The sequence below is a fragment of the Cryptomeria japonica genome, chromosome 10 (assembly GCF_030272615.1).
Source record: "Cryptomeria japonica chromosome 10, Sugi_1.0, whole genome shotgun sequence".
Taxonomy (NCBI): domain Eukaryota; kingdom Viridiplantae; phylum Streptophyta; class Pinopsida; order Cupressales; family Cupressaceae; genus Cryptomeria; species Cryptomeria japonica.
Genome location: NC_081414.1, coordinates 170,256,300 through 170,328,388, shown reverse-complemented (window position 1 = coordinate 170,328,388; position 72,089 = coordinate 170,256,300). Strand labels below are relative to the sequence as shown.

General features: G+C 35.1%; 2 protein-coding genes across 2 annotated transcripts; both read right to left on the bottom strand.

Annotated features, from left to right (window-relative positions):
• Positions 1 to 16,983: 16,983 nt before the first annotated feature.
• Positions 16,984 to 22,464, bottom strand: LOC131047655 (pentatricopeptide repeat-containing protein At1g11290, chloroplastic-like). Its single transcript, XM_057981449.2, has one exon. The coding sequence runs from the start codon at positions 21,899 to 21,901 to the stop codon at positions 17,411 to 17,413; it is 4,491 nt and encodes a 1,496-aa protein (XP_057837432.2). The 5' UTR covers positions 21,902 to 22,464; the 3' UTR covers positions 16,984 to 17,410.
• Positions 22,465 to 35,160: 12,696 nt separating this feature from the next.
• LOC131047654 (pentatricopeptide repeat-containing protein At2g03880, mitochondrial-like) lies at positions 35,161 to 40,076 on the bottom strand. Its single transcript, XM_057981448.2, has 2 exons — positions 36,357 to 40,076; positions 35,161 to 35,974 (listed from the first exon to the last, which is right to left on the bottom strand). Exon 1 carries the CDS (start codon positions 39,661 to 39,663, stop codon positions 36,364 to 36,366), a length of 3,300 nt encoding a protein of 1,099 aa, XP_057837431.2. The 5' UTR covers positions 39,664 to 40,076; the 3' UTR covers positions 35,161 to 35,974; positions 36,357 to 36,363.
• Between the last annotated feature and the right edge of the window lie 32,013 nt (positions 40,077 to 72,089).

The following is a 72,089-nucleotide window of genomic DNA, read 5'->3' as shown; positions in this document are numbered from 1 at the left end:
AATTTTTCTCCAAAATTCATCAAATTGATATGGAAATACCCATTTGGGCCTTCTAAAAGATGAATTACTCACCTGAATAAATTGATATAAAAAATTCCTATAGAAGCAGACTAGCAAAAAATAACTTAAGTAGAACTCAAAATTGAACCAAATCTAAACTAAAAGTGAAAGAAAATCTAAAATGTTTTTGGGTGATGCAAGATCACATGTGGATTTGGATATTACTACGTAAGATATGCTACTAAGAAGTTTGTGAGCTAATGGAGTTGATTATTAGAACTATCCTTTCAAGTTATAAATAGCTTGCAACATGTTGCAATATTGTGATAGGCGCTCTACACTATTTCTTCTTTCTCTTCTTCTAATATTTAGTTGGAACAATTCCCTTATTGAATTATTCCTTGGCCAAGTATTATCCTCACTCCTTTCTATTGTGGATATAGGTCCCCCATAGACTAACATCCTCCAAAATATTTTCCACATTTCCCTTTTTCTTGTGGGTTTTAACCCACCAGAAATAGTCCATCTCCACCGATTGTTTCTTTCCTCTTCTTCTCTTGTGAGATTTATCATTCCATATTTGAACCATCTAGACCAAGTTCCTCTCTCATAATCTCTTGTGAGAAATAACCCACCGTAATTCGTCCTCCTTCCCCAAGAATCTTCTTCCCAACTTTCACTGACCACTTCCAATTCATATTGACTAGAAAATATATCACATAATTCAAAAGTTATTCCTCACTTGCTCTTTCTACTCTCTTTACTACACCCACATACATAGTATCATTAAAAAATCATGAAAATCAATAATTTCCATCCTCCTCTCCTCACATGTTTCTTCCTCTTTATACACTTTATTCTACATGCCTACATGTCTATTGATTACTTTATAGACCACAAATTCCAACATCTTCATGTTGTTCTTTGCTACACTTCTCCATTTCTTATCCACCATCATTAGCTTTTCTTCTTTATTCTCTTTTTTTCAATTTATTATATCTCATCACCCCTTCTATATTCTTCTCTTTTCCTTAGCTACATTATATTCATTATGTCCTTCAAAGGACCAAACTGTGTTGCAACTTCACTATTATTTGTCTCAACAATTCTTCCTTCTTCACCTACTTTCTCATCCACAAATCCTTTCATCTCTTCAACATGTACCTCAACATTTTTATCATCTTTACAAAATTCATAAATACATTCATTTCTAAATACTCTAGAGGTTATCTTTCTAGCCAAAAGCTTATTTTTATTTTTGCTTTGCTTCATCTTGGCCAAAAGACCATTTTCTAGAAAATTTCCCTTCCTTTTATGTCCATTGTCAAATAATTGAATCATTTCTAGTTCGAGCCACCATAGAAATGGATTAATGTAAGTATTTCAACTAAATTTAGGCATGTGATATTATTTAAGAATAAGTATAAGAGTATATGAAGTTGGTGAGAGCTTTAACACCTAATAAGAACTTATCAAAGGGTTCATGTATTCCAAGAACTAGTGAAAGTTTTGAATTTCTTTATTATGTAGGCTCTGTTGGAGGTTTTGAGGTACTCGAGCCGTTCTAGTTGTTGGTTCCTACTTCGATTGGAATTAAATATTAAGCAACATATCCATAAAAACTTTTCAACTTATTTTCAGAGTTCTAGCTCTATTAGGAAATCAGAACTAAATGCTTTAATATAAGAGGTTACTTCCTCCTTAGGAACTTCTTAAAGTGTCATTTTGACCTCATTGGGAACCCTTATTCTTTCAAAATGTTTTTCCTTGATCCATTTTATTATGTTAGGAATTCCCACCCTTATAGAAGTACCCCTCTTGTTGAAGTTTTTAACCTCTTCAAGAACCATTCAATGGGTTTCCATATTGGGGTTTCCTTCTTCACTAAGAACTACTTGAAATCATTTTGTCCAACATAGATTTATTACATTGGGATTCTTGATACAAACTAAAACCTTGTTGAAGGTCTTTACTTCAAGAACCATCCAAACTTTCTTTAAGAACTTCATGGTCAAATAGTTTTCGACACTTGTAATAGGAATTGGAATGGTTAGGGGTTTTTACCTGATCAAGAACTAGAAGAAAAACTAAGTGTTCAAATACTTTGTCAGCCTTTTTAGAAAGATGTGAATTTTTTAGGGGTATTGATAAGAAAAAGAACCTACAATCTTGTTAGAGGTTCCAAAGGCAATAGGAATTGCATGAAAACTACTAAGTTTTGGAGCTTTGAGTGGGAAAAAGAATAATGAGAAGTTCTAGAGGTTCCTAAAATTGAATTTTCCTTTGACCCAAAATGCTTTGTGGGACACTTAAGAAGGAATTAGGATTTGTTGGCATTTCTTGAGGTTCCCATAACAAGATGTTCCTTTGACTTATTCTTGTTACATACCAAACCTCTAATTTTTAATAACTTAGATGAATTTGCCCCAATTTTCAACAAATTGAATATTGAGTTACCCATTTGAGCCTTCTACACGATGAATTTCTCACTTGAATGAATTGATCCCAAAAGTTCTTCTACAAGTAGATTAGCAAAAGGCAACTAAAACATACCAAAAAACTAAACTAAAACAAAATTAAAACTGAAAGAAAACTTGAAATATTTTTGGTTGATGTTGTTAGGAAATGATGAAGCAATAACTAGTTTATTTAATCCATTTCCTACATAACCCATGAGAGAAAATCATGCATACAAGGTTTCATAATAGCCATTATGCATAGATAAAGTAGACAAGTCACAAGATGACAAAAGACATACCTTAGGAAAACCCTCACGAGGGAAAAAAACCAGCCTCCAAAATCATCCATACTTCATCATATTATTCAACAATAAAGGAATACAAAGACTTATAGAGTTGCAATGAACACTTCTAAAACACCAAGCCCTTCAATGCATCCTCCATGTGTCTAAGCATGAATCCACACATCTCATGCCATGATTCACATATACACTACTTAGAAAGACTCAATAATGATAACCCACTCACCCAACCAACCTTAACCACTAAACATGTGCTTTCTTATATAGAATCAAGCTCATTCTTATATAGAATCAAGCTCACACAAATAGAATCAAGTGGTAAAGTAAAACCATGTGACTCAAAACAATGAGTTCACAAAACCATTGACCCCTCATTTAATATTAGGTACAAATTTTTTACTTTATTAATATTTTACCAATATTAAATTAAATACATTTTCCCAATGTGAGACCCATATTAATTATATTTCCCAATGTTGCGTGCAACACATAAAATGGACCCAATAATGTTAAATTCTAGTGATGGATGTACATATAGGTCCCCCTAGGTGCACCACACATAAGGGTCAGTCAATGACATACATAATCATAGCCATTCATAAAACCACATGAATCTCCAACATGCTCTCATGCTCCAACAAGATACCTGCAATAAAACCAAAGTGACTGCCATCTCATACAAGAACTCATCTCATCCTCCAACATGCCACTTGTGGAAGAAAATGAACAAGCCAAGGTAAAGATGCACCAATCCAAGAACACAAGCATCATACCCAATGTGATAAAGAATGCTACAAGTTATTTCTATAAGGAAAAAAACCCACATGATCATAAATAACGTCCACAACACATACCAATATATCCAACCATCCACACCTCTTAGGTATAAACAACAATAGTAAATTCATGCCAATCCCATATCAATCCATAAACCAAAATCAAGCTCCTTTTACCAAACTTGTCAATGAAAAACATACATATCCAGGAACTCCTAGTGCATGGGTAATGTCAAATATGAAAATAAGCTCAAGGCATATTAAGTCTACCGTTCAACATTCATATCAAGGTGTGATAAGTAATCAAAACAAGTACCAAGAAAAATTACAATGATCTACACATGCAATCTAAATAGTTGCATATTCTAGCATAATAAGTCACCATCCTCCCAAATCATATAATCATGAGAAAAGTCTTGAAGCTTCTAGATTTAGACACTTGTAACACTTGGACACATGTATATTTTACATGTAGACTATTTGGCTCATGGTTTGACTCCATCGCATTAGAAACCATTTATGTTTTCTTGTGTTATATTTTCCCATTAATTAAAGGCTTTAGTTAGTGGTTTTTAAGAGATGGTATGAGAAATTGAGGTTTATGTGAGGCCCTACCCCGACTCAGTTTGATATTTTCAGTTATTTGCATATTGAGACTACTATGGATGCTTTATTTTATGCTTTATGGATTTAGAACTTACATGATTCCATGATTTGGATCACATTGACATATGTTGATGCCTTATTTTATGCATGATGATTATGAAATTGTATATGTTGCTAGAATAGAATTACTTTGAAATGGTGAATGTCATTATTGGAATTGCAGGACTTCGTTTTGATGGTAGAAAAATGATGCTTATTTTATGAATGGTTCAATTTTGAGAATTATGTTAATTGCTTATGTGGAATCGAATTTGAATGAATGAGATATTGAATTATTGTTGCCAAATGTATGAGTGTTTGATGTGCAATGAAATCCATGTATTTAATTATGTATAATTGTGATTATTTGGAATTACTAATGTGTTAATTGAGATGCGCAGGAAAATTATCCATGTGACCATGGAATTTATATGGAGAACCAAACCTAGACCAATGTACGTTTGTTAAGCCAGGGGTTGTCTATTTGGAGAGACAACACCCCGTTTGTAATGTATTTTATTTGTGAAGTGTATGATGCTTGAGTGTTAAAATTGATTTTTATGTATATGTGTAATCCTACAAGAGACAAATTCCATGTGTGATTTTTATATTGTATTTTATTGTGTCACTTGACACATGTGATGATTAGTGTCATTGATTTTGACTTGTCTCTTGGAGGGAGTTTTGCTTCTACCAAAGCCATTCAAACAAATGAGTGTGGTCCCAAATTTGCCTTGGGTAGGGAGTCTTGGGAGTGGTCAACTCAGGTTTGACCCGTAGGTTAACTTCAGTTGGGTTTCTAAGGGGTTAAATGGACTCCTAGGGTCAGTTTTAGGGCTTTTCCAAAGGTCCAAAGGGTATACCTATGGGTTAGGGGTATTTTGAAACATGTGACTACTCCCATGTGACTGTGTAGTCACCTCAAAAAGTGGTTTTTCCAAGGTGAGCGAAAATTCAACTTAGAAGGTTCCTCCTAGGATAGACAACCTTCCCTTTTGATGTCAAACTCTCTTCCCCATCTTCTCTCACCTTTTCCCTTTCCAGTTTTAGTAATGTGTAAGAGTTTGGGAAGAGCAACCGATGGGAACTCTCACCTCACCCAAGGGGTTGGGAAGTAGGCCTTCTTAGGCAAGGATTAGGGACTTAGTGAGTAATCACCCACTCTCCATTGTTGGAGATTATGTAATTTTTGAAATTTAGAATAGAATTTTGGTGGAAGGGTTGGTAAAAAGATTGTGTGGATTTGGGTAGCTCATCCCCAACTAAATCTAGCATACCTATTGGCAAATTAAGGTTGGTTTTACTTTCTTTTGTTTATGTTGTTTAAATTGTTATTGAAAGAAAGAAATGCTTGTTGAAAGAGATGTGTATATGTAAATTGTTGTAGAGGAAAAATGTAAGTTTTCATTTCTATGTTTTTGTTTATGTGTTCTTGTTTTGGGAGTGTCCAAGGCCTCCTATTCTTGGGAGAGTAGGATGGCCTTGGGGTGGAAGAAGTATGACAGCCTTGGGTGAGAGGCTCTCCTTATGGAGAGTGATCTCAAGGGTGTCCTTTGTGACCCTTGCTGCATAGCCTTGTATATGCATTTGGGCATCATAAGGGGAGAAAATATGGCCTTTGAGCCTTTGGGGGGCATAAGGTGTGGAGGTGTATTTTTTGTTGTATTTTGTATTGCCATGAGGTGGCTTGAGTTGTATTTTGGCTTGCAATCTCCCCAATGGTACTTGGTCCACTTCCACCCATGGAAAGATCATCACAAGATGTGGTGAAAGTGTAGCTTGGGATGGGAAGATGTATGTTGAGTGTTTGCCTTATTTGTTGTGGTGTTTGCTTGTTTGTAACCCGTCTAGTGCTTGGTTCTTCAAGCTCAGGAGTGGCTTCTAGTAAGCCTAGGCTGGGAGGTGAGCTCTCCATGGTCAAGTTGTGTTTTATTGCAGGTTGCTTTGGATGGGAAAAGAAAGAATAAAGAGCTTTGTTGCTGTTTTTGTGTTGCAGAAAAGTTTTAAAGAAGAAAATTTATTCAATATTAGCTTGTAAAAAAAAAAAACAGAATGTTCAACATATATTTCTTCAACTTTGTTTTTAGAAAAAAAAAATATATATTTCCCCATTTTACAAACTACAAATAGTATTTGGAAAATCTTGTATGCATTTTATAGATTCACAAAAATAATAAACTCAAAAAAAAAAAAATGCCTAAATGGATTATAGTATAAAAAGTAGCAATATATATATATATATATATATATATATATATATATATATATATATATATATATATATATATATATATATATATATATATATATATATATATATATATATATATATTTATTTATTTATTTATTTATTTATAAATATTTTATTTCCTTAAAGGTTATTCTGATAATCTGTTTATTAAGCAAAAAAAATACAGTGAAATACTTACATGTTAAAATTTCTAACAAATAAAAAAAAGATATATATACATATATATATAAAATGTTTTTTTATCATATTTAAAAAAAATAATAATACAAAAAAAAAATAATACAAAAAAAAAAAAAAAAAAAGGGTTAATGTCACCAAAGGGCCAAACCCCTGTGGAAACAGGGGACGGCGCGGCCGTGCCCGCACTGTGATTACTCACAGTGGACGGCTCGGCGCCGCCACTATGGGTAACCACAGTGGTGGTGGCTCCCGGACCGCCACTGTGTCTACCCACAGTGGGCGGCGCTCGGCCACATTGTGGGTATGCACAGTGGTGCCCAGGGGAAAACCCCCGCCCACTACCGTTCACCACTTCCTTCACCTTCGTTCATCCTTTCGCCCCGTTCGTTCGGTCCTCTCCACTGGTTCCCCTTCCTCCTCCGCCAAAAACAAAGAAAGAAAAAGAAACCCTGGCTCGGCCTTGCGCGCGCCGCCGTGGGGAAACTGTGCAAACAAAAAAAACGCCCCTCCCATGGCCGCTGCCACTCCTTCACCTACACACACACACACACAACAAATAGAACATCACTCACACACACAACCCACACACAAAGAAAAAAACTTATGTAGGTTAAAACACACATGCCCTAACCCTAATTTCGGGTTAGGGCAAATACACATGGGTATATCTTAAACCAAAATATGTGTGGGTTGGGTGTTTGAAAGGTTAGGGTTAGTTGTGAACTTATAAAATTTCTTTTAGAAAAAAAAAGAAGCATTTTAATAAATTAAAGAAAGGATAACTCCCCCCCTTCATGGGAAAATATATATATATATATATATATATATATATATATATATATATATATATATATATATATATATATATATCTGTGTGTGTGTGTGTGTGTGTGTGTGTGTGTGAGATTGAATTCCCTATTTATATGAAATCCAATAGTTATTTGTATATTTAGCAATGCTCTATTAATTATTAAATGGATTAAAAAGTATTTTAATAAGAAGATTTTGGACTCTTGGGAGAATAGATCTTAGAACTAAAAATGGATATAAAATTTTAATAAGAAGATTTTCAACTCCTTGGAAGGCTAAACCCTTGGGGAGATAAGATGGGGTATGTAGGGTCAAGTTGGTCCCTTTCTAAATTTTAAATTTTAGGGCATTTTAAATTTATGGAGATTTTATTAGGGTTGTTAAATTTAATAACTAGGACAACTTATTTAGACCCCAGATAATTAAAAGACTATAAGCGGTTGTTGGACAAATAATTTTAGAAATTATATATTAAGTTTGAGATTAATTGTTAGAGAGTTTAATTATTTATTAATGGAAGATTAGCGATAGCTCTTTTGGAGAGATATTAGCTCGCTTATAACAATTATATTAGTTATCGCTTAATTAATTTAATTGTTTGATTCACTCAAAACATAGTTAAGACCAAACTAGTTTGCATTATTTTAATTAAGTAGTCGTTCTAAGTTAAGTAGTTTTAAAAAAAAAAAAAAATTTATTCCATTCGTGCCCAAAAGTTTGGGCATGACAGTTTACAAGTGCCGGATTGAGAAGAGGATTGTGTTGAATATTGTATCCTTGTTTGTGAAGATTGCTATGTACTTGGTGCTCTCTTTGGTAGTGGATTTTTCCTAAAAGGGTTTATCCACATGGATTTGTGGTTAAAATGTAATTATATGGTTTACTAATTTTATAATATTTCATTTGCATTCACATATTTGATTTAATCCATGTTTACTAAAGTTGTACAAATTTTATGTTATTGTTTTCATATTTCCACTATACTTTTTAACATTTTGCTATCAAAGTTGTTGGTTTTTATTAGTAGGGATGTCCGCTAGAATTATTGTAATTCTTTTATGTTGAATCAAGAACATTTACTTTGTGTGTTAGCCAACTCTTCTAAAATGGAGATTAAGAAATTTAATTGAACATATAATTTAAATAATGAAAAAAAATGATATATTTGTATATCATTGTAAATGGGATAGACGCGCATGTATGGTAAAAAGAACATTTTTTATGATATTAAGTTTTTTTAAATGAAAAAGAATTTGATATTATTATTTAAATTTCAATTAATTGACGTTTTCTCTAATTCATTAGCACCTTTTTAATCATGAATGGATATTTCTTCTTTTCAAATTTAATTACTTTTATAATAGTTTGTTATAAGGCCTAATAGATGTATACATCTTAAAGTATTTAATTGATTTATTCAGCTTTAATTATAATATTTAAAATTATACTTTCTTCTAGAGAGAGATATAAATAAGTTAAACTTCTTGATGAATAATAAACTTGATAATGGTGTCTTATTAAAAAAATCTAGTTTATTTAAACCTTACCTAGTACCATATAAATTAAATTGTTAAGAAGATAAATCTTATGGAGGTGTGTGTCTTTTTCATTTGCAACCTAGTAGGGTTGTGATACTTTGGCTTTCCAAGTTATATATGCTCAACACACTTAAATCAAAACATAACAATATCAAATTGATAAATTAAACATGAGTTAAATAAAATCATTCAAATATTTTTGAATTATCAACTAACTTTTGAACACAAACCTATATTCATACTCCTAATATTAAACATTTAGAATTCATAAACAACCTTAAAAATCAAAATTTGCAGCCCTAGTTTAAATCACTTACACAAGTCTTTAGTTTAGATAAATACATAATAAAACTTAGTTAAAAATATTTATTTATATTTAACAATCACTTCATACTCTAATAAATGCATTAAAAATAGTAAAATTTGAGGTTCCACGACTTAGACATTTCTCAAGCTTTCCAATCTAACTATATATATATATATTCAAGGGAATCATCTTTATTTAACTTAGTTTCATCTTCAACTTAAAATTTGGACTTCTCCATGTTTTGTAGACAACTTGTTACCATTCATACATGTTTTGATTTATACACTTTTATATCAATTGGGTGAAGTATACATATTATTAGTTTACTAATTTTTCTAATGATATGTTCTTATTTTAGGTTGAAACACTATTATGTGATTTCATATGTCTATTCACAATTTTAAAATTGCACATCCAAGATGGCTTTAGTGATAGAATTCATGATTGATGAATTCCACAGTGCCCAATAATCACCTGCATGCAAATACCTACCACGTACAAGATAAAAACCTACAAAAGAGAGAGTGCAAGAACAATTGGAGACAATTGCAAGAAGAAATCAGAATTCAATTAACTTGCCAGAATGAATGAATTACAATGAGATCAATCCTTTAGTAAAGGAGATCAAAACCCTAAAGCAAACTCTAAGGGTTGAATGGATGAAATAAAATAATTATTAAATGCCTAAAAAAGCTTCCTAAATTTAGCTTAAGTGAAAAAAAGAGGTGACTTAATTAATTAATCAACATGATTAAATTAATTAAGTAAATAAAACCTTTTACTCTAACATTTAGAGCCTTAATAAATGTAAGATCTCAAGATCTAATTGAATGCTAGGGCTAGGCACATGAACTTTAAGCAAGGTGCCATCTTATGGCCTTCTCCATGCAAGGGATATGGTACTAGAGGCATGCATACTAGATCTAAAAGCCAAAATCATCATCATGTAGGGTGGTTTCCCCTATAACTAGTTCCCCCTTGTCCCAATGAGAAAGGTGGTGTGGCACCTAAGGAAAATCTTTAATATACAATCCTCAAATTCACTGGTAAACCTTAATATTAGGAAAATCAGCTTGTACTTGTGGAGATTAAGTAGATGCATTAGGAATACACATGACATTGGATAAGAGCCATCCCCAAATAGTCTTCCTGTTACGCATCAAGGAAAAGATGTAAACCACAATATCCCATTTTATTGTTTTAAAGGCAACTTTAATTAAAATTTGTGATGTAAGGGCTTCGTACTTTTTTATGATTTAGTGAATGCTTGTAGTATTTTTCACATATTTTTTACCATAGATTTTTTATGAGCTAAATATTGAACTATCTTTTACACTAGAATTTTGTTGGTTTTCATAATAATAAATTTGTTGGTGGTCACACACACACACACACACACACACACACACACACACACACACACACACACACACACACACACACACACACACACACATCTTATGATTTAAAGAACTATTACCATATTGCCCTCCTATGTGATTATTTTATGACTATTTTTATTATTGATGACAATGGATTTGCTTCCATTCAAATGTTCAATCTATGTGAATGCTTGTACTAGATTACCCTATTTTATAATGAAATCTATGTGAATGCTTGTATAATTTTTATATATTTCTTACATTAGCATTTTTATGACCTAAATATTGAACTATCTCTTGTACACTAGAATTTTGATGGTTTCCATAATAGTAAATTTTGTTGGTGGTGGTATATATATCCTATGATTTAAAGAACCAATTTCCATTCAAATGCTAATCATATTATAATGCGTACATAAAAATGTTCATTTATAAGTTTAGATGTACCTTACAACCTTATGGATGATACTCTTGGTGATATGACCTTCTATTATTTAAACATTGAGTACACATTATTAAGACTTATAATGAGTTAGAAATTTGTGTTTCCTTATAGCCATAAATTTGTCAAATGCATTTACATGAAATGGAGAATCAAAATTCATCATTATATATTCTTTCTAAAAACTATTTTTGTACCTTGTTTTGTATACAAACATGAATGCTTATGATAATATGCCAACATTTTTGAATCAACTAAACCAAAATTGTTAACCACATAAGTCATTCAACATTATGAATCAAATCCTTTATTATTGTGCGATGAAAAATGTGCGTGCTAAACTAAGGGCTAAAAAGAAAGCTAATTAGCCAAACAAGCACAATACATCATACACCTCAAGATTAGAATGGTAAAACTAAAATGGAGAACAAAACGATAAACAAATGCAAACCATAATTCCCGCTTTAATTTGATTATTCTGCGTTTGGATGTGTGATCATGACGTAGTTTTAGATGTTCGATATTTCCATGATGTTGATGCAAATGATAATGGATTGATGGATGAAAATGATAAAGGACGGGTTGAGTGATAATTCTAGCAGAGTGATGGTATGATTAAGAAAAGGTCCCCCATTTGGTCTAAAATGAGGGGTATTAAATAGGAGATGAGAGGAAGGAGAGGGGATCCCAAAATGCAACACTTGTCCTCAAAGAAGACAAGTGGCATGTCAAAGAGAGCCAAGTGGAAGAAGATTCCACTAAAATGAAGGGGATTAAATAGGAGATGAGAGGAAGGAGAGGGGATCCCAAAAAGCAACACTTTTGTTCAAAGAAGACAAGTGGCATGCCAAAGAGAGCCAAGTGGAAGAAGATTACACACTTGTCTTCAAAGAGGACAAGTGGCTCAAAGGGAAAAGACAAGTGTCCAAAAGGATGGACGCATGTCTTGGGAAGGAATGACGTGTCCTCAAGGACGCATGCCTATTTGGGGAATAACCACCCAAATAAAGGAATATCTTCCTAATAAATAGGAAAATTAGTTAGAATGTGCACACATGTGTGAGAGGGGAGGAGGTTAGAAGGGATATGATAAGGTTGGTTGGAGGGTTGACTAGGCTAGGGAAGTGGGTTGGAAAGATAGGGTTGGTTAGGGAGGATGACTAGGATAGGGTAGTTGGTTAAATGGTAGGAGACATGTGCTCAAATAGGAATTTGAGCTTAATTAATTAATCCATGTGCTTGGAAAAAAGGGGGAATTTAATTAATTAAAGTAATTAATCGAAAGGGGTGGTGAACAAGGAAAAATAATTATAATTAATTAGATTAATTAATTGGGAGGATAGGATAATTAATTAATTAGATTAATTAATTAGGAGGACAGGATTGAGAAATTAATTAATTAGGTTAATTGGAAGAAAGGGGTTTGGGAAATTAATTAATTAATTGGAAGAATAGGATTTAAATTTGATTAAATTAATTAGCCAAATTTATGTCTCTACAATTATAAAATTTCAAAATAAAAGTGTATACGGTGAAAATGGATACCAACAATGTTGAAAGACTAAATGAATTCAACCACAAAAACCCTAGCCTAACAACAACAAAGATCCACCATAACATATGAAGATTACCTAAGACAATGCAAATCAAATGAAATCACAAAGATTATACCATCACATGTCCAATAGGGTTTGGATCTCCATTCTTCTTATCTCGATTGATCTTGCTTGATATATTTGCTCTCAGATTTTAGGTGCACAAGAGCTCAACAAAGAACGGAAATGTGGTTGCAAGTAGGATCGCATATGAAAGTGCAAAGCGTAGTGTAGTCAATTGATCAAGTAGTCAATTAGTTAGCACGCCCGGTGGGACTCTTATATAGACCTCCTCCATATGAATATGTGTATGATAAATATCATCAATATATGCAACATGCTCCTCCTCCACCCGGTGGTTCAGGCATGGGGTATGGTCCAAGAAGTCGGTCTCCATCGAAGAATAGTTTGGAGCAACAAATCAGGGACTTACAAAAAAAAATGGAGGACATAAATACACCGAAGCCAACTTACACAATGAGAGACATATGTCCTTATCCATTTGACAAGATCATTCCAATGCCTCCGTTTCCTACACACTTTGTGACACCTAAGTTTGATAAGTATAGAGGAAAAGGGGATCTTAAGGCACATATAAGACAATTTTTCACAACTTGCATTGAGGTAGCTGCAGAAGAGACATATTTGATGAGATTATTCCCACAAAGCTTAGGTGATCAAGCTATAGAATGGTTCTCTTAGCTTCCACCTAGAATTAAGTCATGGGGTGATCTAGCAGAGGCATTTATCCAACATTTCTCATACAACATAGAGACAGACATATCAATCACTACCTTGTGCAACACCAAGCAAAAGGATGGAATGCTTTGGCACGCCCGGTGGGACTCTTATCCCTTTGCATTTAACATCTTTTGTTGTAGATTTTGTTTTGAGGTTGCAGATCTGACATTTTCGACAACATTTTGATATTTCACGTTTGCGCACTTTCGGATTGCGTTTTTGATTTTCTGCCATGTCTGTGACATTTGGAACTACATCTGCGTATTCGACAATATTTTATTTTTTACAGATTTCGGGAAACGCGTTTGTATTCCATAGTCGCGTCTGTGAGGTCTTCAGGCGCGTTTGTGTTAGGAAAACACGTCTGCGTTTGGGAGCCGCGTCTGTGTCAGATCTAGGCGCGTCTGTGTGTTCTGGCAGCGTCTGTGTCTGTGACAACTGTGTTTTTGTTTGGTTGTTGCATTTTTTGTTTCATTGATTCAGTTTTTCGTCATTCGGATTTCAGATCTGGTTTATTTTGAGCTAACATTTTCAGATCTAGCTAACAAAAGTGGTGCAGCTTGTCTTGGTCAACAAAACACATTGTTGAAGGCCCCTATTTCACAAAGTCTTTTGAATCTAAAATTTACCTAACTTGTGTGCTTGCAGGAAGGGGTGATTATTTGAAACAATCCAAACTACTAATAGATCTTTGTTGCAGGACCTTGGCAAGGGTTTTTGATCTTTATTGTGTGCCTTGTTTTCATAGATTAGCAAACACTTCAATTGGTGCACTAAAATTGAACCATTGTCTTTTGTGTCTTGAGCAATAGGCTCTTTTTGTTTAATCTTTAGAGGGCCTGTCTCCCCGTGTGGTCATTAGGACTACTAGTGAGGAGAGAATGACCCAAGTGGTAGCAAAAGAAAAGCCATCTTCTTCTAAACCACTATAAATAACTGTATCCATGGTGAAAACTATAGATAACGTGTGCTGATTAGTTCATACCGACACTATGTCTCCCCATAAACCCGTTTTTTGATCAGTTGTAGGGCGTAACCCCTACCGGCTGGGAGCCTTCTGTGTTTACAGAGCTGAAAGTGCCGCATGTATGGCCACACGAGCGGATGCCCTTACTAGCACCTTTTTGTTTTAGAAGCCAAAATCCTTTTAGTTGTTGGGGCAGGAGGTCGGACCTTTGGTAGCGGCCCACACACATACGGTTCTTAGTAGAATACAAAGTTCACCACAAGGAGTTTTCGTGCGGATTGATGCTTGGCTGCCCTGAGAAGTGAGTGCCGAGGTTGGATCTAGTGGGGTCAAGCATCTAAGTGTCCGCTCTGAATAGCGTAGCCTCGGGGGAAACTCCACGTGGGATCAACAACTATTGTCTTGGCCAGCCATAAGAATTGTGCTTGACTTATTTTGAACTTTCAAACATTCAAGACCAAACATCAAAACATTGTGTCTTTTCTGTCTTCAAGTGTATGCAAAACAATTTTACATCAAACAACACACTTTCTTTGAGTCATTTTGAGTCTAAACACTTGCAAACATTGAGTCCTCATCAACACTGTGTCCTCTTGTCACGAAAAACAGTCAAACATTCATATTTGGTCACAACAAAACAACTTCATAGATTGGAAAAATTGCACAAAGTTTGCAGAAATGCGTCTGTGTCTGACATAATAGCGTATGTGTCATCTAAATGCATCTGTGAAGGGCATAAACGCGTCTGTGTCTTTTGAGCAACATTGCAGCATCTCAGAAACGCGTCTGTGTCTGGTAGAATCACGTCTGTGTCATTTAAGCGCATCTGTGAAGTATACAGGCACATCTGTGTTCAGAATTGAAAACTTTCATAATTCAACAAACAAGAACAGTCAGTTTCAGACTTATTGAGCTTCCTAGGTTATCTCTCTGGGGTTTTCATCTAGCATTCAACCTGTCTTTAGGTCTCACAAAGTCCATCATTGCTTTTATTACATTCACATTTGTCTAAACTTGAGTCAAAAGGTCACTAGCTTGTCCTCATCATACTTTGTCAACACACTACATACAACAACATTTTGCTAAGTGGTCCCTCATCAAGGTCTATCACCTTTGGGTCTCATTTGGTCTTACTTAGAGTCAAGGTCAACTTACCTCATCAAGAGAAACTATCATCTCTTTGGAAGTCACACCTACTCTACTACATAATACTTGGTCTTACACTTTGGACATTGCAAGTACACCTCATATTCATTTACATTCCATCCAACTCTTGGTCTTACATACTCTTTCCATTTTCATCTAGTCTCACACATCTTGGTCAAGACCTAGTTCATGGTTGAAACCCGTTTCCAAAAATATAGAAGAGAAGCTAAAGAGGCTCAAGAGTCCGCAAACATGAGTTCCTATGAGTATGACAATGATATCTTTTTCAGTTCTGATCATACTACATTACCTGACATGGATGCCTATAGAAACATTCCAAATATTGAGAACATGGACACTATAAACAACAATGATACACACAATGACAATATGGACATATTGAGAACATGGACACTCTAAACGTTCTTTGTTGAGCTCTTGTGCACCTAAAATCTGAGAGCAAATATATTAAGCAAGATCAATGGAGATAGGAAGAATGGAGATCCAAACCCTATTGGACATGTGATGGTCTAATCTTTGTGATTTCATTTGATTTGCATTGTCTTAGGTAATCTTCATATGTTATGGTGGATCTTTGTTGTTGTTAGGTTAGGGTTTTTGTGGTTGAATTCATTTAGTCTTTCAACATTGTTGTTTCCATTTTCACCGTATACAAAAAGAAGTACACAAAATTTAAGATTCTTAATTTATTTGTGATTAAGGATTGTTAACAAACATTGGATTTGGCATATGGAATTTAGTCTTCACTAAATTTGCTAGATATGAAGCTAATGTGAAAATATTCAATGCTTATCTTATCAAATGGTATTTAGCCTTTAATGCCATTTGTTAGGCTTTTCACACATGAATAAGGTAGTCAATTTGATCATATTATAGATCTAATTGTAATTTTATTTTTAACCCTATAGATGTCTCCTATTGTGTTTCTCTAAAATTATATAGCTTGGATCCTTTTGAGTTCCTCTCGATTTATAGCAATTGTCACTCCAAACACTCATGACATATTTTATTTAGTTCTCTCCCCTTTACCTTCAAGCCTTTGTCTCATTAGCATCAATTTATATATGTCATCATGTACAATTTTGTAATACCATAAATGTATAATTGTAATGCATCATAAATTGTTTTTATTTTTTACATATGCAAATGTTATTCTCTTCTCTCTAACATTAAGCTACAAACCTCATTATATGAGTTTTTCAAGTATTGTGTATGTTTGATAAGAACATAAACACAATTATATAAATTGCAATACTTTATTTCTAATTAAAATCAAGTGGATTGAAATCAAATAAAAAATAAAAATATTTGTTAAATTCACAACTCTATTAGCTATCTCACCAAACAAAAAAAATATCTGAACAGAATGAAAAAATTCTATTCTACATGCATTAACGCAAAATTTCATACCTACCCTGAAATGTGTAATTTAGTCTTAGATGGGTGTATGTGACATAGTGAAGGATGATATAATTAATCCAAATAAAAAAATATACAAAATGACAAAGGTAATTGCACGCCTGCTCTCCTCAAGAATCTTTCCGTTTACTTGGAGTGCTCCTCACCTCCTTTTTTCCCCCATCTCCCACCTCCTCCTTTAACTTTTCATTTCATACATATACACGTTTTATGAAAGAATCTCAATAAAATTTCCATGTTATCATAAAATAGGTCTTTGAAAGATACCCAGCAGTGATCTGCATTTCGTTCTATGCATCCAATCTTACAATGCCGACAGCATGGTCTAGATTGCGAAGTACTCAATATATAAATAAATTCCCATCATAGATTTGACATTATGCACATTATTCTAGTGCAAGCCTGTTTTTCATATTGCTTCATCTAGCATCACCAATAATCTCCACAAGAGCATTGGCCATGTTCAAAATGATGGAAACGATTCGAATCTCTCACAACAATTTCTCTTGCAACAATGTTGGAGATAAATTTCGTTGCAGTGTGGCAGTCAGCACATACTCGAAGGTTCTTCACAACTCTAATAGTTGTTCCAGGGGGTGTGTTTAACAAACCAAATGCAATTGCCAGCTTTTCACTATGGTGGCAGAGAAATGATTCTTTTTCCTCCACTTCCACATCATTAAGTAAATGTCTTGAATCTGGAAAATACCCTGCTGCCTTCATCTCCCAACCTAATTTCTCCAACCTTGCATAGATCTCTAGTGTCTGTGGATGAGATCTGTCTCCTCTACAAAAAACATGTACCATTTTATGGTCCTCAATCCAGCTACATCCAGGGAATTTTTGAACTCCTCTATCTTTCATCAACCTCCTAACCGTTTGAACTTCACCCCAACAGCCCACTTCTGCATAGATGTTTGAGAGGAGAACATAAGTTGAAGCATTTTTAGGATCCAAATCAAAAAGCAGCATCGCTGTAAATACTCCTAATCCTAGATTCATATGTGATCTACAGGCACCGAGAAAACACATCCACACAACCACAACAGGTTTAAATGGAATCTTAATGATAAAGTTTAGGGTGTCCTCTAGATAGCCAGCACGAGCAAGAAGGTCAATCATGCACACATAATGATCAATTGTAGGCCTTATGCAATAAGGGTTACTCATTTGATTTAAGTATGTACATCCCTCATCCACTAAACCCACATGGCTGCATGCATATAGAACACAAGCAAAGCTTACAGCGTCAGGATATGTTCCAGAGTGCTTCATTAATTCAAAGGTTTTGAGAGCATCCTTGCAAAATCCATTTTGTGCATATCCTGCAATCATTGCATTCCATGAGATGGCATCTCTTTGAGGCATTCTGTCAAACAGTTCTCGTGCCTTGTATATGCTTCCACATTTTGCATACATGTCTACTAGGGCAGTTGTAACTATAACATCTGACAGAAATCCTCCTCCTTTTATGTTTTGATGGATGTCCATACCCAGTTCCAAAGCTCCCATTTTGGCACAGGCAGGGAGGATGCTGACAAAGGTTGTTGAGTCTGGCTCCACACCTGCCAATTGCATTTGCTTGAAAGTTTCTAAAGCCTTTTCAACAAGTCCATTTTGTGCATATCCGGCAATCATTGCAGTCCATGAAACCACATTTCTTTGATGCATTCTGTCAAACATTACACGTGCCTTATCCATGCTTCCACATTTTGCATACATGTCTACCAGAGCATTTCCAACAATAATATCTGAACAACCCCCCCCTTCAATTATGCTTTGATGGATGTCCATACCCTGTTCTAATGCTCCCATTTTGGCACAGGCAGGGAGGATGCTTGCAATAGTTGCAGAATTTGGCTTTACACTTGCCAATTGCATTTGCTTGAAAGTTTCTAAAGCCTTATCGACAAATCCAATTTGTGCATATCCTGCAACCATTGCATTCCATGAAATGACATCTCTTTGAGGCATTCTCTCAAATAGTTCACGTGCCTTATGTATGCTTCCACTTTTTGCATACATGTCTACTAAGGCATTTGCAACCACAACATCTGAAAAAAATCCCTCTTTTATTATGCTTTTATGGATGTCCATACCATGTTCCAAAGCTCCCATTTTGGCACAGGCAGGGAGGATGCTGGCAAAGGTTGTCAAGTCTGGCTTCACTCCTGCCGATTGCATTTGCTTGAAAGTTTCCAAAGCCATTTCAAAACATCCATTTTGGGAATATCCTGCAACCATTATAGTCCATGAAACCACATTTCTTTGAGGCATTCTGTCAAACAGTTTATGTGCCTTGTCTATGCTTCCACATTTTGAATACATGTCTACCAGAGCATTTCCAACTACAATATCTGACAAAAATCCCCCTTCTTTTATGCTCTTATGGATGTCCATACCCCATTCCAAAGCTCCTATTTTGGCACAGGCAGGGAGGACGCTGGCAAAGGTTGTGGAATCTGGCTTTGCACCTGCCAATTGCATTTGCTTGAAATTTTCTAAAGCCTTTTCAGCAAAACCATTTTGTGCATATCCTACAATCATTGCATTCCATGAGAAGACATCTCTTTGAGGCATTCTGTCAAACAATTCGTGCGCCTTGTCTATTTTTTCACATTTTGCATACATGTCTACTAGAGCATTTCCAACTATAATATCTGACAAATATCCCCCTTCCATTATGCTTTTATGGATGTCCATACCCAATTCCAAAGCTCCCATTTTGGCACAGGCAGAGAGGATGCTGGCAAAGGTTGTCAAGTCCGGACATACACCTGCCAACTGCATTTGCTTGAAGGTTTCTAAAGCCTTCTCAACAAATCCATTTTGTGTATATCCAGCAATCATTGCAGTCCACGAGACCACATTTCTTTGAGGCATTCTTTCAAACAGTTCACGTGCCTTGTCTGTGTTTCCACATTTTCCATACATGTCTACCAAAGCATTTCCAACAGTAACATGTGAAAGAAAACCCTGTTCTATTATGCTTTGATGGATGTCCATACCCTGTTCCAAAGCTCCCATTTTGGCACAGGCAGGGAGGATGCTGGTAAAGGTTGTGGGATCTGGTTTTACACCTGCCAATTGCATGTTTTTGAAAGTTTCTAAAGCCTTATCAAAAAACCCATTTTGTGTATATCCTGCTATCATTGCATTCCATGAGATGACATCTTTGTGAGGTATTCTGTCAAACAGTTCATATGCCTTGTGTATGCTTCCACATTTTGCATACATGTCGAATAGGGCAGTTGCAACTACTATATCTGACAAAATCCCTCTTTCCTTTATGCTTTGGTGGATGTCCATACCCTGTTCCAAAGCTCCCGTTTTGGCACAGGCTGGGAGGATGCTGGCAAAAGTTGTCGAGTCTGGCTTCACACCTGGCAATTGCATTTGCTTGAAAGTTTCTAAAGCTTTTTCAATAAATCCATTTTGTGCATATCCTGCAATCATGGTGTTCCATGAGACTACATTTCTTTGAGGCATTCTTTCAAATAGTTCACGTGCCTTCTCTATGCTTCCACATTTTGCATACACGTCTATGACAGCATTACCAACCATAATATCTGACAAAAATCCCCCTTCCATTATGCTATGATGGATGTCAATACCCTGTTCCATAGCTCCCATTTTGGCACAGGCAGGGAGAATGGTAGTAAAGGTTGTGGAATTTGGTTGGATACCTGCCAACTGCATTTGTTTGAAAGTTTCTAAAGCCTGCTCAACAAATCCATTCTGTGCATATCCTGCAACCATGGCATTCCACGAGACTACATTCTTCTGAGGCATTCTGTTAAATAGTTCACGTGCCTTGTCTATGCTTCCACATTTTGCATACATGTCTACCAAGGCAGTTGCAACGACAACATCTGACAAAATACCTCTATCATTTATGCTTTGATGTATAACCATACCCTGTTCCAAAGCTCCCATTTTGGCACAGGCAGGAAGGATATTGACAAATGTTGTGGAATTTGGCTTTACACCTGCGAATTGCATTTGCTTGAAAGTTTTTAAAGCCTTACCAACAAATCCAATGTGTGCATATCCTGCAATCATGGCATTCCATGAGATGACATCTCTTTGAGGTACTCTGTCAAATAGTTGACTTGCCTTAACGATGCCTCCACATTTTGCGTACATGTCTAAAAGGGCAGTCGCAACTATAACATCTGACAAAAATCCCCCTTCCAGTATTCTTTGATGGATGTCCATACCCTGTTCCAATGCTCCCATTTTCGCACAGGCTGGGAGGATGCTAGAAAAGGTTGTGGAATTTGGCTTTATATCTGCCAATTGCATTTGCTTGAAAGTTTCTAAAGCTTTTTCAAGAAATCCATTTTGTGCATATCCTGCTATCATTGCCGTCCACGAGAGCACATCTCTTTGAGGCATTCCGTCAAACAGTTCACTTGCCTTTTCTATGCTTCCACATTTTGCATACATGTCTACCAGGGCACTTGCAACTATAACATCTGACAAAATTCCTTTATCCTTTATGCTTTGATGGATGTCCATACCCTGCTCCAATGCTCCAATTTTGGCACAGGCAGCGAGTACGCTGGCGAATGAGAACTTATCGGGTTGGAAACCTGTTTGTTTCATATAGTGAAACAGTGTGACTGCCTCGTGAGGATACCCATGTCTTCTGTACGCTGCAATAATCGTATTCCATGAGACGATGTCTCGTTCTTTCAAGCGGTTAAACACTTTTCGAGCATCCACCAAACTTCCGCACTTGACATACATGTGAATAAGCTTATTATGAAAAGGTGTGCGTGTAGCGAAGGCAAATCGCCTGTGAGCGATGAAAGAGTGGGCATTTTTCCCTTGTGAAAGTGCGTTCCTGAGAATACAGGTATGTAATAATTGGAGATATGTGAAGTAGTCTTGAGGAGGGAGGTGTGTAGCAAGCATAATGTGCAGTTCCTCCAACTGCTCCTCTGTACTCGATGCTCCACATCCCTTGTTGAAGATTCGTTACCGTATGAGAACAACTGTTCGATTGACTGATCGTGAAGGCGAAGTGGAAGGTTCCCCAGTCGATGGCATCCTCGGAACAAGGACTGAACCGTCATCCATTCATGGGGTTATCGCAGTTGGATGGTTTGTGACTATCAAGGTTCGCCAGTCACTTCTCAACATTTTTGGAGTTGTTCTTACATTCTTCATAAGTGGATTCTAGTGAAGAGTTTAAAAAGTGGACCTTTGATATGGGTGTCTGAGTATGGTTGAGTGAAGGTTTTGAATGGATCCAACGAATAACTTGTTGCAGGCATTCATGCAATTGACGGACATTGATGTTCAAAAGTTCTTCTATGTGCAATCTTTAGATGTTGAACATGGCTGGTCAGAGGGGACGCTGCTAAACTGGCTTTAAAACTGCGATGATATAGGATGCAAAACTTTAGTGTTATGCGTATAGAAAAATTGCAGAATAGATTTAGAATGGCTGTAAGGTTTGGCAGAAGCGCTGCCGCGGCTTTCCCTCCGATGTATAATAGAACCGTTATTTGCGATGTATTTTGATCTTATTTATTATTTAATTAAAAATAATAAAAAATAATGTTATTTTACTTTTCAAATTAATTAATAAATATGAATGAATGAAAGTATGATTGATAAAGATAACTAGAATGATATCGTTATTTATGTTGGTTTCACTAAATATACATATGCTAGAGTAGGTTAGAAAACCTTGAATAGAAATCTAATTAAGAATTAAAATTCAAAGATTTTAGAAAGTTAGATGAAGAAATTTCAAGAAGGAATCTTGTATGATTAAGCTTAATTTGCTTAGTAGAGAAGTATGATCTAATATACTTTATGAATGATCATTAGGCATGTTTAAACACTACAAGAAGCTTATGTGATGAAGGATCTACAAATAGATTATTGAAGTTTAGGATCCTTAAAAGAAAGAATAATTAAAAAGGTATATTAGATTTGTTAATTACCAGACTTTTTAGATGATGTGTTTGTTAGAAGATTTTTGGGGTGAAGTAAACAACAATGAGGGGTGTTTATAGAAAATGCATGTCAACAAGTGGACATCGAAGTTTGTTTAATGGTTTAAGTTCAAATTTAGATTCAAAGATTTTTCCAAATTTAATAAGAAATTAAAGATCTTTATGAATCATTGGTAGAGGGATGATAAAAGTTCTTTCTTCAATCAATTTTGAAGTAAGTTGTAATAGGTTTCGAGGTATATGATTATGAAAAGAGCCTAAATATTTTTTAAGACCAATTTTTTTGACATTCAATTATTTGTTTTTTTTTTTGTTGTATTTTTGGTTTAATAAAATGTTTACATAGCTTATATGAATGAACCTAATTGTAAATGAATTATTATACTTTTGGAAAAAAATATGTGATTTTTTTTTAATCAACATTTCAAAGTATATTCCATGATATATCATCTAGATGAGGCAAAAATCATGTTCTTAAAAAAGAGGTAGAGGGGAAGGATGGTGTGGAATCTAAGAGTCTTAGGGCAGGTCCCCATGTGGCTGCTCCACTTTTTGTGCAACAATTTGTGGAGCTAGTGACCCCATGCATAAAAAAATTGTGCTTATTTTTAAGTAGCCTTCTTAAATGACACTTGTAAATGAAATTTTTAATAATGTTTTTTACATAGCCCCTCCATTTTTTTTCCAACTTATTTTTCATTATTAAGCAGCAGCTGCTCCACAATTTTTTTTTAAATGAATTAATTTAAAAAAAAAGCTTATTGTACGTACACCTTATAGGCTTCGGCCCATTATATATATATATATATATATATATATATATATATATATATATATATATATATATATATATATATATATACCATAAGTTTAATTATAAGAGAGTATTATAACAAATATTATAAATACTATAGATTAAATTATCTTAGAGATAGAATTAAATGACAAAGAAAAATTAAAAAGTTAACCTATTTATAAATTATATATAATAAAATAAACACAATGTTATGATAGATTATTGAAATAAAATATTACAATTAGTCTAATAAAAAATATTTGTAAAATAAAATGGAAATCATTTGTTAATAAAGAGACGAAGGAAATAGAAGGTTAAATATATATAATATAGTAGTAAAAAAAATTCTCTTTAAGAAGAAAAAAGTAAAATTAATAAATAATCAATGAGAGGAAATAAGAATATTAAAAAATATAAAAATCAAGTCAAAGGGTTGTAGCTCATTTTGTTGAGCACAAACGGTGAGGATGATGGTATGTGAAAAAAATTTCACCAAGGTTCAAACTCCTAAAGGTGCATTTAGACTAGGTTCAATACCTAGGTGACTTTGATAGACATGATCCGCTTGCAAGTGGTTGCTTAGCCAAAGAATGACTTTTAATTTAGACATATGATTAAACTTGTAATGTTGTAATCTACTATGCAAAAATAGAATTGCCAATATAATTTGGTTGTTACCATCAATATATATGTTAAGAAAATTCAATTTATAAAAATGAACGAGGAAAAAAAGAAAAAAGATGGGCAAAAAAGTTGCTAGAAATAAAATGTAAATTAATGCTAAAATTGGTCACAACAAAGGAACAATAAAAAAAATCATTAGAAAGAAGGGAGGTCATAAGACAAAAATATATTAGAAAAATCAATATTTCAAAAAAATTATAAATAAAGAAAGTAAATTTGGAACATGGGATAAGAATAAGAAACTAAAGATTGGATCCTTCAAAGGGGGGATTTGATGTGCAAGACAAAGGGAAGATGAAATAACTAGGAAAACACACATAAGAAAATAAAAGAGAACCAATATGATGAAAGGAGGGGTTGACACAAACATTCCACAAAGTTAAGTTTTGGTAATATTCATGCTAAATTGATCAATAAAATCTTGTGATCAACAATAAGAAAAATCATCATTAAATGATAAAGGAGGCTATCCTGGTATGTATATCTCTATACACAATGTCAAAAATATCTTAGAAATGGAAATATCTTTAGACATGGTATTAGTAAAGGTAATCATATCTTAGAAATGGAAATATCTTTAGACATGGTATTAGTAAAGGTAATCATATCAATGAAGAGCTAATTATGCCATAAGAGGCATTAAGATAGTCAAGACTAACACACTCCAATATGATTGTCATGAAAGGAAAACCAATAACTACACAAGTTAATTTGTGTTTAATATCATTGTTATCTTACCAAGAGAGATGGTATTAGCCATGTTCAAGAAATCATAATGATGACTATCAAATAAATCACCAAAACCTATGAAGGTTGAATTCAACAAGGAAATCAAGGAAATAATGAAGGACTATCATGAAAAGGCTATCATTGTCCTAGCTCAACCATTTGACTCTATCATACACTCCATTTTTACAAGAAAAAAAAAACATGGATGCACTCAATTGTTATGCAAATTTGTCATCCCTTTCTACGATACTATTAGCTAGCTAGAGTGTGTTGCAATCTAAGGCCAATGACATTCCTTTGTAAGGTTATGATGCCCATGAACTTAAATATTAATCATTTTAACCTACGCAAGCCCTATTGTTTAAGAATGGAGATGGATGAACATTGGCTTCAAACTAGTTACTTGAGAGTCTGGTTTCAAAATAAGGGAATTAGTCATGTAGAAATCATAGGGTGACTAGTTCAAGAGTCAAAATTAGTGATTATGTGAATGTAAATAATCATGCATCAATCTATCAATCGATCAATCTATCAGTCCATCATTGGAAAGTGTAATCCTATCAATACATCAATACAAAGGGTAACATCATGATAATATCATATAGTGTATCCATAATGTCATGAATACATTATATGCATAAACAAAGTCATATAGGAATTCAATGCTATACATGAGTAAAACAAAAATGTATGTACAACAAAGCCGTATAGGCATACACTGTTATACGTATGTAAAATTAATTTGTATGTACACCATATCCATATGGGTATACAAACAAGTTTCATATAACATGATACTCTTACAAATTGCAATGAAAGAGTTGATGACTCTTTTTTTATCAAGAAGATGGAGAAGTGATCAATGGTTGTTGCTTTCTAACTTGTTTACTAGAACTCCTCTATTAATTTTGTTTAGATCTACACTTATTAATACAATCAGAAAATATGTGTGCATTAATATAGAAAAAATGAGATAAGTGAAAAACAACTTACCACAAGCTAATAATCCACATCAATCATTTACTGCTTGTCTTCATTTATCTAAGGGCTAGTTGTATGAGCTAAAGTTGTGACCGCCTATGATAAGAATAAATATATCATTTAAATTTACTATAAATGATGTGTGATGAATAAGAAAGAAAAAATAAAATTTGCATTTGTGGCTCATACCTCTATTAAAGGCATTAGAGACAAAATTGCTACAACAATACCCACCTCCATTATGCCATTCAAATATTAGGAGGATTTTGAATTGATGTCAGCAACTAAAAATAACATAATGTTATTTGAGAAAAATCTATCTAAAACTAATTATATACATAATGATTAAAAATAATAAAATTTACCTTCGTGAAAGTTGACATATCACCACTACCACGATTGGGTCTTGATATTGAAGGTCCAAAATCCACTTGTTCATCATCAAATATGAATATCAAGATTACCTTATGTAGGGTGTTTACTAATTTTATAAACTACATACCTATTGACTTGACATGGCCGCATAATCAAGATTTTGAGGGTCGACAAATGAAAGATGAATACTTTGACCCTATAATTTCACTACATATAATTATTTACATTAATTTAATTACAATAGCTTAATATCTAGTTAATATGAAATTTAATAAATTGTAATCAATTACAACACCTTATTGAAACTTACCTATCAACCAATGTTAATGGTGATATCAAGCAACTCATCCATCAATACCATAATATCTAATATGTACTTATCTTACTCATAGACCCATGTACCATACTCCTAAAATTATGGAATATCCTCTCTACTCTGTGTACCTTAAGCATCCTTAGACCCATAATCATAGATATATCCATAAGTATGACAAAGGTGAGGTGACCATTGATTCCTAGGAGCCTCACCCTCATCACTCTATACAAAAGGCCTACTATGTTGTATTAAAGTTTGTCTCAGGGAATTGATGCACTATAAAGTTTCACCTCAATACTCTCTCACGTAGTACAAAGGATAATCTCATGTTAAATGCCACTTAAAAAAGGTAGAAAATGAATAAACATCATTGATCCAAAATGGTTGTTTAGAAGGAATTTGATCATAGGAAGAAGACTTGGATGAAGTGCAAAAAAATGGATGAACAATTGAGACACTAATTTTCAAGAATGTCATAACACTAATGAAGTGACAAAAAAGGTTTTTGTTAAATTTTTTTATGACCATCCAATATTGTTTCTAGATTTGATTGTGTTGAAGCTTTTCATCAACATTTTGGATCACACACTATGATCCATCATTAGGATAGTAGAGAGATAAAGAAGAAGAAGAAATGATTTGTTGTTGTCCAAGAGCAAGTTTAAAAATAAGAAAATAGAGGGAGTCCCTTTTCTTTTCTCTTTCCAAAACTTTCTCTTGAAAAATAAAGTCCCCTTTGGAAGGAAGCACAGATGCAAAAAACATTTCCTAACACTAATCTAGTGCGAGTGATAGTGCAAATTTTCTTACGAATCTTGAACTATTATAGGAATATGAAACACATTCAGATAGAGATAATAAACATGCAAATATAATACCACAATAAACACATAATATATGTGGGAAAAAAACTTTTAGAAGAAAAACCCCACACTCTAAAAGCACAAGACTTAGTCTATCCAGTAAACTTAACAGTTACAATACAATATCAACACTAGGCTCTTCATGAATATTTAATCAACAAACCACAATTTGTATCAATTCTAACATCACACTTCACCTACAAAACATAACACACATAATGCTCTCCAAGACAACCTTATATAGATAAATATAACAAAGGGGGAAGCTTCTAAACCAAGCCAAAAGAGATGGGCATCCAAATCTATTTGGCACATTTTCCAAACACCCATAAGCATGCAAATGGCAGCTGTACATCATCCTTTGACTCCTTGTTCAAATCTCCAAATTTGAGTGCCCAAAATTTGTTATATTTAGGTATAATAGACGCTCTTACACATCTTATAGTTGTCATAAAAACCATCACAACCGACAACACTTATAGTTGTAAGAGAATCTGTCATAACTGACTATTAATATTTGATTCTTACAACTTGTCATTACTCAAGTTGGATACACACCTTCTCCATCCAAAGGTGTCTCCTGACACTTGTCCATTATATCATAAAATCTATCAAGGTTGACATAAGTTGGCATAAGTAGTTGTGCATAATTTTTGGCATAAATTTGTTATTACATGACACATGGAACTTACTTATCAATAATCCAAGATCCTCTAAGTGGAACACTTACTTCCTCATGCGAGGAAAAAAACTCCATCTCACCTTCCTAGTAGGATGACAAGTCAAGATGACAACTCTCATAAGATGAATAAATAACATGTGCAAACATGCAAATAAAACTATTTGTTAGGCTCATAAAATTAAATCAAATATTAGATAAATAAATCCAATTACCAATGTTAGGGCATGCAAGGGTCAAGACACCTTAATCCCAACACTCTCTTCCCCTCCCCTTTTTCCCTTTTCTTTTCTTCCTTTTAAAACTTGCTCTTGGTCTTCAACAAATCATTTCTTCTTTAACTTTCTACTATCCTGATGATGGATCATGGAATGTGATCTAAAATGCTGGTGAAAAAATCCAACACAATTGAGTTCAAAAACAATATAGAATAGTACTATGCATTGTGGAAACTTGATATCATAAATCTACGATTGTGATGTGGATAAAACAAATTGACTGAAAAAAAATAAAAATAAAAAAATAAAAAATGAGTTCAATCCCACATGGGACATGATCAAAAATCCTATTAAGGGCTATAATGAATGGAAATGCCAAAATTTTTGCAACATAGTTGAGGACTAGTTCTCATCTTAGATGTGAGATAAGTAGATGGATGGTCCCCAAGGAAGATTGAGAAGAAAGAACTTGTAGTTTTTTATAGCAAAGGGATGGTTAAAAATGAATGACACTTCATCATAGATTGTGCAACACATGAAGATATTTATATTCAATTTGAAAACAATTTAAATGTGGGTGGTTTGAATGAGCTATTTGAGGAGGCAACGCTTCACAAAATGACAAGTTTCTAGATCAAGATTCATAATAGAAGAGACAACATCAAAAACAACTTGAAAATGTGTCAATGTTGTGTCTCTTGGTCCCTTAGACTGCCTGGTCTTATGGATGATGTTAAAATTCCCGCATTCATTCATTCATCCACTTGGAATTCAAGATGCAATCAGTGGCTTATATTTGTATCAACATGGAACTCGATCAACACCCCAACACAAGAAATGAACATTAGAATTTGAAGATGACTTAAGCTCAAATTAGAGAATTTAGTTAAATGGAAAATCCCACTTGGATCAAAATAAAAACACCTCCAAAAGGAAAAATTTGGCATAACCAAAAGAATGTAGCTCGATTTAAAGGAGAGATAATAAAATTGTCAAATCCATTTGTATAAAATGAAGAATTAAAGTTCATTATTCTAAATTCTTTCTAAAAATTATTTTCTAGCTTAAATACATATGAACATGTATGTTTATGATAACATTCAACGTTTTTTAATCAACTAAACCAAAAAAAATAGCCACATGACTCATTAGACTTTTAACATTATGAATTGAATCCTCCATTGTAATTTTTAGTCATGAAACAAGTAAAAATATATTAGCTTATTAATATTGTAGTCACATAAATCTGTCCAGTTTAATTAAATGAATATTTGCTATTTATTTGATTAAAAACCCCACTAGCCATCAGTTAATTAAATTAATATTTAATTAATTCATCTTCAAAATATTCTCCTATTAATTAAATAAATTATTCAATTTATTTAATTAATTCATTAAACCAAAATCACAATCAATTAAATGAATAAATTCTATTTATTTTCATTTAATCCCCTTTCCTCTTTTAAATGTATTAAATAAAGCATTTATATAAATCATTAAATCCCCCACTTGCATTCTCCTAAAAATGTAACTTGCACCTATTTGTTGAAATAAATGAATTTTATTTTAATAAAAGTCTTATTTTCTCTCACCCATCAAACCCACTTGCAATCCTAATCCCCTTCTAGATTCTTCTAAACCCCTTTTTAATTAGCCTAATCCATCCCCTAAATATTGTCACATTCCTAAGCAACTTGGAGTCACTTCTCAAAGACTTCAAAGCCTTTGAAAAACATTAAATGCTTTGTGTGTTCAACAATTTAACCTCTAAAGTCTTCCAAGCCACTAATGGCTCTTACATGACCATTAATGACTCTTACATAACCTTTTATGATTAAATCCACTTGCACCCATGGTTAAAGACTTTAGCCCCTAACTCAACCCTCATGTGACCCATGTGTCTTCTCAAACATTTATTGCTTTGACCATGGTTATCCTCACTAACTCTTGCACAAGAGTTTATCCATTGGATAAAGACATTATTCTTTGGATAATGAATTTATTCACTCAACCCAACCTTATCCTTAACTCCCAAGTTAACTCTCAGGTCATGTCAAACATTTAATGCTTATTCCCTCTCCTCTCAACTCATCTCATGTTGACACTTGTCATCTTGGGATTGGGTTGAAAGCCCTCTCATGGATTGAATATCATTCAATCTTGACCCTTGTTGAGAATACCCAATCTCAACCATTTATTGCTCCATTTTACCTATAAATAGAGCTCACATTCCTCATTTTCAAATCCTCAAGCATTTAACATTCTTAGCCATAATCCTGAAAACTTGTATGCATTTACATTATAGTGAATTTTAGAGAAAAAACATTTAGCATAAATAACATATATTGTCATTTTGGACTAAAATAAATCTTAGTTCATTTCATAGTATATCTAATTAGTTTATTTTACATTTGCATATCATAGCTAAAACATTTCAATCTTGAATCTCCATAAGGCATCCATAGTGCAAAAAGCTACTGAGAGCTACACTAATTTGGAACTTGGAGAGGAGAGGAACAAGGGAGAAGGAGCTACAAGCATGGTGGAAGGCATTTGGAGATGCCTTGTTGTGTTTGCTTTCATAGTTAAATACTTCATTATGTTTTTAGTGTCTCTCTTGGTATGCCTCCTTAGACTAGTTTTTGGTTGATTAACACTAACTCTTCTTTGTTTCTTGTGTTTCTTATGTGTTATACGACCACAAGTTCTTGTCTAAACATTAACCCCTTTTTGTAGAGCATCAAATATAGTTATGATTAAGGATTGCCAACAAACATTAAATGTGACATGAAAATTAGACAATAATAGCATTTGCTAGCTATGCAGTTAATGCAAAATTATTCAATTACTATCTTACAAATTAGAACTTAACCCATTTTATCATTTGTTAGATTTGGCACATACAAATAATGCAATCCATTTGACCATATTATTTTTTTGATTAAAGATAAATAATGGAGTTTTGAAAGGGCCCAAAACCTTCAAGTTGACTTTATTATGACTGTAAATGTAATATTTTTTTTTAATCCTGTGAATGTCTCCCATTGTGTTTCTCTCGAAATCTTATAGTTCTTATTCCTATTACTCTAAACATTTATGGAATGCCTTATCTAGCTCTCCCAACCACCTTCAAACCCTCATCTCATTGGTATCAACGAACAAATCTCAACATACATTTTTGTAATATCATGAATGCACAATTTCGATGCATTATAAATAGTAAATTGAATTTTACATATATACATGCTACTCTCCCGTCTCTAACATCAATTTATAAACCTCATTATGGAAGTTTTTCAAGTACTATGCACATTTGCTAGTTATAGCAAAAACATAATTGTAATAGTTTTTACTTCTTTATATATAAATAATGATAGTTTATTTCTAATTTTAACAAAAAAAAGATGAAATAAAATTAAAGAATATTAGAGAATTCACATACCTATTAGCTATTCTACCAAGAAAAGGGATGATGATGACACAACACATATTCACAAACATTCATCCAATCATCTGCCCCTATGTTACCATCAAGATAGCCCACTTTGCATCTCACTATCAAAACAGTGATTGGAACTATAAATGCAAAACAACAATGATAGGATGTTCAGGAATGGAACATGAACCATTACAAACTACCCTCACATCCAAACCACATATGAACTATCACTAGTTTAGGTGACAGAAACCTGCACAAAGATATACTCACATTCCAAACCAAATACAAACTCTTAACATGAATTGAGACACATATGTTTGTTAAGCATTAATAGCAACAAAACCAATAATCAATGAAATGCATACAAAAACAAAACAATCTTCTTGATCATTTATTTCTAAAAATTTTCATTACAAGCCTTGGTTGATCCTTCAAGGATTTGGCTCTCTCTCACTTCTTGATATGCCAACCTGATTTGCCCCCGTTTCTCTGTTCCTCCAAACACTCTCACTTTGAATTAGATTTCATTGTCTTCAAAACCGTTCCATCAGTTTCTTTCTTCTTCTTCAATCAACCTCTTCCTTCAGGCTTTCCTCCTCTTTTGATCCTCCATGAGATCATTTTTTCTTCTTATTCCCTTTTTGTCTCAAGCTTTCCTTCCTATGCATGTCGATCTTCAATTGTTAGCTTCTCTGCCCCCTCTTCTATACTAACCAACCGTCCACAATCCCTCTGTTTCTCCCTACTTTGTTCTTCTCACACATGGACTAGCCTCTTTCGTTCTTCAATTCAACTAGTCTCGTCACCAATTCGGCCTTCTACTGTTTGGCCTCCCTCCTATGACTTCTCCCCTTCCATTTGATTCCTCTTTCTTTTCTCACCATTTCCACCCAACTACCATAAGTAATTCTTGAATAAGACTAGCAGATATACAGTGGAAGATTGCCACATGTCTGAACATGACAATAAGAGAAGATACTACTTCCTAACAATTCAACAACCCAAAACTGAGAACCAAACACAAAACTAAAGCACACCAACAAGAAAAACCAAAAATGACTCAATTTTATTGCATCAGACTCCCAAGAAGACAAAAGAACTCATGGGCTCTTACACATGAGGGTAACAATCAACAAGTATTTTCCCCTGTTCTTTTCTTCCTCTTTTTCCAACATTACTCTAGAACAATCATCATGTTTCTTCGACGTTGCTATTTGCTTCCTTCATAGATTTAGTCCTATCATATATAGTGATTTTCCAAAATCTGCTTGCCCACTCATCCATGTACAAGTCAGCATAAATGATTTGATGGAAATTTAAGATTCCCATGTCTTCAAACTCATAAATCCTATCCACTTGTCTATCAACTTCATCAAAATCATCCTTCCACAACAACTCATCTTGGACTTCACCATACATATTAAAACTTACAATATCTTTACTAAAATATGCATATCTTATCATATTTCTTTCCAAACTTCTCACTACTCAACATATCAAAATAAGCAAAATAGTGTCCTCATATAGAAGCAAGAGATTTACCTCTTCTTGTAGCTTTGCAATATCCTCTTTATCGTAGGTTGCAATCCTCCGCTTCACATTTTTTGTTGTCCCATTTGTCTTCATACCTTCACCGGCAAGTCTCTCCATCCACTCTTGTTTTATTGCCAAAAATTGTGCCCACAAATCTTCCTCAGTATTTTTGTTTACTGCTCTTCTTTCTAATTCCAGCTCCACGACATCTTCATCATGCCTTTGTTTGCCTTCATTCTCTTTAATCACTGCTGCTGCAACATCCACTTCTTTATTTTCTGTTGCACTTTCTTTTTCCCCTTCACTCTTCATGCCTTTGTCAATGCATGCTTTTGCTGCCCACTCTTGTTTTCCCTTACTCTTATCCAACCCATTCCTTGGGTCCACTCCATATTTGTATTTATTCATTTGGAGCTTTTCAATCTGCTTTCGTTTGTTTTCCTTCTTTTTCTTATGTCTTATCCTTATTTATTTCTCATCTGCAAACCTCTAAAACACCATCTCACGTTCATACATATCATTATCACTATTTGATTCCACATCCTTGTCATCTTCATGGGGTGCCAATGCTTCTTCTCTTGTCAACTTCAAGGTCTTGTTCTTGACCTTCCTCTCTTTTTCACTTTTCCCTTCATGTGCTTCTTCCTGCACTTCTTCCTCTCTCCATTCTTTCTTACTTTTCCTCATGTCCTCCATAATGTGAACTTCCTTCACCTCTTCCGGTGCATGTTACTTTCTTGGCAGCTCTTTGCTTTCCAAACCTCTAAGGATTTCTCTCATACTCTCATTTTCTCTTTGCAAGGCAGGCATCCTTTGCCCTCTTCTCTCCTTAACAATTAGCTTTACAGGCCACTTAATCTTTTTTTTCAATGGCCAACACCAACCATACACTTGGCTTCTTTCCTCAAGCCACTTCTTCACTGCGAGTTTACACTTCTCTGGATCTCTTCTCAACTCTACCATTTGTCTATCAAACTCTAAATCTTGCTTTTTCATATTTGCTTTCATAATGTCTCTCTTCTTAATGCTTCCCTTCTTAGCATGCTGTTGCATCTTCTATCCCCTTTTCTTTTTCTCTTGTCTTCTTGTTACCTCACCTGAGGCTTCTTTCCTTTTCCTCTTGCCTAGTCTTTTGATACCCCGGTTCTTCTAATTAACCTATTAAAACTTCAATACACACATTTGTCCAAAATCCTATGAACAAAACCAACTTTCCTTACCGAGATCTTTTAAGCTCTGATACCAAACTGATGATGACACGACACACATTCATCTAATCATCTACTCCTCTATTACCATCAATATAGCCCACCTTACAACTTACTATCAAAACAGTGACCGAAACTATAAATGCAGAACAACAATGATATGACGTTCATGATTGGAACAAGAACCATTACAAACTACCCTCACTTCCAAACCACATATGAACTGCCCCTAGTTTAGGTGACAGAATCCTGCACAAAGATATACTCACATTCCAAACCAAATACAAACTCTTGATAGGAACTGTGACACATATGTTTGTTAAACAGTTTTTGCAACAAACCAATAATCATTGAAATGCATACAAAAACAAAACAATCTTCTTGGTCATTTATTTCTACAAAATTTCATTACAAGCCTTGGCTGATCCTTCAAGGATCCGGCTCTCTCTCCCATTGTTGACTCACTTCTTGACATCCCTTCTTTTCTTTCCTTCCCAACTATTCTCTCTCGATCACGACTCTATCCCCAACCTTTGTTCCTTCATAATGGTCGGCTTTGCATTGTTTTCTTCCAACCCGATCTGCTCCCTTTTCTATGTTCCTCCAATCGGTCTGACATTGAATTCGATTTCACTGTCTTCACAACCTGTCCATCAATTTCTTTCTTTTCCCTCAATCGTACTCTTCCTTCAGGCTTTCTTCTTCTTCCAATCTTCCAAGAGATTGTTTTTTCTTCTTATTCCTTTTCTGTCTCAAGCTTTCCTTGTTGCAAATGCCAATCTTCAACCATCGGCCTCTCTGCCCTCTCTTCTTTACTGACCAGCCGTCCACAATCCCTCTGTTTCTCCCAACTTTGTTCTTCTTACACACGGACTGGCCTCTTTTGTTCTTCAACTCGACAGGTCTCTTTACCAATTTGGACTTCTACTGTTTGGCCTCCCTCCTACGGCTTCTCCCCTTCCATTCGATTTCCTCTTTCTTTTCTCACCGTTTCTACCCAACTACCATAATTGATTCTTGCATAAGACCAACACATCTACGGTGGAAGATTTGTCATTTAACTAAGACACTCCCGATTGCCACATATCTGAATATGACAATAAGAGAAGATCCCGCTTCTTGATAGCTCAACAACCCAAAACTGAGAACCAAAACACAAAACTGAACTACACAAGAAAAACCAAAAATGACTCGATGCTCCTGCATCAAGAGATGTGAAGCAACATTAGAAATATCTAACCATAAATGATACAAAATCAAAATGTGCTTATATAAAAGTTTAAAACAACAAAATTAATCTGGAATGTGTAATTTAAGATAGTACAATTAATCTAAACAAAAGAACCATTTGAAGTAGAACAGTAATAGAAAGTCCTCCCCTCACATTTCCTCCTGATCAAACATCTTTCCATTTAATGTACATCTAATTTTATGAAGCCAATGTCACAATCTAGATTGCCAAATATTCAAAACATAACAAAAATCGTTCTTGAAACTGAGAACAAAACCTTGTACATTCATTATTATTTTAGGTTTGACAGTTGCACATTATATGGAGCAAACCTACTTTTAGATTGCTTACTTTAGCATCACCAATAATCTCTGCAAGAACATTGACCCTGTTTGAAATGATGGAAACGGTTTGCATCTCTCACCACAATTTCTCTTCCTAGAATTTTGGAGATAAATTTTGTTGCTGTGTGGCAATCAGCACATACTCGAAGGTTCTTAACAACTCGAATAGTTGTTCCAAGAGGAATGTTTAACAAACCAAATGCAATTGCCAACTTTTCACTATGGTGGCAGAGAAATAATTCTTTTTCCTCCTCTTCCACATCATTGAGTAAATGGCTTGAATCTGGAACATATCCTGCTGCCTTTATCTCCCAAGCCAATTTCTCCAACAGTGCATATATCTTGTGTGTCTGTGGATGTGATCTGTCCCCTACACAAAAAGCATGGACCATTTTATGGTCTTCAATCCAACTACATCCAGGAGTCTTTTTAATTCCTTTATCTTTCATCAATCTCCTTATCATTTGAACCTCACCCCATCTGCCCACTTCTGCATAGATGTTTGAGAGGAGAACATAAGTTGCAGCATTTTTAGGATCCAAATCAAAAAGCAGCATCGCTGTAAATACTCCTAAGCCTATATTCAAATGTGATCTGCAGGCACCAAGAAAACACATCCACACAACAACCACAGGTTTAATAGGCATCTTAATGATAAAGTTTAGGGTGTCCTCAAGATAGCCAGCACGGGCAAGAAGGTCAACCATGCACACATAATGATCAACTGTAGGTGTAATGCAATAAAGGTTGCTCATGCCATTGAAGTATGTGCATCCCTCGTTCACTAAACCTGCATGGCTGCATGCACATAGAACACAACCAAAGCTTACCATGTCAGGATATGTTCCAGACTGCGTCATTAATTCAAAGACTTTCAGAGCATCCTTGCAAAATCCATTTTGTGCATATCCTGCAATCATGGCATTCCATGAGATGACATCTCTTTGAGGCATTCTGTCAAACAGTTCACGTGCTGTCTCTATGCTGCCACATTTTGCATACATGTCTACCAGCGCAGTTGTGACTAAAACATCTGATGAAAATTCCCCCTCCATTATGCTTTGATGGATGTCCGTACCCTGTTCCAAAGCTCCCATTTTGGCACAGGCAGGGAGGATATGGGTAAAGGTTGTGGAATTTGGCTTTATACCTGCCAATCGCATATTCTTAAAAGTTTCTAAAGCTTTATCAACAAGTCCGTTTCGTACATATCCTGCAATCATTGTAGTCCATGAAACCACATTTCTTTGAGGCATTCTGTCAAACAGTTCATGGGCTTTGTCTATGTTTCCACATTTTGCATACATGTCCACCAGAGCAGTTGTAACTATAACATCCGACGAAAATCCCCCTTCCATTATGTTTTGATGGATGTCCATGCCCTGTTCCAAAGCTCCAACTTTGGCACAGGCAGGGAGGATGCTGGCAAAGGTTGTAGAGTCTGCCTTTACACCTGCCAATTGCATTTCCTTGAAAGTTTCTAAAGCTTTTTCAACATATTCATTTTGTGTATATCCTGCAATCATTACAGTCCATGACACCACATTTCTTTGAGGCATTCTGTCAAATAGCTGGCGTGCCTTATCTATGATTGCACATTTTGAATACATATCTACCAGAGCATTTCCAACTCTAATATCTGACAAAAACCCTCCTTCTATTATGCTCCGATGGATATTTATACCCTCTTCCAAAGCTTCTATTTTGGCACAGGCATGGAGGATGCTAGCAAAGGTTGTGGAATTTGGCTTTACACCTGCCAATTGCATTTGCTTCAAAGTTTCTAAAGCCTTATGAACAAATTTATTTTGTACATATCCTGTAATCACTGCATTCCATGAGATGACATCTCTTTCAGGCATCCTGTGAAACAGTTCACTTGCTTTATCCATGCTTCCACATTTTGAATACATGTCTACCAGGGCAGTTGCAACTGTAACATCTGACAAAAATCCCCCTTCAATTATGCTTTGATGGGTGTTCATACCCTGTTCCAAAGCTCCTATTTTGGCACAGGCAGGGAGGATGCTGGCAAAGGTCGTGGAATTCGGATTTACACCTGCCAATTGCATTTGCTTGAAAGTTTCTAAAGCCTTTTCAATAAATCCATTTTGTCCATATCCTGCAATCATAGTATTCCATGAAACTACGTTTCTTTGAGGTATTCCGTCAAATAGTTTGCGTGCCTTTTCTATGCTCCCACATTTTGCATACATGTCTACCAGAGCATTTCCGACTACAATGTCTGACAAACATTCCCCTTCTATTATGCTGCGATGGATGTCCATACCCTGTTCCAAAGCTCCCATTTTAGCACAGGCAGGGAGGATGCTGGAAAAGGTTGTGGTATTTGGCTTTACACCTGCCAATTGCATTTGCTCGAAAGTTTGTAAAGCCTTATCAACAAATCCATTGTGTGCATATCCTGCGATCATTGCATTCCATGAGATAACATCTTTTTGAGGTATTATGTCAAACAGTTCCCGTGCCTTGTCTATGCTTCTACATTTTGCATACATGTCTATCAATGCAGTAGCAACTATAACATCTGAGAAAAATCCCCCTTCCTTTATGCTTTCATGGATGTTCATCCCCTGTTCCAAGTCACCCATTTTGGCACAGGCAGGAAGGATGCTGGCAAAGGTTGTGGAATTTGGCTTTACACCTGCCAATTGCATTTGCTTAAAAGTTTGTAGAGCCTTATCAACAAATCCATTCTGTGCATATCCTGCTATCATTGCCGTCCACGAGAGCACATCTCTTTCAGGCATTCTGTCAAACAGTTCACTTGCCTTGTCTATGCTTCCACATTTTGCATACATGTCTACCAGGGCACTTGCAACTATAACATCTGACAAAACTCCTCTATCCTTTATGCTTTGATGGATGTCCATACCCTCCTCCAATGCTCCAATTTTGGCACAGGCAGGGAGTACGCTGGCAATTGTGAACTTATCGGGTTGGAGACCTGTTTGTTTCATATGGTGAAATAGTGTGACTGCCTCGTGAGGATACCCATGTCTTTTGTACGCTGTAATAATCTTATTCCATGAAACGCAATTTCGTTCTTTCATGTGATCAAACACTTTTCGGGCATCAACCAAACTTCCGCACTTGATATACATGTAAATAAGCCTATTATGCAAAGTTGTGCATGTAGCAAAGGTAAATCGCCTGTGAGCAATGAAAGAGTGGACCATTTTCCCTCGTGAAAGTGCGTTCCTGTGAATACAGGTCTGCAATAACTGAAGATACGCATAGTAGTTTTCAGGTGGGTTGTGTGTAATAAGCGGAATGTGCAGCGTGCCCAACATAATGATGTGGGATTGAGATGAGTAGTGTATGACTCTGGCATTTTATGATTGTAATTGGAGCGTGGATAATGCAGTGTTATTCAGTCTACGTCTTCCACAAAGGCATTGCCAGTGTTAATCATGGGAGCATTTTCACGTACAATTCTTTAATGGCCTTCTGGAAGCAAATTTCAAGTGAATTAAAACTTTCAAAGTTAGACTGTTGAGCATTGTCAGCTTTCAAAACCAAACATACATTCATACATGAACTGATCATTCCATCATTAGCCAACCCTGATCCTGACTACAATCATATAGTACTGAATAGTCAAATAAGATGATTAACCCCTGCAATAAGAAACAGAAGCAATGAAACAAAAATCTTGAATCGTTCAATTAGGTGGAAAAATTCGGCCCTCATCGTAGACAATATAGTGAAAACTGGTTTGTGGCGAAGGATATTTGATTAAATTTGAAAGAAGGGTAAAAAAAATTCGGGTAATTTTGGACACAATGGTTTTTACATAGTTAGAAAGGGAATATGAAAAAGTAAATTGAAAGTATATTCTATAGTCACATAGATTCGGACGCATCTATTCTGGCTCGAAAGCGGCAGTATGGATTGACTAACACGCGTGTTAGTTGTGCGTTTTGCATCGTTAATTTTGCAATAAACTACTGCGATTGACTAACACATCGCTATCACGCTATACGAAAGGTCCGTTTTGAAGCCAAAATAGCCGCGGCCGATAGATTCTATGGTGATTCATATGAGGAAAGAATTCATTATGACAATGTCTCTTCTTATCTTTTTTATCAAAAGAAGAGGTCAATCACATCATTCTTCATTATGTTTAAGCTAGAGGAATCTAAGATTAGTTCTTCTTAAGTTTCAAAATTAATTGGTAGAGTCAAGGGTTTTTTATAGACCATTTTGAATCATAGAAATGTTGATCTCTTTGACTATTATTAAGGACCTTTTAGATATGGTCTCAAGAATGATCCATTAGAAAATTTGGCTGAAATGGATTAGTAGGATATCTAATGGGAAGGACAAAAGTCGGGATCTACTATTAGAAGTAAAAGATGCTTATATTTAAGTGTTTATCCTTTAACACTCTAATTTGAAATTGATTTAAGTGTTATGGAAATGTTTTAGACATTAAAACCATATTGTTATGTCTTGAGTGAGCAAGTGTTGTTGACGATTACCATTGTTGAAGTTTTGAGAGTTTTTTGTTAAAGTCATAAGTGTTGGATACTTAAGAGAGATAAATTTGGCAAAGTGTTGCTAAAAGGTACATAATACTACGAAAGTGTATGTTTTGGTCTATGATAGTTGTTGACTTTGAAGGAGGCCATTTAAATTGGTTTCTATCCATGTAGGTAGTGATAAGGTGACAAAATGTTACATATTGTTGATGATTGTTGAATTATAGTCACTATCATTTTGGTTTCTAAGTGGGGGACATGGATAAAAGAATGTGTGATGTGTGTGGTGGGTAGGCAATAGTGGCTATCCTCTACTATAGGTTGTTAGGTTAGAAGGAAAAAGGTTAGGGATTTTATAAGGGTGATTAGAATGTGGAGAAATTAGAAGATTAGTGGATGTCATTCCAATAGTTGATTGATCTTCCTATCATAGTAGAGTGACATGAAAAGGGATCAAACACTCTATTTTGAGGTTTCGTTGGCATAAGTAGAATACTTTTATTTTTGTGTTGATGAGTATGTGGTGAATTATAGAGTAATAGATAGCACAAGAAGATTTGAGAATGGAGTAGTTGTATTTATTATTTTACAATCCAAAACGTTTATTAATTTGGTAGTGTTTCCATGTAAATGGTGTCATATAATGATTATGTGCGAAGGATATTTTCTTGCTAGTTTTTTTTACCCTTATTAGTTTTCACTAGGTAAATTATGGTGGCATGTGATTGATTCTTGTATTATGTTCTATTATTGCATGTTAATATATTTTATTATTTCAAAATTGTTACTAGAAAGATACAATCAATTAGATAATATTGTTAAGAGAGTAAAGTAGTGTTGACATTAAAAGAACACACTTAATGGATTTCTAGGGTTATCAACCTAGCGAATTATGGATCATGTGGTATCAAAGCCCAACATTTTTTTATGGGTTGAAGGAATTAGAGAGTTTTGAATCACCAAAAATGGCATTTTTTTACTTTATTGGATTAGTCCCAACACTAGATCAAATCGAAGTAGTAGTTTGTTAATTTTTTAGCTCGAGGTTGAATGCTTTTTTAGCTTCAAATTGAAACTAGAGAGTCGTTGAGACAAGTGATATTAATAGATATGAAAAAAGAGGAAGATGGAGAAGTAGGATAACGAGATATGGAAGCAAATATGGTTCAAATATTTAGTGTTGAGAGGAAGAGGGATTGGTTAGAAAGCATGATATTTTCCTTAATAAAATGGAGTACAAATAGGTGCTTCAAGATGAAGGTGAGGACTAGAAAGTAGGTGTGCAACATGAAGACACTCCAAAACCTAATAGACTCTTTAAAGTGGAGGTCAAGGTTGATATCCAAGCCTATGATTGAGAATCATTGTAGATAAATTAGACTAATGGGAGTCCCAAATGGAAGTATTTTTTATTTTCCACCTATTATCTCCATAACAACAAATCTCCTTTGTAAAGCTTAAACTTGGACGACATACTTTTAGATTCTATGAGAGCTATGCACATTTATTAAATATTTAGAAATTATCACCATTTTCAAAGTGGAACTTCAATTTATTATTGAAAAAAGTAATTTTACCCAATCTATCATGAAGAAAAGCAACTGATGCAGTGGCATTACTTGAAGCATGAACAAGGATAGTGTATACATTCTTATATCAATTGTAGCGTCCTAAAATTGCGACACTTGCAATTTCGACTGCATTTCGGTCTTCACGATGGCGACGCAACACGGAACCTGAATGGAGACCCCGAAACTTGTCCACGACACCAAAAACTGCATTTTCAAGCACCCTGGCCTGGACCTCCTTTGCCCCCTGCTGTCCCGGGAGGTGGGACCAGAGCACCCAGCGCCCTGGTCCCCCAGGACCATGGCGCCCAGCGCCCTGGTCCCTGGGCCTATTTTGGGCCCGGTCTCCTATGGGGTCTCGGGTCTTTTTGTTTGCAAATTGGAAATTAACTTTCCTGGTCGGCCTAAGGTCGAGAAAATCAATCTATCAACCCTAATTGGCAAGTATATAAATGGCATTTTCCTCTTTCATTCGATATGATGGAAAAAAGCGTGGAAACTATACTCAAGCATTCAAGCATTCATTCCAAGTCTCCATTCAAGGCTAAGTGTTGCATTCAAGACAAGGATTCAACCATTGAAGAGGAGATCACATACTACATGCTACATACAACATACAACAATACAACAAACAACAACATCTATACCTTCGCATATAAGGATACAAACATCCTTACAACAAGGTATTAGTACTTGTTTTACATTACATACATTGACATTTACAACATTTCTCATTTCTTGGTTAATTCCAAAACCGGGGTTTGACCTAAAGGCAAACCCCTAATCCCTAACCCCCCAATCGTCTTCGCTTTTCTGTGTGTAGGTTGCAGGTATGCGGCTGAAATTGAAGATCTGGACTCCTTGTGCAGAGATGAACAGATCACCCTTCGTTTCGCGGATTTTTCGGAGGACCGTGGCACCGAGCGCCATCGTCCCGACAACTTTCGCTCAAATTTGCAGGACAACGCCGTATCGACATTTTACTGCTAATTCCAGGTCCGCAGCTTCATCCTATATCCCTATCTCAGTTTATAAGCGAATCTTTGTCACTTTCTTTGCATTCCTAGCTTAATTCTTCTATCAACATTCTTTACAAAAGAGGGTAGCCTTGCTGTCATAACCTTTGAAACTCATTTAGCATCCAATCTTGCATTGCGTGGGATTGGATCTTGTGGGTTTCAACCCCTCTTTTGAATGTAAAGTCTCTCCCTTAAGTGAAAACCATCAACCCTAGTGAATCTCCTTTCTCTCTCCTTGGAGTTGGAAGAGGGGAGAGCAACTAGGGTTCGATCGCGATTTTCCGCTTTACATCAATGTGCTCCAAAAAAAAGTTGTACAACTTGGCAAGGAGGTTATGGACAATGATAAGTTAACTAAATATGTAAGAAATTTTATTGACCATATACAAAGGATAATCCTCATGGCCAAACTGGATAATATTGATGAGGCATGTAAAAGTTCATTGCTAGGAATTAAATAAGATGTGCTTCCTTATAATTTAAAAAATGGTAGCAAACAACAAGAAGATGGTGAGATAAATATTTAAGAAAAACACAAGAAGACTTTACTTCTATGTCAAAATCTAAAGAAAAACATAATTTTTTAGTACCAATTATGGTAAGGAAGGGCATAAAAAAGCTCAGTTAATTGACATCTGCATCTTCACTTAATTACTTCTTTATGAAAGAAGATTGGCATGAATATTGACATCGTGGATAAAGACAAAGAGATAATTAGAGACTTCAATGTTTATGATCTACTTTCCTATCCTACCTTGAATAAATTTTTTGCATTAGTCAATCAAAGAACTCCTAGTGAAGAGGATCTTACTAGATTATTCCACATCAAAGTGTGGGAAAAAAGGTAAAAAGTTTGATGCTCTATTTGATTTATTTTTATTAGTAAATTTGTTTTCTTGTAAATAGATTATAAATATTGGTTTGCAAGTGATAGAGCATGTTTTTTTATTGATTTGGATGAATGAAAGATGATGTATATGTTACAAGTGCGGTTGTCATGGCACCAAAAGATCGACCTGTTAATGCCCAATACAACCACTAGACTTATAGAATCCACAGTAGGCGGTTAAGCCATGTCACAAACCCGAGCACTACACTGCACAACACAAGGAGACCAAGGGTGCACAACTTGCAACAATCCCCTTAGCGCAAGTGAGGGGTTTGAACCCGTGACCAAGCTCTGATACCACTTATTACAAGTGCGGTTGTCGTTGCACCAAAAGATCGACTTGTTAATGCTCGATACAACCGCTAGACTTACAAAATCCACAGTAGGCAGTTAAGCCATGTCACAAACCCAAGCACTGCATTGCACAACACAAGGAGACCAAGGGCGCACACCTTGCAACAGTATAAACAATCAAACTTGTAGTTTGGGATTAGCCTAGATTTTGTTGATGGGGCTCATTTGATGCATTTTCTCTAATTATAAGTGGAGTAATATTAAGTATTCCATATTTATATTAGAGATATGTGGTTTTCTTCCAAAGAAAGAATCAATATAGGTTTATTTTAAAAAGAAAAGAGTCTTTCTTGAACCCTTAGAATGAGGATGTCGGCTTTTTTAGCTGGTGCCTCAAAAGGGAATAAAATTATCGAACCATTTGGGAGGTTATTGGATAATAAAAATACAGCTTAGAAAGAAAAAATACACAACTTCACATGATAAAGGATAACATGTTATTGATAAGAAATAGAGTGTTTGGATTTGGATGTTGTCTATTTTGAAGTATTGGGAAACAAGGTCCATTGGTGGGGAAAAGGTTTCCTCAACCCTTCTTTGTTGATTCATAGTCTTTTGGGGACCAAAAATTCCCTAGTTAGGGAGACATGATCCAAAATTTGTTAAGTCATTTAAATATATTTTGGAATTTAGGAGGGTCATTTCTTAAGTGAGTAGGTATTCATAAAGAAGACAATTATTGTTACAATCAAAGGTACGAGATATAGTTGTTGAAATAAGCATATTGCTAACAAAATGAGATGAAGCTACCAAAGTGTTGTTGAGGGGAACACAATTTTACTAAAGTGTATGTTTTGGTCTATGGTAGTCATTAATTTGGAAGGAATTTTTTAAAAACTGATTTCTATCTGCATGGGAAGTGACAAACTGGTAAAATATCATGTGTTTTCACTAGTTGTTCAATTTTAATCATTATTATTTTAGTTCCCAAGTGGAGGTCATGGATATAGGAATGTAGGGTGAGAAAATAATAGCAATGATAATTTATTATAGGTTATTAGGCTAGAAGAAAAAGAGTTGGAAGCCCATAGGGACTATTACAAGGTGGAGTAGCTACATAGATATTGGACACCATTTTGGGTACCAACTGATCTTCCTAATGTCTAGGAGAGATGGAGAGTGGGAGTAAAATGTATTTAACACTCAATTTTGAGATTTAATTGGTATATGTCTGTAATGTGTGAAAAATTAGGGTTTCCACCATAGGAGAATGAAAACCACCAATTTTTGCTTAGTGACCTATTACATTCAAAAGAGGGTTGAATCCAATAGATTTAGTCACAAACCGACAATGATAAGGATTGAAAATACTAATTGGATTCAAGGGGTTTATTTGTTTGCCCTCTTTTGTGAGGTGAATTGTTGAAATTAGGGTAAAGTGTTGAAAATGGAGATAAAAACACATAAATAACGAGCTACAGATGTAGGGCTAACACACACACCTAGATCCAAGGATTATAAGCATATTTAGATCTGATTGCTGAAAAAGTTCCAAAAATATCGAGACTAAAATGCTTGTTGCTCTGGTCCTTCAAACTTTTCGCACACCAAAAGGGGTTGACTTGTCTCTGCAAATAATTTGAATTCTGAAGATCGCAACCCCATACTTATTTCCTACACATAGTAAGAAAGGGAAATAGATTGGAAATAGGGGATTGCCTAAGTCAAACTCCAGTTTAGGAATTAACCTTGATTGAAATATTTCAAATACTGAAATAAATAAAGGAAGGATATACCTCAAATCTACAATGACAGATAATGATGCTTTGCTTCTTGAATGTAATCACATATATTGTATGAAATGGTATGCACATGACAAAACCCTAATCACACACACATGCTTGCATATGAAAGATGTAATGTTGCTCCACAATTGATGAATGGAGAATGCAACCTTGAAGACCTCTAGAGATGCGTGATGATGAATACTTCAATGCTTGAACACTTGAATGCTTGATGATTATAATTTTTTTGTCCTCTTATGATCTTCCTATCATGTCCCCCCAAATGAGAGGGGAAAACCTCCTTATATACTTCCCTGTCGAAAAACATGCTAATTTTCCAACATAGGCCGACATAGAGAGAGATTTCTTGCTCAAAATTAATAATTCAATAGGGGTTCAAAATGGGGCCCAAATAAGGAGGATCAAAGCATGGCGCCTTGGTCCTAATGAGGACTGAAGCACCACGCCCTAGTCCTACCCTATTTTAGGACCAAACTAAGGGGCCATATGATGTATGAAGTGAAAATAAGGCCATTTTTGCATGATTTAAGCCTAACAGGTTTTAATTAATCATTGGGAGATGAACACTAAGGTGAGGGCCCAAAATGTGGACTAAATTGTAAGGGAGTACAATTTAGGATACTACATTTAGCCCCCACTTTAGCGGGAGTATGAGCTTATGCAAATACTCACAATAAAGTAGACGAAAGAGAGATGAGAAAGAGGAGCAAAATCACAAGGAGTATACGACGTCACTAATTTCGAGGAACCAAGCCCCCAATCTTAGAATCTTAACTCACTCAATCATAGGAAAATGTACACAAAACAAGACAAAAAAAAGCCAAACAAAAACAAAAAGACAAACAAAGGCAAAAGACACAAAACAAGAGCTAAAGAACAAAGACAAGACCTCAAGTCAACTAGCTGAGGAAACCTCGATATCAAAATGTCTCAATAACTAATATCATTCTTTTAGAATGCCATCTCATGAACACAAGCGATCACATAAAGGAGCAAATCACACATCATCCATGAACTATCAATAGAAAAGCTATGATTTCATGAGAAGAAGGAAGGAGAGAACACATATATATGTTGGATGTGTTTTTATAGATGATTCATGAGAATAATGATGAGAAAGGATATGGGTACCTTGACCCTAGATGTTTTTTATCTAGGTAATCCATGTTGGGGAGGAGAGTAGGAATATGCTAACTATTTTTAGCTAGTTCCAATCATCCTCGTGCATGTGTGCAAGTGATGTCTGGTTTCAAGTATATAACACCTCGTATAGAGTGTGCATCAACCCGTTTAAGATATTTAATGTAAATGCAAATGTCAAGTGGCAAATGTGTAAATGCCAAGGGGCGAATGTCTAACTTTGGGACCATATCGCTCTAAGAGTTTCCTCTAGTTCTGAGAATCTGTAACTCCGATTGAAACAAATACATGTCTGGTTTCGATGACATCCCATGTAAGAGTTTTTTTACTTTGGTTTCGGTGGTGTGTAACCCTGCTTAAGACATATGTCAATTCTACGTCAGGTTTCGAGTGTGAAGCATCTTGCTCTAAGAGTTTATTTACTCTGGTTTTGAGGATGAACACCTCAATTAAGGCATGCAAAATTGATATGCAAAAGTATGGTACAATATGGTACAAAGGGAAAGATATGGGTGCCCTCCCCTTAAGATTTCAACATGGCCCTATGTTGATGTCTTAAGGAAGCTTAGGGACAAGGATACTTCACCTTCAACACCAAGGAGATATCCTTTAGGCAGCAATGTCATAAATCCAAGCTAAAGAGGGAATACTCTTATAAGCAAGGATAAGATAGTTGAAAAAGAGATATATTGCAAAAAGTGTAAAGGAGATCCTTGGAGGATAAGAGATCTTTGCTCAAAAGAAATCTACCTCCAAGAGGAGTTTCTTGAACAAATATAACATCTTCTACCAAAAGAAAGGAAGGGGAACAAGAATGCATACCTTCCCCTTATTGCTAGGTGAAAGAGATTCTTGATCAAGGATGACACACTTTCTGACCCAATGAGAGGGTTAAGTTTATAATAGATGTACATTTCCAAGTGAAAAAGAGGTTGTAGCCAGGGACTTACACCTCTTGCATAAGAGAATTTGTGAGAAAACAACAACTTCACACAAGGAATGGCATGAAATCATAAGCAAACATCGCTCAACAAAGGAAAAGTGGATCCTTAGAAAGGATAAGAGAGATAGAGAAATCATTGCCCCCCAAGTGTAAGGAAAATGAGAAGAATTAAACAACTTATATGAAGAGATTAGACATAAGCAAATGCACAATGTACTCACATGAATAAATATCCAATGCAAGAAAATACATTAGGATATGTAAAATGCAACTCTAAAGAAGTGGTAATCTTGAAAGAGAGAAAGAGAAGGAAAGATCACAAACTCCTCTAAGAAGGGATTAGTCAAGAGGCATACCATTTCATACAAGAAAGGATATAAACACATGAAAAATGCAACCCCTAAAGGGAAAAGTGATACTTTATGCCCCCCAAGCAAGAAGACAAGGATACATGAGAACAAAGGATCACACATTCCCTAAGGAGAGATTATCCATAAGAGACTTTCCATTTAACACAAAGAGTAAGTCCTGGCCAATGAACACACATGCATTCACATGAAGGATAACTCTATGCAAGAAAGGACATCAAGTTATAAAAAGTACAATCCATAAAGGAAATGGTGAAACTTTAAAGATAAGAGAGAGGTAAGCGAGAATCTTATTGCTACCCCAATATATTTGAAATTGAAAAAGAACTACCTCTAATGACAAAGAGGTCCCAATTAAGTGAACTACTTGTGTCATAGGATGAGAAACACCATGAGGGTGAAAGGAGTGTTAAGGCACTACCTTGTCAGCAAGAAAGAGAGCAAGATCTGTTCAAAGACATATACAAGCAAGGTCGTATTGTTCTTGAACAAATTCCTTAAATGCTTTACACTTTCGAAGAGAATGAGAACCACCATGATGAAAAATACAATATCCACTACCTTCTTTATGCTTAGTGCTAAACTTCACAAAAAGAAAAACAACATTCTTGTCATACTTCAATTTCCAAAAGATTCTAGCTGCCAATTTTTCTTGATCATCAATAGGTGTAGGCTTATTCTTTTGAGATTGAGAATAAGGGTTATTATTAGAAGAAGAAGGATTATCATCAATGATTTTAACTTTGCCACTATCAATAAGTCCTTTCATTGCATTTTGAAAATCGGGACAATCATTAGCATGATGATCATGAGTTTGATGAAATGAACAAAAAGGAGTTTTTGAAGAAGAAGCACTTTTATGGGAACGAATGGCTTGTTGTATTGCAAGATGATATTTGAAATCTTGAATCCTAAGGAGGTCATCCATAGGAGATTTATTATCATTTCCTAAGCCTTTTGTGGTAATTTGTGTAGGAGGGTTTATAGGGACTCTAATTCCTTGTTCAAAATTTTCAAGTCCTTGTCCTCTAAAACCTTGTTTTGATATTGTTTTAAAGCCACTCCTATAAGAATCCTTTAATTGATAAGGCGGAGGAACATTATACTAATTTTTTTTGAAGTTTTTTAGTGTAAGAATGTTTAGGAGGAACAAAGGGATTAGTAGATGAAGAAGAAATATATTGTGAAGGAAAATTTTCCTTTCTTTCATCATGCATATCCTTTTTGGTAGATTGTGAAGGAAGATACTTATCATCCAAGGCATCATATTTTCTTAATGTTATGTGGGGAGGGAGATCATGAATAAAATTCATAACACCATCATCTCTACAAATGTTTTGATGTTTAATATAGGCTCTTGGAGAATAAGGAGGACCTAGAGAGATAGAAACACCAATATTTTGATCTTGCCCTCTTTGCACTAGTGTATGTTTATGATAAGAAGATGGGGCCATGTTTTTGTTCAATGATTTCCCTCCATTAGAGAGATAATTGATAGGAGTATTAGCTCTTTCTTCATTTGCATTAGATACCCTAGGAGAGGTACAAGTATTAGGTTTTCTATTAGCATCTCTAGAATTGGAACCTACAAAATTCTTGAGGTGATCTATATATGAAATGCACTTTCCTCAAAACATCGCCATAAAAGAACTTGCACTACATGTGAAAGCTTTGAGATCAAACTAATTGAAAGGAATGAGTTTTGAAACCCTAAAAACACAATATGCCAAAGTACTATGAATGAAAAGAAGCAATGTGAAATGAAGAAGCCATTATCCAACACATGGTTTTGATAAATATAAGTGAAAAATAAAGTAATCATATGTGAAATAAAAAATAGATCAGATCTATTAAGTTCCATAATGAATGTTTTAAAATCGCATCTAAAAATTGATGTGAAAGATGAAGCAATTCACAAATCAAATTAACCAAAATAAATTGGGGTTTTTATGAATACAACCTCTAAATTTATATAAATTGATTAAAATGAGATCTAGGAATTTGAATTTGAATTTTGAAATGTTTCTAAATCAGATATGAGAGAATTAATCCAATTTAACCAATCCACAAGCTCAATTTTAGAATTAAAAATTCTAGGTTTTTTGTGAAATTAACCTCTAAATTTTTGGAATTCAATTGGAAATTAAACTCGTAAATGTAAATTTTAAATATGCTGAGAGGCGTAACAATATAGTGGCACCCACCCATTTTTTTACTGTAGTTTTAATGATTAGAAATTCTAAAATAAAAATTTAAAGACAAATCTAAATTAAAAAGAAACTTTCTATTATTATTTATAATAATGACTAGACGACAGATAATTTAAAAATAAGTTTAAGAGTAAAATCTATATTAAAAAGAAACTTTCTATTATTATTATTTATTAAATATGAAAAAAATTAAATCTAGATTTAAAAGAAACAAATCTAAATTAAAAAAACAACTTATTATTATTATTTATTAAATGTAAAATTAAAAAAAATTAAATCTACATTTAAAAAAACTTCTAATTTAAAAAATTATGTTTTTAAATCTAGATTTAAAAGAAACTTGTATTTATTTATTTTTTACATGCAATCATTTCACATTCTAATAAAAAATATATTTTTAAATCTAGATTTAAAAGAAACTTCTAATTTAAAAAATTATGTTTTTAAATCTAGATTTAAAAGAAACTTCTTTTGTTTTCATGGAAATCATTTCATATTTAAAACAAGACTAAATTCTAATAAATATTAATCATACGAAATTAATTAATCTATGCTAAAAGATAAGACTAAATTCTAATAATTATTAACCATATGACTAAAGGTAAAGATTTTTTAAATTTGATATCTCTCGGCGTCCTAGATACATAAATTTTATTTATAAAATATAGGTATGCTAGTTTTAAATTGCATAAACACTCATATCTGAGAACATAAATCAAAATTGAAGGTGTAAGGAATCGGGTTCACTAAAATGTAATGGGTGAAAAATTAAGGTTTTCACCATAGGAGAATGAAAACCGCTAATTTTTGCTTAGTGACCTATTATATTCAAAAGAGGGTTGAATCCAATAGATTTAGTCAAAAACCATCAATGATAAGGACTGAAAATACTAATTGGATTCAAGGGGTTGATTTATTTGCCCTCTTTTGTGAGTTGAATTGTTGAAATTAGGGTAAAGTGCTGAAAATGGAGATAAAAACACGGAAACAGTGAGCTATAGATGCGAGACTGAGACACACACCTGGATCTGAGGATTATAAGCATATTTAGATCTGGTCCCTAAAAAAGCTCCAAAAATGTCGGGACTGGAATACACATTGCTTTGGTCCTCCAAACTTTTCACACAATAAAGGGATTGATTCGTCTCTGGAAATAATTTTGATTCTGAATATCATAGCTTTGTACCTATTTCCTACACATAGAAAGAAAGGGAAATAAGTTGGAAATAGGGTTAAGTCAAACCCTAGTTTAGGAATTAACCTTGATTGAAATATTGTAAATACTGAAATAAATAATGGAAGGATATACCTCAAATCTGCAATGATGATTCTTTGCTTCTTGAATGTAATCACATATGTTGTATGAAATGGCATGCACATGAGAAAACCCTAATCACGCACATGCTTGCATATGAAAGATGTAACGTTTCTTCACAATTGATGAATGAAGAATGCAACCTTGAAGACCTCTAGAGATGCTTGATGACGAATACTTCAATTCTTGAACACTTGAATGCTTGATGATTATAATTTCATCATCCTCTTATGATCTTCCTATCATGTCCCCCCCAAATGAGAGGGGAAAGCCTCCTTATATACTTACCTGTCTAAAAACATGCTAATTTTCTGACACAGGCCAACATAGACAAAAATTTCCCACTCAAATTTAATAATGCAAGAGGGGTTCAAAATGGGGCCCAAATAAGGAGGACCAGAGCATGGCGCCTTGGTCTTAATGAGGACCAAAGCACCACATCCTAGTCCTATCCTATTTTAGGACCTAACTAAGGGGCCATGTGATGTATGAAGTGAAAATAAGGCCATTTTTGCATGATGCAAGCATAATCAAGTCTCAATTAAGCATTGGGAGATGAACACAAGGGTGAGGGCCCAAAATATGGACTAAATTGTAAGGGAGTACAATTCAGGATGCTACAATGTCAAACATTATTGCTTGTGTGCTCATCGTTAGACACTAAATTGTTAAGTACTAAAGAGCATAAGAATCTTTATGAGAATATATTAGTTTGATGGTATTATTTTATAAGCCCAAAAAGACCATTGATTTGGTATTGTTTTGTAAATAGGATCATATGGTGAATGACAAATAAGGGAATTTTCTTGTTATATATTTTTATCCTTATGAGTTTTCTCCTAGGAAAATATAATGTCATATGATTGAGACCCGCATTATGCTCTATAATCACATACTTATTTCTACTATAAAATTTATTATTACATGAAAAATAGAAGAAATTAGAGAATATTATTAATATTGTAAAGAAGTATCAACTTTGAAAAATCATATTCAATGGACAACTACATTTATCAACCTTGTAGATTATGGATCACACCCTCCCAAGAACATGCAAGTCAATATTAAGGAGCTAGCTATCCTTAAATTTTGGATATACTTAGGAAATATTTTACGTTTAGACCTCCTAAAGCTCAAAAACCCTTCTGTCATTCTTACCACCTACTTAAATAGACTGGCAAACCCCAAAATTAGGACCAAAATTTACAATCATTCACCTTATTAATTAAGTAGAATAGGTGTATGCAAATGCTAGTTTACTTAAATGGTTATAAGTAAATTCTAACCTTTAGGCATATATGCTACTAAATATTTATGCATGTGAAGAACATTTGTACCCCACAACTTACTAAGTATCTATTTAACTGTGAATGTTACATATATCTAAAGTAAATCCTACAAAAAATTCTATAAGGTTAACATGTCCTACATATATTAATAGATTATCACATATTTTGATCAAAACAATTATTTAAGAATATTTTTAAGTTAGGATTTAAGTTTTTGATAAATCATTAATTTTAATTGTAAAAGATATTTTAATTTGAAACAATATAATTTTCAAAGAGAAACTATATTTAAATGAAAAAAGTGTTATAAATGCACAACCCATTAGCATCGTTTCAATTGATATATTACTAAACTAGAAGTTAATTGCATGCAAGAATTTTAGATACAATTGAATTGTAATGTCTTACATATTTTTCTAATACTTAATTTGATTTCATAAATGAATACAAAAGATATAACCAAGGATATATATATATATATATATATATATATATATATATATATATATATATATATATATATATATATATATATATATATATATATATATATATATATATATATATATATATATATATATATATATATATATATATATATATATATATATATATATATAATTTCTCTATGCCTTACAATATCTCTATTATATCATGTTATTTAAATAATACAAAACTCATTAAAAAAACCTACAAGTGTTTAGGATTAAAGTATAACATATCTAGACATTGTCTAGGCTATTCATTTAATTACAAGCATCTTAATAAAATTCCATGAGACACAAAAATATATTGCATGAATATATTTCATTAAAGGACCCTTCCACAAATTTTTGGATTTATCCTAAACTCGACACTCAAAGGAGTAGGGTAGGGTGCAAGACATTACAAACCAATAATAGTTTCAATAAAATTCAAAAATAATAATTTGGCTAGGACTGTTACTACTTTTCATCAACCTTGATTGAAGAATAGCAACTAGTTTAAAACAACAAGACCCAATTCCATTTTAATTCCCAAGGTATCTAAATGAATTTAAAATTATTAATATTCAATTTGACAAGTCCTGAAACCACAAGACCAACATCATATCCAACATCATATAACTATTGTTACACACCTTCAAGGCTAGGGTTGCATCATCAAGAAGGTAGCACACTTGATTTTATCAACAACTGTGACAAAATAGGGTTGAAGGCCTACAAATGAGGTTAGGTAATCTATTATAGGCTATGGTCTTAACTTAGAGTTAAGAGATTATTCCTAGAGTTATACTTTAATATGTAATTAAATAAGTTACATTATAACATGATTGTAACAAATAGTAGCTATAGCTAAATATACACTTTGTAGACACCTAAAATTGTCATGTCTAATTAAATAAATATTTTTATCTATTTAATTACTTTAGCCTAATTCTTCTATTAATTAAATAAATCTTTATTTATTCAATTAATTAATTTATCCTCTTCTAGCCTTATTTCTCATTTAAATGAATACATTTATTTATTTAAATTACCCTTTTCCTATATTAAATAAATATTTTATTTATTTAATTTATCCCACTTCTTCTATTAATTAAATAAATTTTTATTTTTTAATTAATTCATTAACCTTTTCTACCTATGACACATGTCATTCATCTCTTAATTCCTACACTACCTACCCTCTCATTATTTTATTATCTCCTTTACCTACCCTCTAATCATAGCCGATTATTTATCTTTTACACCTCTCAATCTTGTCCCTCCATTTCATATAGCGTCTTCTATATAAGGAGATGTTTCATTCATTATCAACCCCCGCTTACGACTCGACTACACTATGCTTTTGAACTTTCATATGCGATCCTACTTGCAACCACATTTTCGTTCTTTGTTGAGCTCTTGTGCACATATAAAATCTGAGAGCAAATATATCAAGCAAGATCAATGGAGATAGGAAAAATGGAGATTCAAACCCTATTGGACATGTGATGGTATAATCTTTGTGATTTCATTTGATTTGCATTGCCTTAGGTTATCTTCATATGTTATGGTGGATCTTTGTTGTTGTTAGGCTAGGGTTTTGTGGTTGAATTAATTTAGTCTTTCAATATTGTTGTTTCCATTTTCACCATATACATTTTGGCATGCCCGGTGGGACTCTTGTCCCTTTTGCATTTAACATTTTGTTGTAGATTTTGTGTTTTGAAGTTGCAGATCTGACATTTCCGACAACATTTTGATATTTTCGCGTCTGCATGCTTTAGGATTGCGTTTTTGATTATCTGTCGCGTCTGTGACATCTGGAATCACATCTGCATCTTTGACAACATTTTTTTTTTTTTTTACAGATTCCGAGAAACGCGTCTGCGTTCCCTAGTTGCATTTGTGAAGTCTTCAGGTGCGTTTGTGTTCTGGAGCCGAGTCTGTGTTGGATCTAAGCACGTCTGCAAAGTTATATAGCGTTTGTGTTTTTGATAACCATGTCTGTGTGAAGTTGTTACATTTTGGGTTTCTTTGATTCGGTTTTTCGTCTTTCGGATTTTCAGATCTGGTTTATTTTGAGCTAACATCTTCAGATCTGGCTAACGAAATTGGTGCAACTTATCTTGAAAGCAAAATCGTTTTGTCGAAGGCCCCTATTTCACAAAGTCTTTTGGATCTAAAATTTACATAACTTGTGTGCTTGCAGGAAGGGGTGATCATTTGAAAAAATTCAAACTACTAATAAATCTTTGTTGCAGGACCTTGGCAAGAGTTTTTGATCTTTATTGTGTGCCTTGTTTTCATAGACTAGAAAACACTTCAATTGGTGCACTAAAATTGAACCATTGTCTTTTGTGTCTTGAGCAATAGGCTCTTTCTATTTAATCTCTAGAGGGCTTGTCTCCCCGTGTGGTCATTAGGACTACTAGTGAGGAGAGAACGACCCAAGTGGTAGCGAGGAAAACCCACCTCTTCCGAACCACTATAAACAACTATATCCATGGTGAAAACTATGGATAACGTGTGTTGATTAGTTCATACCGACACTATGTCTCCCCATAAACCCGTTTGATCAAATTTATTTGATCATTTGTAGGGCGTAACCCCTACCGGCTAGGAGCCTTCTGTATTTACAGAGCTGAAAGTGCCGCATGTATGGCCACACGAGTGGATGCCCTTACTAGCACCTTTTTATTTTAGAAGCCAAAATCCTTCTAGTTGTTGGGGCAGGAGGTCGGACCTCTGGAGTGGCCCACACACATACGGTTCTTAGTAGAGATACAAAGTTCACTACGAGGAGTTTTCGTGGGGACTGATGATTGGCTGCCCCGAGAAGTGAGTACCGAGGGTGGAGCCAGTGGGGTCAAGCATCTAAGTATCCGCTCTGAATAGCGTAGCCTCATGTGGGAATCAACAACTATTGTCCTGGCCAGCCATAAGAATTGTGCTTGACTTATTTTAAACTATCAAACATTCAAGACCAAACATCAAAACATTGTGTCTTTTGTGTCTTCAAGTGTATGCAAAACATTTTTACATCAAACAACACACTTTCTTTGAGTCATTTTTTGAGTCTAAACACTTGCAAACATTGAGTCCTCATCAACACTGTGTCCTCTTGTCATGAAAAATAGTCAAACATTCAGATTTGGTCACAGCAAAACAACTTCACAGATTGGAAAAATCGCACTCAGTTTGCAGAAACACGTCTCTGTCTGACAGAACTGCGTCTGTGTCATATAACCACGTCTGTGAAGGGCAGAAACGCGTCTGTGTTCTCTTGAGCAACATTGCACTTACAACATCTTAGAAACGCGTCTGTGTCTGACAGAACAACGTCCGTGTCATTTAAGCGCGTCTGTGTCTGACAGAATAGCGTCTGTGTCATTTGAGCGCGTCTGTGAAGTATATAGGCACGTCTGTGTTCAGAACTGAAAACTTTCATAATCCAGCAAACAAGGAACAGTCAGTTTCAGATTTATTGAGCTTCCTAGGTATCTCTCTGGGTTTTCATCTAGCATTCAACCTATCTTTGGGTCTCACAAAGTCCATCATTGCTTTACACCTTACATTTCATTCACATTTGTCTAAACTTGGGTCAAAAGGTCACTTGCTTGTCTTCATCATACTTTGTCAACACACTACATACAACAACATTTTGCTAAGTGATTCCTCATCAAGGTCTATCACCTTTGGGTCTCATTTGGTCTTACTTAGAGTCAAGGTCAACTTACATCATCAAGAGAAACTATCATCTCTTTGGAAGTCACACCTACTCTAGGACATGCATAATTGGTCTTACACTTTGGACATTGCAAGAAAACTTCAGATTCATTTACATTCCATCCAACTCTTAGTCTTCCATACTCTTTCCATTTTCATCTAGTCTCTCACATCTTGGTCAAGACCTAGTTCATGGTTGAAACCCGTTCCCAAAAATCTAGGAGAGAAACTAAAGAGGCTCAAGAGTCTGCAAACATGAGTTCTTATGAGTATGACAATGATATCTTTTTCAATTCTGATCATACTACATTACCTGACATGGATGCTTATAGAAACATTCCAAATGTTGAGCACATGGACACTACAAACAACAATGATACACACAATGACAATATCTCAGTCAAAAGTTATTTATCTCTGAGTACAGGTCTATAATAATTCTGAGATAAAAGATTTGAAGATTTAAAACAAAAAAGTTATCAGGAAGAGGATAAAAAAATAAAAGAAAAGATTGATTAATTATCTTTTCAAGAATCAGTTATTGATAACTGAAAGTCTCTTTAAAGAAAGAGAGAGACTATATATATGGGGAAAAAAGAAAAGAAAGGGGTTCCGAAAACTGTGATTTTGGGAGCAACAGATAATATTTTGGTTATCATATGAATTGTTTGGATGATAGAATGACTGGTTATTAATGAAATGTTATGTTATCTTTGAATTTGTGTGTTCTTAGATTTGCAATCTTTCTTAAGTTGATTATGAACACAATATAATTTGATGATTGGTTACCTATGTAATCCTTTTCAATTCATGTTTATTATTGGTTGTTGGACGACTCACATGGTATTGATTTGCTTGATCCCCCTTGCTCTGTGAAGCATGAGAGAGTATCGATCGAGCTATTAGTCATTGCTGAGTCCTTATTTTGCTTTGAGTTTATATAGCAAGAATGTTATGAATCAGAGTTTGTGAACTCTCCTTTGAATATTCTTTTCAGAAATTTCTTATGTGTGTAGTTTTGAAGGCATTTATTTGTGTTGATGGATAAATGTTGAAGCCTTTCGATGCTTTCTGGTTAAAAGTGTTAGCGTATCAACTGTATAATAAATTCATTGTAAATATTCTAAGAGGGAGCTGTACCTCTCAATTCAGAGGAAGATTATCAATTCAATGATAATCTATCCAACTGTTGGTGCTCTTTGTTCTTTATCCTAGGCATTTGGAGTTAGTATGTATATGTATTTGTTGAGGGACAAATCTGCTCACTAACACGGTGCATATCAACTCGCAACCACAGAGGGTGAACCTTTTAAGGATCCTATCAATAGCATGCACCTCCGCAGGTTTTACACATAGCTCTTCAACATATCCTAATCAAAAAATCAAAAAAATTTCAAAAAAAAAACAAAAAAAAATCATAAACATAAAAAATCGTTACTTGGCGAAAACCTGGCAAACAGGCACCTTGTGACACAAAAAAAAGTAAATTTTTTTTGAAAAACAAAAAAAACACTTCGTCCAACAGTGAAAACCACTTCGGTGGCGCCCTGGGCAAGTACCATGGTGAAAACCGGGTCACCGGTGCCATGTGTAGAGACATTGCTCCTCCCTCCTTCAGGATTCCATTTCATCCTTCACTTTGCACACACTCACAACCTATCCATCCACAGTAAACCTTACCCATTCCCATCATGGCTTGTTATTGATCTACCCAAGATTGGTTAGCCATTCATAATAAACCTCCCTTTTCACCCCTGTCCATTCATAATAAATCAGCTCCTATCTGTGGCTAAGGAAAATCCTATGTCTAGTAATGGGTGTGGAACTGAGAGCATCACATGTTTCGAGGAGTACAATTTCTTCCAATTTTATTCAGTCTATCCGCACACAATCCGCAATAAAGGAACACTTGCATCGCCAATCCGCAATAAAGTTTCGTCTTCTCCGCAATAAAGTATCAGTTTCATGGATTCAGTTAGTTTTAGTTGAGACATAGCAACAACAATGGGCTTCAACAAATCAAATCTTTCAACAGACTCGGACAACATTATGGTTCAGTGCTATCTATCATTTTTGTGAAAGTAAACATTGTGACCACAATCAAATAAGACTTATACAAGTGACAAGAGACACTAAATTTGAGGACTACAATGGATGTTGGTGTCGAGTCTTGGTGTTATTTTGATTTTATCTTTTGGTGACATGTCTTTTAGCTTTTCCGGGATGTCTTTGGCTAGAGATTTTATCTCCAAGATGCCTTTGACTAGAAAGGTGAGGATGGGGTATCGTCACCTATTTTTCTTTTGCTGTCTGTGGATTGTCTCTTAGTAATGCTATGACTTGTCCAAGGATATGAGGACACTGTGAGTCTAGTGTGAACTGGGGCATTCCTTGTTTGCGACTATCTTATCTCCATGCAAATAGGTACAATGACTTTCTGGGTCAAACATATGCCTACATTGTCATAACCTATTTTGCCATAATAAAGCTCAATGATGATAACACACAAGAAGCTCTTTTCACTTTCATATCTTCCATCCTCCTTTCTTGATTGACTTCCATCATCCTTCTTGAGTCTGTGTAGCCTCCTATCATACGACTGAATATAATGACACACCAAAAAAATCTACATTTCATGTAGCTGCACCTACATTACCACATATTAAGCATTTCATACATACATATAGATATCACAATTGCATCACATCCTGCACAAAACACATGTCAACACATTCTACATTTTCATCATGCATCTCATCATTTACATTATCATATTCATCTACATTTCATACATTCACATTTGCATAACATATAAAATATAAAAGAACAAAAATATTTCATTTCATTATGTACATATTTGCATCCATATCATAAGTATCACATAAAAACATCTCATCACATAGGTACACATGCATATAGCTGCTGCTGGCACCTGTAATGGGACCCTATGTTGCTGGCACCTGTAATGTAAACCCACTGCGACCCCTCACCACCTGAGCCTGTCTCTCCTCTCCACCCTCTCTCCGTGGAGCCACTCTCCAGTCCCGAATCCTAGAACACTCGTCTCAGTATATCCCTATCTCCATCTCGATCATAGGGTATCAACTCCCCATCGATCAGTATCCTTAGAATCCTGTACACATCCTCCAAGGTGACTGTCATCTCACCCATCGACAAATGAAAAGTGCACGTCTCAGAATGCCATCTCTGAGCTAAAGCAGTTAGCAATCCCATGTTTGCCCGAAACTCAGGCACATATAGAATAAATCTCAAACCCATAACCTCAATAGCAGCTCGGTCCTCAAATGTCAGCTCTGGTCGTAACCTCTGAGTCGATGGGAATCTCTCCCGTGACTCCAGCATAGGTAGGTACTCCTGTAGTCAAGCAAATCAATCATGTTAGTCAAAGTAGCATTCACTGTTCATCACAAAATGCTGCTTATTATCCTAAGTGCTTATATTTATCATATGGTACTCTATCCAAGTGACACTCACTGTTAATCACAAAGTGTTGCTTCTATTCTAGTGGCACTCACTGTTTATCACAAAGTGTTGTTATTTTTCCTAGTGGTACTCCCTATTCATCACAAAGTACTACATGTTTTTGCACTCCCTGTTCATCACAAAGTGTTGCTCATTTTTGCACTCCTCGTTCATCACAAAGTGTTGCTCATATTAGTACTCCCTGTTCATCACAAAGTACTATGTCTTGGTACTCACCGTTCATCACAAAGTGCCTCGATCTATCCTAATCTTCCCTAGAGGACCTGCTTGAGTGTATCCTCTCAGTAGCTTATCCAATCGACAATGTATGTTCATCACAGAACTTCCGATTTGCCCTAGAAGACATAAATGTACTTGTTTGACACAAATGCGCTTTCATTACATAAACACGCTTACATATTGCACAAATGCGCCTGTTCTGCATAGACGCGCCTGAAATTCATAGACGTGCCTCTGCTCTACATAGACGCGCCTTCTTTGCATAGATGTGCCCACACATCACAAACACGCTTGAACAACGCAGATGCGCTCGCATTTGACATAGACGCCTTTTCATTCATAGACGCACTTGGCACAAACACAGATGCACCTAGCTAACCTAGACGCACCTGGCACCAACACAGGCGCGCTTCGACATTTTTTGACCTTGTTTGACATACCTAAAATGCATTAAATGCACTACCTAACATGCATTAATGACAATATTTATTGCAACAAAGTACAAGGAGGTTTTGTGGTACTTACCGACTCTCCTGCATCTGCTGGCCTATGAAATTGGCGAACACAATCGAATCTGTGCACCAATGCCATCGTTGCTGACTGCTGCTGCTCTATTTTCTCTCTGCACTCTGATTTATTGGATGTGTGGATGGCAATGAGGATGTATTCCCCTCGTGGTCTATTTTATAGACTGCCCTAGTCCTAGCCCTCGTTTCCCGAGTCAGTCTTCATTATCCCGTCACTCTGTCACTCTATCCTATCCGGTCAGTCCATTCTAGCCTTTCTTTCTTATTGAGAGATTGTTTGTGATCTTTATAGACATTTTCATCCAATCTCTCAAGGGGGCATATCATTCCCATCTTGGGGCAACTTTGTATCAGTTCATCTTATCTTCTTTGAAACAACGTGACAAGCTGCATTGTCTCAAAGGAAGGCAAAATGTAGACACCTAAAATTGTCATGTCTAATTAAATAAATATTTTTATTAATTTAATTACTTTAGCCTAATTCTTCTATTAATTAAATAAATCTTTATTTATTTAATTAATTCATTTATCCTCTTCTAGCCTTATTTCTCATTTAAATAAATACATTTATTTATTTAAATTACCCTTTTCCTAAATTAAATAAATATTTAATTTATTTAATTTATCCCACTTCTTCTATTAATTAAATAAATCTTTATTTATTTAATTAATTCATTAACCTTTTCTACCTATGACACATGTCATTCATCTCTTAATTCCTACACTACCTACCCTCTCATTATTTTATTATTTCCTTTACCTACCCTCTAATCATAGCCGACCATTTATCTTTCACACCTCTCAATCTTATCCCTCCATTTCATATAGTGTCTTCTATATAAGGAGATGTTTCCTTCATTATCAACCCCCGCTTACGACTCGACTACACTACACTTTTGAACTTTCATATGCGATCCTACTTGCAACCACATTTCCGTTCTTTGTTGAGCTCTTGTGCACATATAAAATCTAAGAGCAAATATATCAAGCAAGATCAATGGAGATTCAAACCCTATTGGACATGTGATGGTATAATCTTTGTGATTTCATTTGATTTGCATTGTCTTAGGTAATCTTCATATGTTATGGTGGATCTTTGTTGTTGTTAGGCTAGGGTTTTGTGGTTGAATTCATTTAGTCTTTCAATATTGTTGTTTCCATTTTCACCATATACACACTTAACCCCTATAATTGTCAATAGGTCAAGATCAACTAGTTGCATATGATCTTAATATAGTTTATAATGCATCTTGCACCCACATTTGAAAATGATAATAGTATTGTAATCCTTAACAATAATTTTTTTAAATATTTCATACATGATAGAAAGGTGCAAATATATTGAACATGTTTATCTTAATATTTGGCATTTAGGATAGCTTTCCTTGGTTAACAATACTTAATCATCAACACCATACATACCCTAAACTAAAATTAATATACTCTTATATAAAATTGGGATAGAGATGTTTAAATAGAAGTGTTTTTATCTTTAACTAATATGGATTGACGTCATTTCATTAGTCAATAGAGTTATGAAAAACAAAGAGGAAGGACATAAATCTTGCAAATCATAATAAAAAAATATTCTTAATTGCAAACCAAATATCATATTTCTATTATAGACATAATCAATGATCAATAACCAAAAATATAATGACCCATGTTCTTGTTTCTCTCATTTTCTCTCTCCCTCCCCTCTCTTGGTATTGATTGCCTCTCCCTTCCTTGTATAGATTTTAGGGAATAGGGTGTATGCTATAGGATTTAGAGTATAAGATTTATGGTATAGGGTACATGGTATAAAGGGTTGAGGGTATTGCACATATTTATATTTCTCTTTATCTCTCTCTCCCTCTCTACTAGTTCTATTTCTCACATTTCTCTCCCTTCTCTAGGTCTATGAATCCCTTTCTTCCTCTCTTCCTCTCTATCTCCCCCTCCTTCCTTACCCCCACACCTATCTCCCTCCCCCACTCTCTCTTATTCTCTCTCTCTCTCTCTCTCTCTCTCTCTCTCTCTCTCTCTCTCTCTCTCTCTCTCTCTCTCTCTCTCTCTCTCTCTCTCCCTTTCTTCTCTCTCTCACCTCTCTCTCTCCATCTCTGGGTCTCTCCCTCCCTCCCTATCTTAGTACCCACCTCTTTCTCCCCTTCTATCTATCTCACCTCTATCTCTACTCTAGGTCTCTCACCCCTCTCTCCCTAGGCACTAGGTCTCTGAACCCTATCTCTCCCCCTACATCTCTCACCTCTATATCTCTCCCCTCTTTAGTTATTTTCCTTACTCTCTACGTATCTCCTTTCCTCCTTAGCCCTTTTTCTCTCTTTGTGAAATTCTCACTCTACTTCACTTCTCTACATGTCCCCTCTCTAGATCTCTTAGTCACTCCCTATCTACCTCTCCCTACCTCCTTCCCTCCTTATCCTTCTCTTTCTATTTGTTCTTCTCTCTCTCATTTTCTCTCTCCCTCATCTCTTTATCATCACCTCTCCTTACCTTGTATAGGGTTTAGGGAATATGGTGTAGGATATAAGGTTTAGGGTATAGGGTTGAGGGTCTAGGGTTTAGAGTATAAGATTTATGGTATAGGGTTTAGAGTATTGCCCATATTGATACCTCTCTCTCTCTCTCACCTCTCTCCCTCTCTTCCCTTTCTCTATTCTCTCTCATCTCTAGGTCTCTCCCTCTCTACCTCACCTTTCCTCCTTACTCCCATCTCTATACCTACCTCCCTCCCTCTCTCTATGTCTTATTGTTTGTCTCCCCTCTCTCTCTCCATTATCTCAATCACTACCTCTACCTCCCATCCTCTCTATCCCCAAATCTAGGTCTCTCCCTCCCTCTTTACCTCATGGTATATCTCCCTCCCTATCTCATTACCTCTCTCTCTCTCTCTCTCACACACAAACACACATCTATTTCTACCTTATGTCACTCACCCCTCTCTCCCCATGCTCTAGGTCTCTCACCTCTATATCTCTTTGTTCTCTAGCATTTCCCTCCCTCTCCACCTCTCTCCCTACCTCCTTACCCCCCTCTCTCTTTGTGAAATTATCTCTCATTTTCATCTCTCCCTCATCTCTCTACCTCTCACCTCTCTAGGTCTCTCACTCGCTCCATCCCTCCCTCCTTAGCCCTCCCTTCCTACTTTTTATTCTCTCTCTCCTCTTCTCTCTCCCTCCCCTCTCTATGTCACCATCACTCTCCTTTTTTATCTCCTTCTATATATCTCACCTCTCTATTTGTTAATTGTCTAGTTCTCTCCCCCCCCTTACCACTCTCGCTTCATGAACCCTCTCATCCTCCCGCTTCTCCCCTCACCTCTCTATCTCTTCTTTCCCTAGGTCTCTAACTCCCTCCATCCTATTCCATAAAACCTATAACCTAAATAGTTTATATATGATAAACCCTATAATATATAAATTTGAGGGAGATGCAATGACCTAGAAAGGGAAGGGAGGGAGAAGAGGAGAGACAAACAAATAGAGAGAGAGAGAGAGAGAGAGAGAGAGAGAGAGAGAGAGAGAGAGAGAGAGAGAGAGAGAGAGAGAGAGAGAGAGAGAGAGAGAGAGAGAGAGAGGAACATGGAGAGATAGAGAGAATTATCAATACAAGAAACACCCTCAATACTATATCATCAATCTTATACCATAAACTCTAAATAATATCCCTATTACCTAAATCCTATACAAGGGAGGGCGAGGTGACAACCTAGAGAGAGGAGGGAGAGAGAAGAGAAGAAAGAAAAAAGATAAAGAGATGGATAAGGAGGGAGGGAGGGAGAGGTAGACATGGAGTGACTAAGTGACCTAGATAGAGGAGAGGTAGATAGGTAAGGAAGAGATAGAGAATAAAATGACATAGATAAGTTCACAAAGAGATAAAGAGGGATAAGGAGGAAAAGATAGAGATGGAGAGGGTGGTAAATAACTAGAGAGTGGATGGATATAGAGGTGAGAGACCTAGAGCTTAGGGACAGAGGGGTGAGAGACCTAGGGACAGAGGGATGTGAGAAAGAGAAGAGGAGAGAGTTAATAAAGGGAGATGGGTCTTTCACCCCTTTCTCCCTCTCTCTCTACCTCTCTCTCTCTAGGCTCTAGTTCTCTTGCCTCTATATGTCTCCCCTCTCTAGTTCTTTACATCCCTCTCCACCTCTCTCTCTCTCTCTTTGTCAATTTATCTCATTTTCTTCTATTTCTCCATCACCTCTCTACCTCACCCCTCTCTAGGTCTCTCACTCACTCTCTATATACCTCTCTCTCCCACCCTCCTTATCCCTCTTTATTTGTTCTTCTCTCTCCTCTCCTTCTCTATTTGTTCTTCTCTCTCCTCTTCTATCCTCCTCTATCTATATCACCCAACTCTCTCCTTAGCTAAGTCTCTCTCTCTCTCTCTCTCTCTCTCTCCCCCCCCCCCCTCTAGGTATCTCAACTATTTATCTATATGGAGGGATGGAACTAGAGAAGAGAAAAATAGAGAGGTGAGAGACGTAGAGGGGGGAATATAGGTGAGAGATGTAGAGGGGGGAATAGAGGTGAGAGACCCAGATGGGGAGAGAGAGGGGTGAGGTAAATAGAGGGGGATGAAAGAGGAGATGTGTGAGGACTTAGAGGGGAGGGATAAAAAATAGGAGAGAAATAATAATAAAGAGAAAGATAGGGCTAAGGAGGGAGGCAGGAAGATGTAGATAGGGAGTTATTGAAATATCTAGAGAGGGAATAGATATTGAGGTGAGGGAGAGAGAAGAAAATGAGAGAGATAAGTTAACAAAGAGAGAAAGTGGGGTAAGGATGTAGAGAAAGGTGGATAGAGTGAGAAATAACTAGAGAGGAGAGAGATATAGAGGTGAGAGACCTAGAGCTTAGGGAGAGAGGGGTGATAGACCTAGGGGAGAGAGGTGGGTAATGAGATAGGAGGGAGAACTAGAGAGGTATACATGGAGGAATGGAGGAATGGAGAGAGAGAGAGAGAGAGAGAGAGAGAGAGAGAGAGAGAGAGAGAGAGAGAGAGAGAGAGAGAGAGAGAGAGAGAGAGAGAGAGAGAGAGAGAGAGATGGGAATAAGGAGGAAAGGCAAGGTAGAGAGGGAGAGAGGGTGGGAGAGACCTAGAGAGAAGAGGGGTAGAGAGGTGAGGGATTGCGAGAAGTTAACAAAGAGAGTAAGAGGGGTAAGGAGATAAGGAGAGAGGTGGAGAGGGAGGCAATTAACTAGAGAGGGGAGAGATATAGAGGTGAGAGACCTAGGGGAAAGTTAGAGGTGAGAGAGATAGAGAGGGAGAGAGAGGTGAGTAATGAAATAGGGAGGGAGAAGTATATAGATAAAAATAGAGGGAAGGAGAGTCCAGGAGATGGGGACAAAGAGAATGGGAGGGAAAGGTAGTAATAAAGATAATGTAGACAGTGGGGAGAAACATTAAGAGAAGGAGAGAGAAGAAGATAGAGTGAGGGAGGAAGGGATAGAGATGGGGTAAGTGTTGAACACACCACAAGATACTAAGGGGAGAGTGAATATGTCTTGACCAAATCCTTAAACTTATTTAATTAGACGTATTTATCAATTATCATTAACCAACTAAATATCAATGCAAGATGAAACAACAAACACCAGACACGTGAACACCAAAATTTTACATGGAAAACCCAATGTGGGAAAAACCACAGTGAGAATTACACTCACAATATAAATGATTGAATACAATGTTTTAGGCTCAAGGCCAAGGAATCTTATTGCTCCTTGGTTATATTTTCAAGCTAAGACACACAACCTTAGGGAAACATACAATGGACTTGCATTATTGAGACGCACAATCCTAGGACAAGATACAAATCTACACAAGCTGCCAAAAGGACCCATTGTCTTCCCATAGACACAAAGAAAAGATGAATTGAACTGAGTAGGATCTCTTGATCATAAACACATCAAAAAACTGATATTCACACTTTTGCTTCCACACATATTCTTTTACATCATCCTCAATCAATCCACACTACAATTCACACATCTAAACATCAATTTATATCAACTTGTTCACTAAAACACTTAATTAGGTCAACTTCAAATAGAATAAGCATATATCATGCAAATTTGACCACTATGATCAACTGCACTAAATGTGGTCCACTCTAGGAGATAAAGGGGACCCAAATACATTACAACATGTATACCTATGTTGATTCCAATGAACCACACACACCAACACACCCTCCAAAGTCAACATCAAACGTAATGTGTAGATAAATAATAAAGCATGTTAACTAGTTGACCCAAAAACATTATTCAATGCAAATAACTCAATGTGGATCTTCACATGCCTTGGTAAGACCCATAAAAACACTTTAAATCAACCTCCAATGCATATTCATACCAAAAGAATATGATCCAAATAAGATAAACCAATTGAGCCGACTAAAGACCAACACAATATATAACACTGGACAATTGATCGACATAAATTCACTTGTGAAGCACACCAACATGTGAATTCTTAATTGGAACATTGCATGAACTTTATGAACGTCTTCTAAGACATAACACTATAATGAACACTACAGAACAACACAAAGCATTCTATGGACTAGTCTTGATAGACAACATCATTGCCAAAAGACTACAACAACCAATTTCAACATCTAAATAGTTGATGACTTGAAAAACATAATAGTGCAACATCCATAAAGCATAGGCATTAAATCTAGACGTGCAAGCAAGCATCTTCAAAAACCAAAGGAATACAAAACATTCTCCCACAAAGACTTTAAATACTCCTTCCTTTGAATATTGGAACTTCCAATACTATCACCTTTCATAAACACCATATAATCACTCACTAGGACCAGAGATATTAGAACAACATTTGAACACTTATTTCTAAACCATACACATCGAGAAACAAATAGATAGACAATATTGAACATGGATACACTAAAAACACAAATAAACAACTGCAACATCAATGATAACATCAACACTCCTCCATGACAATAAGTTTAACAACTGAACAAATGCAACATCAATGAAAACACCAAAAAAAATTCGTAACAAGTTTGACATCAATGACTAAACAAACTCATGTTTCCAATAGTAAGGAGGGAAGATGGGGTATAGAGGGAGAGAGGAAAGGAGAGACCTCAAGAAATAGAGGGAGTGAGGGAGTGAGGGGTAGGTGGGTGAAGAGAGAGAGGATACATATAGTAGAGAGCGAAGGATAAGAGAGAGAGGTAAAGAGGTAGTGCTAGATCTTGGGGGAGAGAGGAGAGAATGAGATAGAGAGAGGTAGAAAGGAGACAAAGGAAGAGTGATAGAGAGAGATATATAGTTCTAGAGTTTAGGGGAGATAAAGAGAGTGAGATAGAGAGAGTGATAGAATCTTGATTATCGAAAATTGACTGTCTAAAAATTTAAATGATATTCTAAAATCTAGAATCTACATTCTAACTCTTAGAGATCTAAAACCACTCTCAAACATCTTGCTAATATATACATGAAATATAACATAAAGTATAAGAAATGTGACTTATACTTAAATGTTATTTCATTTATATATTCTTATTGGGAGAGAGAGTGTGAAAGAGAAATAAAATTTTTCAATGCAAACCCTTTATTAAGAGAGAGAGAGGGAGAGAGTTTAATGCTAAACATTTTGGCTAGTGCCAAATTTGGTGCTCATTAAATGGAAATGTACTTTCAAAAGTACATTTCCATTTGGCTTGCACCAAATTTGGTGCTTTCCAAATATTGCACTCACCAAATAGGTTTGATGTGATCAAACCTTAGGCTTGACATTCCAAATATGGTGAGCACAATATTTGGTGCATGCCAAATACGGTGAGCATAATATTTGGTGCATGCCAAATGACTTCATTTAAGAAAAATTAAAAGTTGGAACCTTTTTGATCCCCCATCTTGGTGCACATGCTCCCTAGCCAATATTAAATCATTCAAAAGAAACAAAGCTTTAATCAATAGTTTAGTTTAGGTGGTTCTTCTTATGAATCTGTGACTGTTGATATAACTAGGAAATCATTCTTAAGTGAATGTTTCAATGGATATATTCTGAATGTTTCAATGGATATATTCTATGTGTGTCATGCTTGCACAGTCATATCAACAGGGGTTATATGCAACCAATTTGTATTAACCTAGTGATAGAATTTGGGGTTAAGATTTCATATACATTTGTTTTTAGTTATTTTAGTTATCCTTTTTGTTTTATTTTGATGCCTATTGAGGCATACCTACAAAAACACCCTCTGAAGTCTAAGTTGAGCTTAAAGTGTAGGAGATATAAACCATTCTCATAGAGTTAGCCTTAAACCCTAGCCTTATTCTTGATTGTAATGAAACTATAACCCTAATTGAACCCTAATTCAAATTGTATCATTACCCTATATGAGAACTTAACCATAGTTTAACCATAACTCAAACCCTAATTAAATTCTAATCCTAATTGAGTCCTAAACCTAATTGAACCCTAACCCAAGTTGAACCCTAGCCATTATTAATATTAGGGTTATGGATATAGTTAGAATTAGGGTTTGAGTTAGGGCTATGGTTAGGGTTATGATTCACTTAGGATAATGATTTAATATTAGGGTTAGGGTTCATATTTAATTAGAGTTATGATTAAATATAAATTAAGGGCTATGATTAGGGTTGAATTATGATTATGGTCTACCATTAGGGTTAAGTTTAGGGTTACAATTAATGTTAGTGTTGGGGTTAGAAATAATCTTAGTGGTAGGTTTCGAGTTAGCATTAGAATTAGGGTTAAGGTCAGGATTAGGGTTAGAGTTAGAGTTAGGTTACGGTTAGGGCTATAGATAAACTCAAAATTAGTTATAGTTTTAGGTTTAGGGTTTAATCAAGGTTAGAATTTAATTATGGTTTGAAGTTAGGATTATAGCTAAATCAAGTTTAAAGTTCAATTAGTGTTGGGGATAGTGTTAGGATTACAATTATGGTTATATTAGGATTAGGATTTAATTAAGGTTCAAAATTAGGATTAGAGTAACTAAGTTTAAGGTCCAATTAAATTAAGGATTCAATTAGGGTTTAGTGTTAAGATTAGGGTTCAAATACGTTTAGGGTTAGGGTTCAATCAAGCTCATTATTACGATTAGGGTTAAGATTAGGGATAGGGTGGGTTTCAATTTGGACTGCAATTCAATTAGGGTAATAAAAATTGTTAGGTTATAGTTAAGGTTTAATTAGAGTTGTAATTAAATATAGGTTAAAGGTTAGGGTTAGGGTTTAATTAGGGTTAGGATTCAATTATGGCTAGGGTACAGTTAGAGTTAGGGTTAGGGTTAGGGGCTAGAGTTAGAGTTAGAGTTACTATTAGTGTCGGGTTATAAATAATGTTAGTGGTAGGTTTAGGGCTACTATTGGATTTAGGGTTAATGTTAGGGTTAGGGTGAGGATTAAGGTTGTAATTAGGATTTAAGGTTAGGGTTAGCATTAGAGTTAGGGTTATGACTAAGATTAGGATTAGAGTTGAGATTTAATTTATTAGAGTTCAATTAGGGTTAGGATTTAAATGGGGTTAAAAGTTGGCATTAGAGTTCAATTAAGTTTAGGTTTCAATTAATGTTGAGGTTAGTGTTAGGATTGTGATTAGGGTTCAAGGTTAGGATTAGATTTCAATTAGGTTTAGGTTTTAATTATGACTCAATTAGTTGAGGTTAGAGTTATATTTAATGTTATTGTTTAATTAGGATATTCTAGAATTAGGATTAGAGTTCAATTAAGTTTACACTACAATCATGATTTGGGTTACAATTAGGGTTGAATTAAAATTAAGGTATAATTAGAGTTCAATCAAGATTAAAGTTGAATAAGAGATATATTAATTAATGAGGGAGTTCAATTAGGATGAGGGTTAAGATTATGGTTCAATTAGAGTTAGTTTTGACTTGGGTTACAATCATGATTCAATTAAGGCCAGGGTTAGGATT

Coding starts and splice junctions, on each gene's coding strand:
- LOC131047655 (XM_057981449.2), bottom strand. CDS start 21,901: ATGCTTGCTACACACCTCCCTCCTCAAGACTACTTCACATATCTCCAA.
- LOC131047654 (XM_057981448.2), bottom strand. CDS start 39,663: ATGTTGGGCACGCTGCACATTCCGCTTATTACACACAACCCACCTGAA.